This window comes from Dendronephthya gigantea, unplaced genomic scaffold (genome assembly GCF_004324835.1).
Source record: "Dendronephthya gigantea isolate DGI-Jeju-01 unplaced genomic scaffold, DenGig_1.0 000037F, whole genome shotgun sequence".
NCBI classification, from domain to species: Eukaryota; Metazoa; Cnidaria; class Anthozoa; order Malacalcyonacea; family Nephtheidae; genus Dendronephthya; species Dendronephthya gigantea.
The window spans coordinates 1,378,389-1,435,870 of record NW_021163047.1 but is presented as its reverse complement, the minus strand read 5'-3'; the positions used below and the strand labels follow the sequence as shown (position 1 = coordinate 1,435,870).

Sequence of the window (57,482 nt, the reverse complement as noted above, 5' to 3'; positions counted from 1 at the left end):
GACACTTCTTTGGCTGCAGCCAACTCTGCTAGCAATCTTGCGTTGGGAGTAGCCTTCTTTCGATAATGCCAGTACCATTCCTCGACGTTCAAGACTGATTCTTGGCTTTGGACCCATGATTTCGTAACTTGCTTTAGAATCTTCTTATCGACTGAATAACTCTTGTTGAAACTGGAATAAACTACGACTTTTGATTTAACGCTTATCTAGACTTAGGGAGACTGATCAGTGCTTGGAACAGTAACTCGAAGAACCTACAGGACGTTTCCTTAAAACTCGTTATGATCATGCCTGCTCTTCTCTTGCAAAAACCAAGTTTCAAATCGAGATCCAAAGACCATGTGTCATGCTTGTCGCGGCGCATGGCGTTATGGCAGCAAGGGGATTTTGATGAGCTGATTCGGGAATGCAGGACCATCCAATCAACGCTGATTGCTTCTAGGAAGGTCTCCATAGAACAACTTTCCAAGACCTTCGCTAGTCTTATGCTCCGTGGTAAAGTGAATGCAGCCCTGCGTTTGTTGGATGAGCAATCTTCTGGTGGAGTTCTACCTCTTAATGACGTTGTGTATAAGGACCTTCAGCAAAAACATCCAGCTGCACAACCCGAGGACTCTTCCGTCATGTTTGATGGTGAGATACCCTTTATTGATCCAGTATTGTTTGCCAACATTGATGAAGCAGCCATATCGAAGGCAGCATTGAGAACGCATGGTGCTGCTGGTCCTTCAGGTCTTGATGCACTTGGCTGGCGGCATATTTTAGTGTCTCGAAATTATGGGGACGCTGGAAGAGATCTGCGATCCGCGATTGCGTTAATGGCGAGAACACTTGCAACACGGAAGGTTGATATTGAACCAGATCAGACCACAAGTTTGGAGGCGTTTTTGGCGTGTCGCCTAATACCACTGGATAAGAACCCAGGTGTTCGTCCCATCGGAATTGGTGAAGTGCTTCGTAGGATCATCGGGAAGTCAATTATCTTTGCAATCAAGCCTCAAATCATGGAAAGTGCAGGAGATGTTCAGCTTTGTGCTGGACAACCAGCTGGCTGTGAGGCGGCAGTTCATGCCATGTCAGAAATATTTGCAGAAGATAAAACGGATGCTGTGTTATTGGTGGATGCCAAAAACGCATTCAACTCAATTAACCGGAGAATCATGTTGCACAAAATTCAGTACATTTGTCCTGCCATGGCAATTTACACCTTCAACTGTTATGTCACAGCATAGAACAAAACAGGGTGATCCATTAGCCATGCCGCTGTATGCTGTTGCCATTACACCCTTGCTGCAGTTGATTAAATCTGATGAAGCTAGCGATGTTCGACATGTTGCCTTTGCTGATGACCTTAGTGGTGCTGGTACACTTGCTCATTTGCGTTCCTGGTGGAAGAACATTGCTATTTATGGTCCCCGTCTTGGTTACTATCCGCGTGCTGACAAATCCTGGCTGATTGTGAAGCCGCACCTGGAGCAGACCGCCAAAGAGATGTTCGCTGGAACTGGTGTTCGTATAACAACTGAAGGACATAAGTACCTTGGAGGATATCTTGGCTCTGAAGATGGGAAAGATAAGTACATCTCGTCTTTAGTTAGTAAATGGTGTCAGCAAATCCACGTTTTAAGCGAAATCGCTAAATTTGAGCCCCAAGCTGCATATGCTGCATTTGTATCAGGGTTTCGGCACAGATTTACTTACCATATACGCACTGTTCCAGGTATCAAGACTGCCATGCGAGTGGTAGATGATTCCATCAGCCTGAAGCTCCTGCCAGCGCTCCTAGACAACCGTAGTCTTTCCATCCATGAGAGGAAGTTACTGTCACTGCCGACGAGAATGGGGGGTCTTGGAATACCTATCTTCTCCGACCTGTGCGATGAAGAAAATGAGAACTCAAAGACCATCTGTCAAAATCTCTCAAGCAAGATCGTCCATCAGAATGATGACGCTCCAGCAAATGAAAATGGAGCATCCATCTACGATTTGCGCCGTGAAATAATTAATCATCGACATGCCCAAAACAAGCTAGTGTTGCAGAACTTGAGATCAAGTATGAGTGAAGAGCAAATTCGAGCAAATGATCAGTTGAAGGGATCCTCAGCTTGGTTGACAGCACTGCCACTTGCTAATGAAGGGTATGTCCTCACGAAACGAGAGTTCTTTGACGTAATCTATATGCGTTATCGGTGGCCATTGAAGCGCCTTCCATCCTTCTGCGCTTGTGGAAAATCTTTCACCGTGGACCATGTCTTGTCGTGCCTGAAAGAAGGTTTTATTCATCGACGACATGACGAAATCCGTGACCTTCTCGCTTCTGCCATAGACAACGTAGCCTATGACGTTTCTACTGAACCTGCTCTTGCTCCTTTAACTGGCGAAGTACTTCCATCCAGTGCTAATTCTGCCGACGACGCCAGAGTGGACATAGCTGCGAGAGGCTTCTGGCAGAGATGTGAAAAAGCATTTTTTGATGTCAGGGTGTTTAATCCTTACGCTTCGACACATCGCTGCCAGACACTTACCAGCTCGTTTAACGCCAACGAACGTTAGAAGAGACGTCAGTATAATCAAAGAATTGTTGAAGTTGAACATGGCTCCTTCACCCCTGTCGTTTTTAGTGCCTATGGTGGATGTGGAAGGGAGACTTCTCACTTCCTCTCGTTCCTAGCAGGCAAACTGGCTGAGAAAAAGAACTTTAGTTCCTCCATCGTTCTCAACTGGTTACGTAAGAAGATAGCTTTTGCTCTTCTTCGCGCTAGGGTTGTGTGTGTTCGTGGTAGTCGTTCCTGGAGAACTTTAAACATTCCTTCAACTACAGATATCTCGTTGTTGGAATGGAACTCTAATATTAGATAAAGTAGTTTTCTCTAGTTTATATTTATATTAAGTTTATATGCGTAATTTTATATTTTTCCTCTTGTATTGTGCATGCATTATAAAAAGTATATGATATCGATTTATTATGTATATATAGTAATGTTCAAATAAATTTTATATAATAATCTGATTGGGCGTACGGAGCGTGCGAGATTAAAAGCACAGAGCCAACGCTAAAATATGAATTCGGACCGCAAGAAAAAATAAATCTATTATTTACCAGTTTAGTCGGTCCGTATAGAGAAATATTAATTTTCCATCGGTCTCAAAAACGTCCCCCGGCTTCGGCCTAGGGCTGTTTTTGAGACCTTGGGAAATATTTCCCTATACGGACCTCCAATCTGGGGCCGGTTGTTCGAAAGGCGTTTAGCTTAAACGGTGGATAAGTTCTAAATTGAAAACAAAATGATCTATTTATTGAACAATTGAGCTCAACTATTTCGATGTAAATAGTTTAATTTTCAATGAAAGCACATATTTAATGCATAAGATACAGGTTCAGTCATTCACAAGATGTATGAGAATATTTTTAAACTTTGGCTTATCTACCGTTTAAGCTAAACGCCTTTCAAACAACCTGCCCCTGGTAAATAACATGTATATATATTCTTAGTTAAAATTTATCGGTGTATAATATATGCCTGGTCTGGTGCTTTATATACAGTCGTTTCATAATGAATAGACTCTGTAAACATTCTGTAATGCTGGCACGTTGCACGTTATATCCAATATAAACATCTGAATTGTTTCAAAATTTCGAAATAACATTGCTACAGCCTCTTTCCTTTTTATCTCTGTATAATAAATGCTGTACTGCCTGTACACCGCCAAAATGATTTAGGTACTGCGTCGGATGTCCGGGCTTCATAGTATCAAATATGTATACAGTATATCAAACTTTATATTCACGTAAGAGACATCCATGCATAAACAGCACAGTGTTGTTTCCTCCTAGCTCTCTGTTTAATGAATATAGCTACCGTACAAATTATATCTGTGTCTTACTGAATGCCCGTGATGCATAACACAAAAAGTAAATCCAGTAGCCATCTCGAAAATTTACTGGATTTTTGCGTCACAAATGTTAGAAGCAACACTCCGTCTCTTCTTGCGTTTTCCATTGTGAATATTGATCAATGCCCGACAGCACATGCGCATTTGCGATGTTCGATAAAAAGTCGGGTGTTCCGGGGGTAAGTTTCCACAGAACAGCAATGTCGTAAAATCACAGGAACAACATAGATTTCTCGAATCTTTTCTATGGACTTAACGAAAGGGCCAAAGAGTTGTTAAATATGACAAGTAAAAATGACTAAAATACTATAATTGTTTGCTAGCTATAAGCATTGTACGCAGCTAACATGTATTTTAAGTAATGAGCGTAAATATTACCTCGCGTGGTCTTGATTAATCTCTCGATAAAGATTGGATATTTAGTGAGACGTTGGTAAATGCTCGAAATGATTCCTTGAAGAGATAGTCCCCGACATAAAGGATGGCCTTCGCATTGCTTCAGGGGAAAATAAACAACCAATTAAAAATTGATCATCCAGATCGAGGCCATTTTAAGTTTACATGCATGTTACTAATTTGTTTGTACTTGGAAAGGAAGATTGTCATTGGTATTATAAATATAGAAGAGAATGACAGACCTGGATAAATTCATCAAGTTTCTTCTGATCTTTCTGTTTTACCTGGAATAAGACAACACGTACGTATACTTGTAAATATAAAATGTAATACATTACATTACACAATAATTCATTTATAGGAAAGTTTTGAACGCTATGATCTACAACACAGCATCAAAATACCTTCAACAGTTCAAGAGCGTGATTTTGGCCTTGGCAAAATTTCGCAAACGCCTCCTTTGCTTCCTCTCCTGGCTGATCATCAAACTAAAAGAAACAGATACCACATGTGATAATGTTCAGGTAGAACATGGGTAGAATGGTAGTCATTTCCAGTTTGTATAATTTTTTTTTAACCATATGAATCCTCACTTTAACATTAATTGAAACTGGAAAACACAATCTTGTGTAAACGTAGCCTGTGCCCCAGCCATCAAGGAGCTTTAGCAGTGACTACGAGTACCAGATTCGCCATTCTCGCGTGTTGTTTGCATACGCCATCAGTCAAAACTCGTAGTCGTTGGGCTTTCGAGTACGAAATTTACCAACGAACTCGTACTCAAAAGCTCGGCGACTACGAGTTTTGGCTGAAGGCGTAAGCAAAAAACGCTCGAAAATGACGAATCTCGTACTCGAAGTCGAACTCGTAATCACTGTTAAAGCTTACTATTATACACCGTCCTTAACGACGGTTAATAACGATGGGTTAGTGGACTGGAGCACAGGTTAAGGTAAACGAAGACTCGTGTTTTTTCTTCCCCTACTTTGATATAGCCTGTAGTTTTAAGAAAGACGTCGTAGCTCAATATAGCTGTGCAAACTGCGACGTGTGACTTTGCGCAGTTTGCACAACTATGAATTTCTTTCAGGACTCTGATTTAGAGGTTCCAACAGAAATGCTAAGTTTAAAAGACATGATTGATTCAAAGGTAGTAACTAATGTACTAGTGAATGCATGCATGACTCAGAATACAATCTAAGAAACATTCTTGTGCTATTCTCTAGACTTACTGTCGCATCAAAACAAAGGAAATAAGAAGATTAGATGCTATAAATGGTAATTTTTTTTATTGTTGAATCGTCGTTCTAAAGTGTGTTAGTCTGATCCACTGAATCCATCATCAAGGCCTTGATCTTATTCCATATTGGACTTTGTTCCTCAACTTTCCAACTCGACTTGTATGTTGTACATTACAGAACTCATTCACACAGAGAGAACCCATGTACGAACTCTTAAAGTGTTGTATAAGGTACAGAACTTCAGAAGTTTCTCTCTGTTTCTGCCATTCAACTGCCTCAACTAGAATGTAGCAGAAATAACGACTGTTTTATTTTGATCTAGGTATTTTATAAACCATGGATGAAATCTAAAATCGAGTATGAAAGCTTTGGAAAACTTCTCTTTCCTAATCTCGAGGAATTAATAGGGATACATAGTAAGTTCACATCTCCTATGTATCTCGTAATAATCGTGCCTCATATTGGAGCTCCCCTATTGTAAAGGCCATAGAAATCTTCGAGATATCAGTGAAACAAGTATATTATTCCATTTTTAGAATCTCTTGTTCAAGCGATGATGGAAAAAAAGAAGATTTAATATAACTATATAAGCACGAATTGTTAAGGACTTATGACACTCCCCTTGTTGTGTTAGCTTATCTTTAGACACAGTGCCAGCGTCGCATCTAATGTATGTCTTTGTACGTTGATCGGCCCCGGGGGCTATAACGCAAGGCACGGACTACGTATGATTAATAGTTTTAGTTTGTGTGAGATAGTCACAGAAGTAACACCTGTATCGTTAGTTGGCGCGTACTTAGTAAAATTTGTTGTTAAAGTGGTGAAAGGACTAGTTCAGCGCTGTGGGCAAAACGGGACTGATATGTAAGTGACATTTCATGAAACTTTGTTGGTTTAGTTCTAAATTATGGTTTTGTTAATACGCTCTGTTTGCATGTTCACCTTATGTTTAATTATAGTCGCATGCATTTATGGTGTCCTGTGTGCAGCGTACTGCTGTTTTCTTTTAGATTGCATGTATTCTTGAAAGATAGATATTTGTTTTATAATGCAAGCTATAGTTATTTAAGTTTTCCTATATGTTGTATTTCAGTTTACGATTACAAATCAATATAACCTCCACGTCTCGAGTGTAATTCGTTGGTTATAACGTCGAATCACCGTTAGCCGTCACATAAGGCTTTCTCTGTGGTTTTAGTCAATTTCGTGATCCGTAAAGTAGTCCCAATTTGAACTCGGTGTTTCGATTTTACTTCGTGAACTTCGGCGAAGTAACACGAATTCCAAAGTGTAAGACAAAGCGAACGTATCATGTGGTTTATTTACAATTTTAAACAATTGAACTTCTATACTTTTTAAAGTTCGATGTGCTTCTGAATTTCGCAATCGAACAACATTTAGGTTCGCAAGGGATCTAAATGAATATAAACAATTTTGTTTATGTTCATGCAGAAGCTTTATATTAAAGACTGGCACGTGCCGCCAGAACAGGCGTCTTGTTGTTTCTAAACTCACAAGACGAAGATTCTATTGATGTCTCATCATTCATGTTGGGACGAGTTGAATCACCGAAGAAACCGGTTTTCATCATCTTTAATTGACAGTATTTATATTAATTATACGAGAATATGATCATTTGAAAGTCGTGGAATTGTGAGACACAAAACGGCGCATTACAGCATTTTCTGCGCAAAAATATTTGAAGCCAGGTAAGATGTGTATAAGCAGATCGCGTGATATGACTTTTATAATTTATAAATCATAGTCACTAGTCAGTTATCAAAATATCCTGCTTGAAATATTTCGGCACGTTATATTTCGTGACGTTTCATACGACATGAAATATTTTATCAAATGAGATGTGGTTGAGACTTGAGTTGAGAAAGTTTTGTACGATCTTATGAACCCAATGAGGACGGTTAATCCTCATCGCAAAACGCGAATGTTCTTTGAATATATTCAACTAAATGTGTCACAATTAATGCATATTATAATATCAGTAATATTTACAGTGCGCGCGTAGCTAACTGCATAGAAACACGGAAAATATTTTCTCAGTATTTCTTAAATCTCTTATCTTACAGAATGTTAATGTTAAACTGATGGTTGTTAATTAATATATCCACGCATGTTTGGTCAATAACGACATAAGTGCGATGCTGAGATCTAAAATACTTGAAACCAAGCATTTTCTTTCTATATGATTAAAACATTTTTATAGTCCTCTCCATCTATATCAATATGTATTCAACAATGTAAATCATGCATGTTCCCTGGCTATATTATAAATATTTTTTGTTTACAGCAGATATGCAGTGCATATACGCATACAACATAGGTATGGATGTAATGTCAATCAGCAGGTATCAACTGCTGTAATACATTTCATTTAGTTATATCTTTGTAACTACATCTTCAACAATTGAAAGTGTTACAAATTTTGTGCCACTGAGCTATAAAGCAAAATCTTTTATATTTCATTGTTAAATTAGATTGTTAAATCAGACCACCTTAAGTAGAAGTAATTTTACAATATTAAAAATAGAATCATAAATCATAATATTATAATTTATGTATAATAAGGAATGTTTCACATTGATTAATGAATCATAATCTAGGTCAATACCACAAAAACCATAGCTTATATTAATAACCCAATATTGCCAATGAATGTCAACAATGTCAAATGACACTTTCTCTGACTAACTAAAACCTTCATTTAAGTTGCCTAAATTGTGACAATTGCCAAATTTAATAGGGATATATTTCTTTATAAGTGAACATGCATAACCATGCATGCCTATAATTCTCTTGAAAGAAATTCCTTCCTATATACTAGCTTCATTTAAACAAACGGCCCCTAGCTACCAACCACACTATATATGTCTGATCCAAAGCATTCAAAACTCTTTAACCATTATGCTTACACAATATATGTTTCATATCACTTATCTTAATTACCCTGCGGAAATGGTGACAACTAGTAAATGATAAATCATTACCATCAGGCTGGGTTTATTCTGTTTAAATTATATGTAAAAAGGTATTTAAAAATTATTGCTATTCTAAAATTTAAAGAGTAATTATGTATGAGTACTTATTTATGCTTCTTTTTCAAACCACAGCCATGTATATATCACTATAATCTAACATGATGATTGTAATTGAAAATTCCCCAAACCTGTTGAATATATTCTACTGTTTTATCCATAGAATATCTCCCAGGGGAAGTGTGGGTCTGCCAAGTATTTATTGTAAACACTTAAATACTGAAATATACATTATGTAAATAAAATCTTAGCCAACAATCCAGATCGAGCTTTCTAAATTAATATTCCACCAGCAAAAGTTTGATTGTAAAGGCTGAACTAGCTAATTAGAAAAAGCCAATGTTCATAAACACAAAATAACTGAATCAGTCATAACTATGAATTGAAGAGTTCACCCAGCAGTCCTAGATTTCCTCAGTTTGCTGATATACTGTTTTATATATTTATGAAAGTTTAAAACAAGGATATATCTCATTATCTCTACATTCATGATGAATTGTGCTGTAGTGTGGTTGTAGGTATATATGCTATAAGGTTGTAGGTAAAATGGTAAATTTAATATAACTAATTGCACATATAAACATCTACTTGATTCTACTATATAAAAACAATCAAAACAAAGAAATACCTTTTTGTTCCAAGTATGACATATCGGAGATCAGAAATCGATTTAAAAGACTATTCTAAGAGAACAAACATGAGGGGACATGTCGCAGCTCTCGGAAGCTTTCGTCCAATTAGATGATTTTTTTTCTATGCTTTCTAAAGAACGAAGCTATGCTATTGGTTGAAACAGAAATGTATTGTAAAGTTCAGCCAATGAAAATCATTCTTACGAGGAGTTGCGACAAAGTGAAGGAGTCCAAATCACATGACTTGCTGTGAAACAGTTCAAGTATTCCTTTACGGTATGATGACGGTCAGACGAACTGCAAAGGTTGCTCGAAGGAGGCGAGGAGGGAAGGTGGCAGAAAGAGAATTTTATGCCAATATTTCTCCCAACGCAAAATTTTATCCGATCATTTTTAGTCCGAATAAAGGGCCTCAACAACCCCCGTTCTCCGTTCCATAATCTATCAACGTTTGGTTTGAACTTTGTGAAGCGGCATTGACTCAATACAAAAGGAAATTGACTCAAAGTACTCAAGTTAGGTTAGCCGCGGAAACTGTCACTATTAAATTATAATTTTAGTTTCCCATGTAAACTGGCCTAACCGGGCGCGATTCTCTCAGTTTAGTCTCTTTTCTTCGTCAAACAACTGTGACTACATTCACTACATTTATATGGTGGCTACAATTTATCCGTCACTTCATAGAAATAGCCAAAGTAGTTGTAAATAATGTAAATAAACTGCGGTGCATATTATGTCTATGACTATGATGTGGAACCTCGACGCGTAAATCGATACAAAACAATATACTTATAATCAACACTGTATACCACTAAAATGATTTGATTATTGCACAAAATGTTCGTTTTGTGAAGTATCATTGATGTACTGTATGCAGAATATCAGGTATCGACTTGCTATCGACATAATATACATTCGTGTAAGAGATCTATCAATACATAAACAACACAGCGTCGTTTCTTTCTAACCTCTTAGCTCTATAACCTCTATTTATGGAATAAACCTTCCAAATAATATTTGTGTTGAATTGAATGCTCGTAATTCATAACATAAGTTGATAAATTGCGTAGATTCTCAAAGAATTGCTCGATTATTACGCCCAGAATGTTTTGAAGCAATGCTCGTCGCTCCTCGTTTCTTTACATGTGAATAATGTTCAAGTCTCGACTCTCGACGGCACTTGCGCAGTTGCGACGTATAAGAAAAAATCGGGTGTTACGGTAGGTAATTCTGCGCAAATCCCTTTAAAACAAAACCCAAACCGCGGAAAAGCAATGCTTCAAAATTTACAGTAACCGTCAAAATTCCTCAATATTTTGGTGAACTTCGCAAAAAGGATATAGTGCATTAATAAATAAAGCAAGTTAAACTGATTTAAAAACTCTAAATTGAGACTGACTGACTGACTGACTGACTGACTGACTGACTGACTGACTGACTGACTGACTGACTGACTGACTGACTGACTGACTGACTGACTGACTGACTGACTGACTGACTGACTGACTGACTGACTGACTGACTGACTGACTGACTGACTGACTGACTGACTTACTGACTCGTTTGAATTTTCGCCACTCATCACAAAACTGCAAAGTTTCTCAAACTTTGCACTAAAAAGGACAGACCATTTGATCACTGATGGGGAAATCAAATTTTATTCACTAGACTATAATTTATAATACGCCGACGATTATCATATCGTTAAGTATCGTCAACGCCATTGCCATATCAAATATTCATGATCTCAATCGTCTCAGTCTTACTTTCAAACCTCTTTCACATTTGAAAATTTGACATGGATAAAAGAAACTATAGTGCTATGGTTTTACTTCAAATATTTCACACGATTGAGAGGTGTAAGAAAGTATATTTTGGGGTTAAGTTAATTTATTCCTGTCGCAAACAACGCGATTTTTTTGAGACTACCCTTGTTACCCTAAATATAATTGAACTAAGTAATGGCACTAATATTTATTACCTTAAAATATAAAGGCGGATTTCCACTTTCAGCGAAATCGTTCGCTAGCAAAGTATTTGCATATTTTCTTTTGAATTTTAAAAGTATAAATAAATTAGTTCGACTTTACTGTTCTCAATTCAAAAGAAAATAATTTTATGCAAGTGAAAATCCGGCTTAAGATGTAGGTTTGGACAATATGCTTTTTCATGTTTACAGTTTACAGTCAGCTTAGGACTATGACAAGGGTCAAGGATCCCCAAGTCTCTGTCGACCAAATCACATGACTTGCAGTGAAGTTGTAAATGGAACAGTTCAAGTATTCCTTTGCGTGTCTACCAAAACTCCTCAGTTTTCCAAACTTCAAAGCTTTACGGTATGACGACGGTTAGACGAACTGCAAAGGCTGCTCGAAAGAGGTGAGGGGGGTGGGGAACAGAAACAGAATTTTATGCCAGTTTTTCTCCCCATGCATGAAAAAGTCCGACTAAAAAATGAGGGCCTCATTGAGGGTTAAAATTAACGCGACAACTGTCCTTATTTAACGGTCTACCTGAATCTGCATGCAGTATCATATATAGCATCGTTAAAGAAAAAAATAAAGAATATAAGATATACTTTTATATAATACGTCAAACGTCCTGTCGTCCTCTTATTGTAGATGTATCTCAATCCTGATTTGAATCATGAGTAACCCAAAAGGCTGACGCCAACTCTTCTTTCACCTTCGTAACTTAATCTGGAATGCTGAACGATCAATTGATCAAGGAAAAGAATGTCACCATTTTGCCAATCAAATCCAGCAGCATTTTCCCAAATACACCGTCTATGATTGTCAACTTCTTCAGATGTAAATTCAACTCCGTCTCCATATGAAGAATGGCACGGATACTCCCTGTTCGCTAATTGCAATCGATCATGGCATGGCATATCAGCGTAGTAACTACCATGCATTGCTGAAAGCTGATTAAACCATAATTTCTCTCCACTTTTAACATGATGTACAGTTGGCGGTGTATTATGCCAGTAAAACAAAGTATTCCCTTCCCAAAGAGATTCGTAACCCTTTTCTTCTAAAAAGCCAACAACCTTTTCTTTATCTTCTGTTCTGAAACGATTCTGCCAGCTTTGATAAAGATTCTTATCGCTATCTTTACTGTGTAAACAATTCCAGTAACGAATTCGTTTTTCTTCGCATTTTTGAACGAAGACAGGGTCTAAGCTGGTGTGGAGTTTCCTATTGTCACAAATTGCTGTCTCTCCACCCCACGAAGCTTTCTTTAAGCAGCTTATAATGAATATCTGAATAGAATAAAACATAAAAAAGCCTCATCGAGTCTGATACAATAATTTTTTTAATATAAAAAAACTTTAACTTAGGCTATGTGCACATGCGGTAACGTTTTCGAGCGTTTTCACATTCGTTTTCATGCCAAAACGATTTCAAACACCGTCAATTTACAATAGAAGTCTAAGCTAATTTAACATATTAACCACATTTTTCCTTGGATCGTGTGTCAAAGAAATAAAATAGACAAAAAATTTTTGAAAACGCTCCAAAACGACGCTCGTGTGCACTTATAGTCTTAATCTCATTAAGATACCGTGCAAAACTCAGTTCAAGAATACAATATGAAATTTTTCGTTTCTCAAATCATTTCGAGGCATTTTATTCGAAGAAGGATAACTTTTCGAAAAGGTTCGAGGGTTTTAATTTCCGGTAGCAAGCTAGATTAATCCAAGCTAGTAATTAATACATAAGGAGGTAATTAATAAATTGTGTGCTGCTTTATGAGCTGAAAGAAGAATTTTTTTGGATGAACTAGGAATTGGAATTGGCGACTCAATGAGCAAAATTATATGCCAAGAGCTGTTCTCTTGAACCAAGCTGCCGAGATTCGACGAAGCCTGAGATGATTTTGAGGTATTGGAAAAAATCTTTATGAAACCAAATTACTGCTGGCTTATAACATGCACAACTGCAAAATATGATTGCACAGTGCAACTGTTTCAAGACTCACGCGGAAGACTGGATGTTCATTTCACATTCGGTCAGGTCACGACAAAAAAGAATTTCGTGAGTATATACGTAAAATCGTGATCCTAGGTTTCACTTCCATAAACAGGCCTAGTTCATTATTGTTAAATTTTAACGCTGTACTTTAAGTAATCTACATAAATCACTGAGATATATCACGCATCTGCATGGTGCACATTGTTCAAGCTAAAGACAGCCATCTTGGCAATGTCAATCCATATTATAGAGAGGACTCGCTGATGTTACAAGAGTTTCTCTTAATTTCTCATCTTTGGAAAATATAACGAAATCCGCAGAACTTTGGGAAATAAAAAATCACTTCGCTATGGAGGTGACATGTACATGAAAATGATCCGGTACATTTCTGTTTTGTGCAATCGCACTAATCCGAAATATAATGTGTTTGGCGAGAAAAATAAATGGAATCAAACGCAAAAGTTGCCGATTCTAAACTGAGAAGTGAAATGTTTATCAACCTAAAAAATGCAAACGTTTGCTTTAGACTCTTTAAAAGACTGTCGTTGTGTCCTGCGGTTGATATACAACAGCTATAAGCATCAAATGTGAAAAGCATATTAAAGCAACCTTGAGGTAAACCTGAACAACATCCGTTACATATTAGTATATTTCACTTGACTGGAATTGTCCGTTACATGTTGGTATATTTCACTTGAACCAAACCACAAACATGAACAGCGCTTGAATTTTTTCTTTGAAACTTCCAAATTTTTCAAGCCATTTTTTGTTTCAAAAAGCACACAACTAACGCGATAAAACAGAGTTAAATTGTAGCGAGGTGTTTTGAACGCTCTCTAACATGAACCAGTACAGAAGAACCCTAAGCTTTGAAAAATTCCCCCCTCCCCACTTTGTTTTCCCGTTCGGAAAAGTTGTTAAAACTATGAATACCTTCGGGAAACTTGTTGAGTAGCTCATCTCGTTATGAGGCTCAATGGTTATCACATTTTCGTCGTGAGCACCGTCGTCGACATTCTGTTGAACTTCGTATCTGGGTGAAACTCCTCCAACATACTTAAACGGTTCAAAACCCAAGTTGGTAACCCATTCTGAAAGGCATTTTTCGTCGCTGTTTGGAAGACCACGAAATAGTATTGCAACGGCCGTACCACTCTTTTCATACCTAAAATACAAAAAATAATTAACATATTTCTACATGAATGTTTCATTCTTCCATTACATTGCCACATGATTTTTTCCTGAAAAAGCAAATAGCTACAAAGCCATAATTTGTCAAAATATATAGTAGGTGGACACTGCGATTTAGAGCAATGGCTACGTTGTGAGAAAAATTACGCAGATTCTTTTCTAGACTATAACCCAAGATGGACAGTTTTTAGCAGAAGTTGGGTGAAAAATTAATTTTGCGCTAATACTTAGCCTAATATCTAATTATATATAGGGAAACATGACGGTAAACCTGGTTGATAGTGCAAAAAAAGCTTTAAAAGGATTCTCAGTTATACACACTTACAGATGTGACTGGATGGTTAAATCTGTAGGAAGGTGGCTTTTTGCTGGATTGAACGGAAGGATTTGTACAGAATCGAGTGAGGAAAATAAGGATAGCTACATAGCTACAATACAATACAATACAATAGCTACATCAATTGCATGGAGACACGTACTATCAAGTCAAAACTCTTAAAACCCAGCTGAGATCGGAAGTCGTTCAAGTATGGTACCCAACGGCAAGCAGATATAGGAAAGCGATCCGGATTAATTGCCTTGGAAAAAAATGTCTCTGTCGTCCAACTCCCGATATCAGAGAAAGTGAGAAATCGAAAGCCGAGGCCAAAACTGACCCGTGGAGTATTCTCAGTTGCACGACGGGACTCGTTTGAACATGTCCTTAAAAAATTCATCTTCGGAGAGTACTACAATTGGAGCATAGGTAGCAAGGTTTGTGACAAAAATTGTGATCTAGAGAAGGAACAGTGGGTTCTATCACGTTCAAAGGAACTGAGAAACAGCGCATTGCTTGGATAAAAAGAGTTCAAACGCGAAATGAAGCTGTCAAGATCAACTACGGTTTAATCTACAAAGAAACAATGAAGGAATATTTGAGTGTGCAGGAAGACTGCAAGGATTCAACCCAATTTACCTGCTAGCTCTGGATAAGTTTACTGAAAAGCTTGTGATTGACGCCTACATTCGCACACTGCATTGGGGAGTCGGCTTTACGATGACAAAGCTGTGAGAGATCTACTGGGTTCTTTGACTACGATAGAAAGATTATCAAGAAATGCCACGGTTGCCAACGTGGTTTCAGGCGGAAAATATGCTGAACCCACAACGGGTAGAACAATTGGATCTTTTGCATTTCAAGTCGTTGGCGTGGATTATGCCGGACCCATTCTTTATTGAACTGCGAATCATGGAGAGCTTAAGTCATATATTTTGCTGTAGTAGTTGCTTCCAGACTTTGCGACTACTGAAAGTATCCACAGAATAAAGAGGTTCGTCGCCAGAAAGGGTCGGCGAAGAAAAATATACTCGGATAACGGCAAGGCAAGACTAAAAATGGTTATGAAAGAAGAGCAGTTTTACAACGTGCTAGTTGAGCAAAGAATTGAATGGCAGTTTAATTTTTCGCCGGATTCGTGATGGGGCATCCAGTTCAAGCGAATGATGGGTTAAGTCAATAAAAGAAAAGCTGTCGAAAAAGCAGGCCCACTTTGAATCGTGAAAGGAATTAGCAGAACTGTTGTTAGACATTGAACTATAATTACTATATATAGAGGAAGTTGCTGCCGCAGCGAGCGAGCCTGATGCGAGCCGGGATATTCCACCGTACCGAAGTCAAATATAGCCTATTCGCGTATATTCGACCTTCATCATTTTTCATCGTGTCAGTCTTTTCTATTACAGGAAGTACATATTCAATAATAACTAAAACCAATTAGCAAAGAGATATATTCTGAAAATTAAACGCTACATGTAATTCACGAACCAAACTACTCGATAATAAATAGCAACCACCGCGACTGGGATTAAATGAAATATTAAACTCAATCCTCACTGATTTGGTTCCTATAGGAACCAAAGTTAAACAGCCTTCATACAGACTGATCTATTACTTGTCTAACAAATCAGCAAACTTGTTCCTTGCGCATTGCCTTCTTATATAGAAGTTTTGTGGAAGCGAGCCGTTATGCTTCAGGCAGCATTCCTTAATAGAAATCAGCCTGGCATAACAGAATATATGAATATAGTCCCCTCAATTTTGACGCCTATGGAAGTACATTCCTCACATTTGTTTTTTGCCAAAATAAGTACAATTAATGATGGTCAAAGTCATATTCATGGAACTTCCTGCTACGTGTCAGGTTGTAATGTCTCGTATGATTTTGCACCAACCGTGCACGATTTAATTCGGTCTTTTCTTATCGGCTATGAGCAAGAGCTGTTATAACTCGCCATGGGTGTGATTAATCCTCAAGCTGCAGTATTTCCCATTGATTATAGAATATATACAGTTAATGAAATAATTGTAATTGTAAAATGTTAATCATAAAGTTACCATATAATCATAACATATATAGTTAAGTAGAAACATGTTTGAAATGAAGGGCTTCGAAGGGCTATGGATTAATAACAAAAAGGCAGTATAATAATATTGCAGTTGTTTGTAAATTTATTGCAAATACAGGTCTACTGCCTGGTACCCCTGCTATTAATTTACCCCTCTCAGCGAGTACCCCCACACCTACGAAATCGCCCTGGGTCGATCTCTGCACTTGGAAATTAAAGCTCGAATGATAAAGCGTTTTAGAAAAGTCTTTGCGAATATAATTTAAATATGTACAAAATAACATGGGCTTGTGTGTCATATTGCGCAATAATACATATAATTGATACATATTGAGATAAGCATACAACTACAACAAGGAGCGTATTATATAAATCAAATGCTTAAAGTAGCGATCAAAATCGCCCAATTCAGTTTCAATCACATTCGAAATCTCAGTTTAATGGCATGGTTTAATTTGTACTTTGTAGTCCAAATTTTCCGACTGTTAAATGTATAAAAGTAATATAAATGTAATAAATCGTTTCAATGAATCTAAATATACCTTTGATATGCCTGATCAATAATCTCTCTTGATCTCAATGCCCAGTGTTTCATACTAGTCTCCTGACCTTTCTTCGCTTTAACCAACATTGGAAAGTCATCTTTTGGTCCTGAAAGATATTTCGGAAAGCCAAGTGATGTTGAACTTGCTAAATATTTTCTTCCAGCCAAGGGCACCGACGCCTGTAGCTCGATCTCACTCAAGCGTCCACGAGTGAAATATTCGCCCATATGGAGACATCTTGCACTCTTCAGTAAATACCCACGCTTGAATACAGCTCTTGGAACAAGCCTGGTCATATTTTGTCGAGGAATAAACCGTGCTGCCATAGTAAATCGAGCTCTAACCAACATCAACTTTTGTAATACTTTTTTTATTCACAACAACTCGAGCATGTAATTCAATATCCATATTTACATAAATAAGCTCAGGGATTGGTAAATTACTGAGCTAAATATTTAAAATGCTTGGTGGCATAATAACTCAGTACTATTCGTTTTGAATTTCTACAGAATATTTTTAGATAAAAATTCATCAATGTATTGCAAGTTAAAGCTGTAGTAATTTATTCAGCATTAACTCGTCTTCAAATCACTTAAACCACTTAAACATGTCCTGTGCACTGAACTTTATCGCCTGTATTCTAAGAGCTCACTCACACTCATTGAGTGGGAGATCTCAATCTTTTTATAACTTTTCCATGGTGATCAGTCAATGCAAACAATAGCTTTATATTTAATGTCTTACCTTAAATCAGTGATTAAGAAAAAACTTTCTCATTGATCAGCAATAACCAGGGCCGTAACTAGAACGATAATTGGGGGGGGGGGAGTTTATTCATACATTCAGTTCTGCCCGACGTATTTCTATTGTAAGGTATAGCTCTTACAAAAGAAACCCGTCGCGGGCAGAACTGAATTTATGAATAAACACCCCCCCAATTATCGTTCTAGTTACGGCCCTGCCAATAACAAAATTTCTATTTTACACTCAAAGAGTGTGAGTGAGCCTTTTAAATTCAGGCATTTGACTCTGGCCACATGAGAGTGGTCAGTGTCAGTGCATTTGAATCTATGTTAATAAATACCACTCATCCTCGAGGCATAACTGCTCTGCTTCTTTCTCCTCATTTGATTCCACGTTGTCGGCTTCGCAATTCGCATCCAATAGACTCCAGGCTTGACTGGTGGATGTGTTAAAACTACTGTGTTCATTTGTGGACAAAAATAGGAGAATGAATGGCAACTCGGATACATATATAGGCTTTGATTCTTTTAATATCCATATTATAGAAATAGTATAGATGCCAGTTGAAAATATGCCATTTCTAATTAAACTATGGGTATATCGTATGAAACATTATGGGTATAGAATGTTTATTTTATTTTATATTTTGACATAGGTAATTGGAACCAAATTGTAGTTCTTATATAGTTATAGGTTAATTTGTAACAATTGTCTGAATTAAACTAGCGTTAGGACGTTAAGGTTAGGACGTTATGTATATGTGGGCAAAAGGGGAACAAAATAAGTGATTTGTTGATTAGTTAATTGCGAATTAAGGGGTGTAGAAATAGAAATAGAAATAACCAGATGGGGTTGATGGAATGTTGTTGGACAACCGCCAACAATGTGGTGTGTTTAAAATAAAATTTTTGTAAAAGGGTTTTGTTTGTGTATGATGGAGTTCCTGAAGAACCTATGTCGTTATGTGTGTAGTAATAGGTTGTGTAGTGTTGTTGGTGCTGTTCAAATCAAAGTTATGTGAGGAAGTAGGTAAAAAAGTAAGACAGAAGACAAGATAGTCAAGCGTGCGAATCAGTATCCCCGTACGCGGCGTTTCATCCTTTTGCGGACTCGTCAGCGGGGAGCAGGGTTGGCTTTATGTGAAAGAACCATGAAGATAAGAAGTGAGTAAAAGTGGTGTGTGTTTATAGCAGAATCATAAAAAATCAAACCTGCGTGAAAGTGTATTCGTAAAAGGTAAGATAGTAAAATTACACTGTGTGTCTTACCAAAGTTGTTGTTGAACTTGGATAAACCAATGCGATGAGTCATCTTAAGGTTGTTGTGAAAGCGAGTAGAATATTACCAGGAATCGGCTTAAAAATGCTTAACAGCAGAGCTTGTATTCGTTCAAAAAGCTTGATCCAAAAGGGGTCAGGGATTACATATTTGTGCATAAAATGCGTTAGTATGTTACGTCACTGGGGTCAGGTGTCAAAGTCATTGTTGGGGATAGTGGGGGTTTACGTGTCAATAAACAAGGGGGACTGTTTTCTGGTTCATTGTATGAGATTGATTCAATTGTTACAACTAGAACTAAACAATATGGCGAGCTTGGTGGCGCTCTCTCCGTTCCCTATAGGGGTATCACAATGTTTATTTTGTTCAAATCATTTATTATGTTCCCCTTTTGCCCACATATACATAACGTCCTAACCCTAACGTCCTAACGCTGGTTTAATTCAGACAATTGTTACAAATTAACCTATAACTATATAAGAACTACAATTTGGTTCCAATTACCTATGTCAAAATATAAAATAAACATTGTGATACCCTTATAGGGAACGGATAGAGCGCCACCAAGCTCGCCATATTGTTTAGTTCTAGTTGTAACAATTGAATCAATCTCATACAATGAACCAGAAAACAGTCCCCCTTGTTTATTGACACGTAAACCCCCACTATCCCCAACAATGACTTTGACACCTGACCCCAGTGACGTAACATACTAATGGATTAAGCCTTGACCCTTTTGGATCAAGCTTTTTGAACGAATACAAGCTCTGCTGTTAAGCATTTTTAAGCCGATTCCTGGTAATATTCTACTCGCTTTCACAACAACCTTAAGATGGCTCATCGCGTTGGTTTATACAAGTTCAACAACAACTTTGGTAAGACACACAGTGTAATTTTACTATTTTACCTTTTAGGAATACACTTTCACGCAGGTTTGATTCTTTATGATTCTGCTATAAACACACACCACTTTTACTCACTTCTTATCTTCATGGTTCTTTCACATAAAGCCAACCCTGCTCCCCGCTGACGAGTCCGCAAAAGGATGAAACGCCGCGTACGGGGATACTGATTCGCACGCTTGACTATCTTGTCTTCTGTCTTACTTTTTTACCTACTTCCTCACATAACTTTGATTTGAACAGCACCAACAACACTACACAACCTATTACTACACACATAACGACATAGGTTCTTCAGGAACTTCATCATACACAAACAAAACCCTTTTACAAAAATTTTATTTCAAACACACCACATTGTTGGCGGTTGTCCAACAAATTTCCATCAACCCCATCTGGTTATTTCTATTTCTATTTCTACACCCCTTAATTCGCAATTAACTAATCAACAAATCACTTATTTTGTTCCCCTTTTGCCCACATATACATAACGTCCTAACCCTAACGTCCTAACGCTGGTTTAATTCAGACAATTGTTACAAATTAACCTATAACTATATAAGAACTACAATTTGGTTCCAATTACCTATGTCAAAATATAAAATAAATATTGTTGTATACGAAATGGTTTTTGAGATATAGTCATTTTCGTGCAGAGTTTTAAATCTAACTCTACTTTCGATCGCGATGCGAAGACAAATTACCATATGTTTTGCTCGGCCTCGGGCCTCCAGCATAAATGCGATAAGCTAAAAAGCTCTAAGTTGCTTTATTTCATTCATTAAATGTTTATAAAGAATGGCATTTAATTTTTTTTCGATAGCTCAAACCGCTCCGAAGTTATCGCGTATTCATTGCAAAAATCCCCTGTCTGGCTCTACATTCGAATATGAATGTGGAGCCAGGAATGTGAAAATAGAGCCAATTTGCTCATCGTGGGTATAGAAGAATGTTTAAATAGTTTGGTAGCTTCAATGGCGAAGCATCTGGGCGGAAAGATGTCCTATGATATAACCCTGGTTATTTAACCGTGATTCCACAGAATACTTATCTTATCCTTTTTGCGTAAGTGGGTTCGTCAGTCAGCAAGTATTGTAAATGGAAGCAATCACCCCCCTGCCAACCCGGCTGTTTTTTATATTTGCAGGGGGGTGATTGCTTCCATTTACTGTACTTGCTGATTCATTTACCCAAAAACACTGAAGTTGTCCTTCTTATAGATACTCTGTGGAGTACAGGTTCTATTGAGAATTGAGAAGACTATTAACTCATTATGGGCTGGTCCTAATGTCGGGTGTCATAGAAGGGACCTTTATTGAATATCTCCGCAAGTATTTAGGCTAAAGATACCGGAATACCACCAAACGATAGCGCTTGAAGAGATCATATAAATGATATATTCAAATTGGCAGATATTTATAAGCCGCACTTGTAATATAAGCCAAAATACTAGCTTGCGTTGTTATCTCAAATTACCTGCCCATGGCAACCATATACTTTTCGAAATTCAATGTTTGTCAATTTATTTTGTTCTCTGTTGGCTTTAGACTGTCTTAAGTTTGCCTATTATCATTCTGTTATAACTTCGATGTATTTTTGGTTTAGGATGTGCAAGAGAATCGGAGAAATAAGCCATTTTAAGATCTATTAAAGCGATGAGCCTTGATGAGCGTTGTTAAAGCCCCGTTTACACTACACTGAATTTATCGGCACGGCACGGCTAAAATGGGCACCCGTACCCAATTTTATTAGTGTTAAGGCTACCAAAACAAAGGCCGAGTATAAATGAAATGGGTACGGGGGCTCATTTTAGCCGTGCCGTGCCAATAAATTGAGTGTAGTGTAAACGGGGTTTTCAAGCGTGTTTAGCGCTTGCTCGGAATGTTGTCACGCGGTCACCCCCTAGCTAATTTTGGCCCCAAAAATCGATTCCTGGCGTAAAATTGGACAAAGGGGTCAGTTTTTCGGCTTTTTTTGCCCGAAATTTTTGGTGAATCTCTTTATTATTGTGAAATGCTTGCCGTGAGCGATGCGATAATACATACCATGATGCAGATTATGAATGTTTATGTAAAAAATCGGCAAAAATCGTCTAAAGGCACGATTTTGAAGCTAAATATATCAAAATGTGATCCTAGAAATGTGAACTAAATCACGGTAACCAGTTTTTGTTTGCGTTTTGGGCAATATTCTAAGGATTAGGCCGCTTTGAGGTATAATATCGAATAATAGGCTTAATAGTAATAATAGCTAAATTGCATGCATTTTAAAGTAAATATCATAGCGAATTTGAAACATATAGAACTAAAAAAACATCTATCTACTGAGGACAATGTCCTCTTTTAAATGGTTTAATTTTTATTAAAATCAGCCAAGTATTTGCACAGAAAATGCAAGTTAAAGTGAGCCAACCATTTTTAAAGGTCATCTGATCAGCTGACACCTACAGCTACACCGGCGATTTTTTAGTCTTGTCTTGGTGTATGCTATTACCTGGTAAGTGAATTTAATAGAGTAGGTTAATAGAACATTCCAAGGTTAGAGACGCCATCTTGCAGGGGGTGCAAAGACAATAGAAAATTCAATGGCGACATGGATGACTGATACCCGTCATGGGAGAGTAATTATCACTTATTCATGTCGCCACTGAATTCTTTATTGTATTTGCTGCACCCCCTACAAGATGGCGTCCAGTAACCTTGCAAGGGTCTATTTACTGTCTCCGGCTTATACACTGCGCACGTAATTGATCAGATAATTCACAAAATAACATACGCTAGAAAGACAAAAACGTCGAAGAAAATCGCCCGTGTATAACCGCGGCTTTAGACTGATCACCATAATTATTGTGTAATTGAAAACCCCGCGCATGTCCGTTTAATGGCAACTCAATAAAGTTAAGCACATTTTTAATAGCCAACGTTTTATATTTGCTGCTTTCGTGTGGTGCAACTGCAATTAATTGAAAACACTCCTGCTCGTATCATTTGTGGTCTTAATGAATATCGGTCGTAGCCAGTGGCGTAGCCGGCACGATAATTGGGGGGAGGGGCATATTCATATATTCGTGATACGCAGGATTAATTTCCTTTCAAATCAATTGTCTTTACAGTCGGTTAACTGTTAACATGATAATATTAATACGGGCCCCTCTAATTATCGATGCTGGCTACGCTACGGGACAAGAAACTTTGTAGTATCGTGTAACTAAGCGCTTGAATGGGTTCCTATCTGATCTTGCAGTAATTAGAACGACGAGTATTTTTAATTTTAAACTTGAAATTGAAAAAAATATTTTCAAAAATTTGAATTATTTAGAACATATGTGATAAACATAAGTGATGCAAAAATTGTTTGGGTTTTATATATTATATGTTGATTCTTAAAAGCCAGCCAGGAGATGATCAATAAATTTGTAATGCATCATCGACTAGAAGCTCTCTTGAATTGGACCCCTTGATATGAATTTCCTGGCGAATTTCATAATGACAGAGTAATGTCATTTTCACACTGCCGTCAGAACATGTCTTCAAAACCTATAGGGCTTGTCAGTGTATGTGAGGGTTATCTGGAATATCTCAAAGCATGCAATTTCTGGTTGGTCAGTATAGAAATCCTGTGTTTGATATGCAAGCTATGGCTTCGACATGCACCTCTGCTTCCTATCCGCTAATTCCTCAGCAGACATATTTTGTTAATAGGCGTGCTGGCATGGCGGGTGCGTCGCGTTTCGGCCAGTTAATTGCATATCTTTAGATAAAGAGTGGAAGATACTTTGCACCTTTGAGTGGCCCTTCAGCTCCTTCTAGCCATCTCACTCAATTTAAGGACAATTTACGTTAACCAGTCTCGCTTGTCACGACCTTCACACAGTGTAATCGATTATAATACAGCTAGGGTGCCGCAGTAAAAACGAAACCCGAATTTATTGGGAGTTCAAACGTTTTAAATCCTAAAGGCATGGGTTTTTAAGGCCTGGTTCACGCTATAGCTCCTATGAATCGGGGATCCATTGTATTATATTTCGACAAACAAAGCACTTTGCGCATTAGTGATCTTAGACAAAAGGAATCGCAGATTATGACGACAAGTGGGAACCATGCTTAAGTCTTAAACTACTGTAAAAAATAAGGACGTGTCAGTGTGCATATACTGTAAAAAATAAGGACGTGTCAGTGTGCATATAATTTCAGCGAATATGTAATTAATAAATTCTGCATGTTTACTGGGACACGCTGTATAACTGAAATAAATCAAGATAAGAGCATGATTACCTATATAAAGGGAGTTTATTGCAAAACAGCTGTGGAGCTTACCAATTATTTGCAGAATTACAAAATATGCTTGGCGACCTGATAATGAGATGGTTATTTTTATTGTTTTTCTAAAGGCACGATGCAATATTCCTGGCGATTTGCAATTCAATTCCACTTTTGAGAGATGTAAATTTGGGCGCTGTGAAACGTTTGTACTTATTAAATTTACGAATGTTTTCTTATACATACATTTCAGAAATTCAGGATCGGATTGGAAGTTACAAAAAAAATTGCATCGTTTAAAACCGTGTTTTATAGTTAGCAAAGGCCCCTTGTAATTCACTGAAGAGCCTACCGTTGTAGAATAAGACGAAATAATTATAAAAATAAAACGGCTTCAAATGACAACGCTCATGAAAGTCAACAGTTTGAATGCTAGTTAGCGTGAATAAACAAAATCTGTATCCTGTACGTAAGTAGTGCATGGATTCAACACACATTAATGTCACACAAGGAAATCAAATATAAATTTGATTATTAATAAAGTATTAGTAGAGTCTAGTTATATTAAATGCCTTTCTCTGCTAATGACTTTCTCGTCAACTTAGACAGGTAGTCAAGTATGTCTCATTACTCAAACTGATGACACTTACGAAATTTACTTTTGATATGCAAATAATGCTTCGGAATACTGAGGCACATTGACATTTCAAAGTGGAGGGCTTGGTACATATAAACCTTACCTACCAACTTTGTGTAACCAGTTGGCCTTCGCTCTTCAGGAAAGGAACTACAGACACAAAATTTTCATTAGTTTACCAGGTAAATATTTTCTTTTGCTTCCTTTTTGGAACTCAAACCTTCAAAATACTGCAGTTCATGAAATGTTTGCTTTTCGTCAAGTGTAATTTTCTCACAACTTAGTCATAAAAATCAAGTCTGCATATTGGGATAAATTTCGAGGTGCTTTGTTTATTTCAACTTCGAACACAACATTGGTTTGAATATAAAACGTAAAGTTGTTGCTAAAACAATGAAGAAATGTTTGAAACTCTTATTTTCATTGTTGGTTGAAAGCGTGAGAACGTACTTCGCCCCCAACGTACAAGCCTCGTACTCGCAATCAAGTCACGAGTACTTGCAATTACGTGCAGAAACAATTATTTCATGTGGTAATTTTAGTTGTTATTTATGATTGCATGGTTGTTTAAGTTCTATTTTAGTATGCAAATTTATATAATTGTTAACAAAAGGACGCAATAAAGACGAGTATCCAGAAATCCAGACCATATCTCTGCGAACACTCATCGATTGACCAGTTTACGTTTCGTCCATTCCTTACAGAGAGTAGAATCAGTTTTCGCAACCAGGCTCGTACTACAGTCGGTGATCTGACGAAATTAGTATTCTTTCCCCGCACAGTTCGCCAATGTGGGGTTTCCATCCAATAATCGACCAAGCGTTACTTGGCGACATTCCATTTCACTTCAGAGCACAATCAATGTCATTATTATCGTCAAATACATTATGAATATTATGTTTAAAAAACAGTGACAGTGCTTCTATCAAACCATTCAAGCGTTCAATCTGTGTTATTATGTAATAATTTTGCATTATTTTTCGCCCTTGATAGGAGTGGCCTGGCTTTAGCGGTGAGTCGGTGACCAGTTTTAACATTCTGTTTATCTAAAGCCTTGTAACTTATTGTGGAACTGGAGTCTTCTCCATTCACTCCCAAATCAATGTAGTTTATCCTACTGAATAAATTACAGAAATCGGACGTTAGGCAATTGCTATGGTCAGTGAACATTGTCACGTTGAAGTGTTTTGTTATTTTGAATACATTTTCAATCTTACTTGTCATTCTCAATACATCGCCGACTTTTCTGTAAAGGCCGGTTTCCATTTAATTGTATAATTGGCGTGAACAAGTCATTTTCAGTAATGAGAAATAGTCTAGTTGTAAATTTGTCTAGGTGGCTCGATACAGTTTCTCGAATTTTTTTAGAGGCACATTTTAAACAGGGATATTAAGCACCAAAAATATTTCACTATATAAGGCTAAAAGTTAATATACTTTGCAGGAAACATATCTAGAGCGGAAATATTCTCAGAAATTTTGCCTGGCAACCGTTACCATGGCAACAGAGACGTTTTAAAATGGCCGCCAAACAGGGTTTAATCGTGTTTATATCACAAACGAGTTCGGTGACCCCCAATTTTTTTTTCATTAAACGTTTACGCCGTAAATGCTATATCTATAAAAAAGTTTTAAAAAATTTCTAACATGGGGAATTTTTTCTATTTACAAAAACGTTATTTTTGCTTATTAAAAATTTCCTCTATGTTAGAATTTTTTTAAAACTTTTTCACAGATAAATAATCTATAGCGTAAATGTTTAATGCAAAAAAAATTGGGGGTCACCGAACTCGTTTGTGATATAAACACGATAAAACCTTGTTTGGCGGCCATTTTGAAACGTCTCTGTTTCCATGGTAACGGGTGCCCGGCAAAGGTTCTGAGAATATTTCCGCTCTACATATGTTTCCTGCAAAGTATATTAACTTTTAGCCTTATAGTGAAATATTTAGGTGCTTAATATCCCTGTTTAAAATGAGCCCAAAAAAATTCGAGAAACTGTATCGAGCCACCAGTCAATAAGTCTTAAATAGTACCTTTAACTAATACCTTATTGTTGTGTTATAAGAATTGATTACTCATACCATGTTATGCTACTTTTAATCAAAATACAAACCAAATATCGAGCGTCTGGTCACACAACGGTACCTCAGTCATTCTTTATCTCAGCGGACTCTTGATGATGATGATGTATGTCCTACATATTAATTCGCTATCTCGGGTGGCCTGCGTATTTTCATTCAATCGATTACTATACGCGCGAATCATTGAATTTTTTTTTCATTTTTTAAATAATAATAATTTAAGATATATAGATAAAATACAATTATGAAAAATTTTATTCAAGGTTAAGAATATCAAAATCGCGATTCATTGAAATACAACCTTTTCAGAAGCCCGGGTTATACTTCTTCCCATATACGACGAGACCAAAATGCGAAGTATAATAATCGATGGAATGAAAATAGCCAGGCCACCGGAGATAGCGGATTAGTACATACATTATCATCGTCAAGAGTGCGCTGGGATAAATAATGAATGAAGTGCCGTTGTGACGCTACCGAGACGCTCGATATATGGTTTATATTTTGATATAATGAAGTGCATCATTGAATTATTAATTTTATTTCGGACGCGATCAAAATGCAACGAATGAGCCAGGCTACTTTCTGAAACCATGTTCTTCGTTCAAACTCAATTACAGGCGAAATCAGGTGAACAGTTTGTAAAATCACTGTACCGTACAGGGTGGTTAAAAACCATGGCCAGAAATTGCGGACATGGAATATGGAGATTGCCGTAGCAAATTTGCATATCTGTTCAAATATTATTCGTTTGCAGAACTATAAATTATATTGCGCATTCTTAAATTTCGCAAAATTTAAGAAAATCATTGCATCTTTGCAATTTGCCCTGGTTGTTTCTTGTAATTCGTGTCATATTAAAGATCCTGAGGTAATATTTTGCTGGTAAAGGTTTATGTCGGCTCTGCATTTTTATTTATTTCTACGCTATTACGGTTTTCGTTTTATATGGTATTCAACGTGATAAATGACCGAAACTTTGTTTTGAAGATGCAGGACGAATACTGATAAAACAATTTGAAATACTATAAAAAAATATTAAGATTAACTTGCTCTGCAACGAGCAATTAAGGCAAATTATAGTCGACCTACCTAAAGGTGTATTTTTAGCGTTTAGTACTGTGCACATTACAGTTTACTATAAACTCACGAAGCTTTATTTTGACACCATATGCAAATTTAGGCGGAAGTAAAATGTTAATTATGTCCGAATTTTCTGGCCATGACTCATGCACTTCACAATAACAAAATTTGTGATTTTTTCTCCGACAGCCACTGCCATTTCACAGAGATTCGCGTAAATCTTGTTGTTGCGTTTCGGGGTAGGATTGCATGTTGAGAGGACGCAAGGATCGAGGTTTAGAATTAAGATAATCATAAGACTTGCCAGACACGTCGGCATGTCCCTTGTCGTTCAATGCGAAGAAACAAAGCTGCTATACTATTTTTTCTTATTTTAGGCTTTCGTGAAGCATGTACTTTCTACTAAAGTCGCCTTTCTGCCTCTCAGTTGCATCACTCATCCTAATGGTGTGTTGTCAAATCCTCCTTGCATCTTCATCTGATACAGACAAGATAAAGAATGGTATGAATGTGCAGACTTCAGATCTTGTATAACCCTTACATAAGCAGCTAGGCATTACATGACATCATCCAGTGCCTTTAGAGACCATCATAAGGGAGCTTAAGGATTGACTACGAATACGACTTGACGACGAGGACAAGATTCCCCAATTTCGCGCCAAAGTCGGTGCTGTTTGCCTACGTTATAATTATGACGAAACTTGTAAAAGTTGGGCTTTTAAATACAAAAATAATCAGCAAACCCGTACTTAAAAGCTCGATGACTACGAGTTTTGGCTGTTGGTGAGAGCAAACAACACGCGAATATTACGAATCTTGTACTCGTTACGAAGTCGTCGTCGTCGTCACTGCTATAAAGCTACAAATCAGTGTGTCTCTATTGCTGGTCGGCTCGCATGTTGAGAACAGAGAAAGTATAGTATATATATGTTAGCCGATATCTTAAAATTTCCTCGAAGCTTTGAGAACATTTGGAATGTACATCTCATTGAGAACGCAAGAACACAATTTCCATGTGCACGTGGCGTTCCGAGTGTGCTTTATTTTGACAGAAAATGGTGCATTTGTCGCTGTATAAACTTTGCGTTACGTATCTTGATATGTCATTTGCGTTTTCCATAGTTGAGTCACATTGCGGTTGTCGTGTTATGTACAAGCCTGTGGGGTGTGAAAAAGACAAACGTAATGACAGGGCTCTGCCAGAGATGTTGATCGATGAGAGAGATAGATCCAGTAGCCACTACAATGGTTTTGATGTTGACTGGGATAACTGGGATGAATATTTACCTGCTTTTACATGTCGCTGTGCTGAGGCAGCCATGAAGAAAGGGTATAAATATTTTGGACTGCAGTACTGGGGTAAGGTTTAAAAAAACATGTAATTAATTATTAATGAATTATTATACACATAAACCGTTTGTGTTTATTTTCCTGTAAATTACTGTTGCTACCTGAGTTTTTTCGTCTTCAACTGTAAACCTATACCCTGCATCTTAGTAAGTAAACATGCTCATCCCTTCCTGAAGCAAAATTTTCCTCTTTGCGACTTTGTGTCGTGCATGCAAGTGCCGACAAGTTTTGTGCAATTTTTGGGTCCCAAATTCACGTTTGTTTTTTGGAGTGCACTTCATCTTTAACCATTGTTTGATCGCGTGAACTCAATGATGGAAACGAGGTCTTGGCCCATTGCAGATCTAGAAATTCTTAACAATTTTTAGAGGGTTTTATAGAAAACGTTACCCAAGAATACCCAATAATGGTATTAACCTCCACTTGAGTTGTGTATACATCAAGTACCCTACAGCATTATTTCGTATGTATATTCCTGCAACACTGTCTTTGCATTCAGGGGAATGTTGGAGTGGTCCGTCACCAGCAGCCGATAATGAATATGATAAACATGGACCTGCGGATGAATGTTACGATCCACAGTATGAGAGATGTGCAGAAACATCCACTAACTGTGTTGGAGCTGAAAATGAGAATTTCGTCTACGAAATACGTAAGTCCGCTAGAGCAGAAAATTATTTCATCATCAGCTTTTCTCTTCATTATTAGTGACAGCATTTTTTCATTTCGCAGTGTGCTAAAAATGTAGCGTGTATCTATAATATCTTTGTAATCGAACGAAAGTTAGGTATGATTTAATCCTTCTGAAATTTGATAGAGTTTCATTTTCCTAAAGCCTAATCAAAAAAAAGTGCAGCATCTATTTTTCTGCGAAGCTCTTCATAATCCTGCTTTCTGTTGTAATGATGATCTTTTATTTATACAAGTCTGATATATCAATGAAATATTGAGATAGACATATAGATACAATTTTATTTAAGCAAGATAAGACCCTGTCAGCACAAACTACATGCTGGTATCAGCAGGGGGCCCCCCAAGATGATGTCAGTGGAGTATTATTAGACCCCAAATCAAATTTGGAGTCTAATAATACTAGAGGTTTTCTAACTCTACAGACCATTATTGATCTTTTAAGAATTCGTATCTTGTAAGTTCACGTGACTACTCTTTCGATGTATGACTAAAAAAATTGGCACAGCGTTTGCATTTTACAATAATCATTTATTGCTTTTAGAATACTTTAATTGCCCAGTAAAATTCGAGCGTGTTGGCTGCTATAAAGACAATGGCAAACGACCTTTGACTGATGAAATTTTGACTGATCGACAAAAAAACCTTGCCATATCGAGTGGAAAAACTGAGGATTGGAAACATTTTTATGCGTATTTGCCTGACTTCGCCTGCAGATGTGCAACAAAGACTGTGGATAAGGGATGGGATACTTTTGGTGTGCAGTATTATGGTAAGCCGCGCACCCCCCGTGATTTTCCATAACTCAATGAGGGCCATGAAAAAATGAAGAATATTGGGAATTGAAGGGGGGTTCGTATAATGCTTACATATGTTATGTTTGAAAGACGATATTGAGTATTTTTTCGCATATTTTAGTGTACAAACAACCGCATAAATTTATGATTAATTTATCCCTCAAGGGATCTGTGCGGTAGCAATGTCTAAACTGCAGCATCGAAAGGCCAGGAACAACCTTACCCCGAAAGGAAACCTGCATGAGTCGTGCGAAGATGCTGCAGTGTCCCCCAAGATGCAGGACCTAGACCTAAACAAGGTCATTTTAGATAAAAGTATCTGTGATGCATGTAAGGTCCGAGAGAACGATACGTTCCGAGGGCCTATACCTTATATGCTGCACAGATTATTAACATAATGATACTAAAAACTGTTTAGTAATGCAAATAACAGAGAATATTATAATCATGGCATGCACATGATATGGTCTTCGACGCCCAGAAAATTTCAAAATTTTCCCCTAATTAAGTGATTGACATTCTGACGAAGGAAATGTGAAATCCCACGTATAATTTGTACGCTTACGTAATGATCACATGCATTTGCGTGCAAGAACATCTCAAAAATACCCAAAACTCTTCATTACAATTAACTTTTCAGGTGAATGTTGGTCAGGAGAGAACGGTCATGAGAAATATGCAGAAGAAGGGGAGTCTTCAACATGTGTGAACGGATGTTTTGAGCCATGTGGTAGTTCTGATCCATTCTGTACTGGAAAGGAGAAAACTAACTTCGTCTACCGTGTTATCTAAAAAGGTAATAAATTAACTCCATTAGCTGAGCTTTCGGAAAATGAGTTGTATTGCTTATACTCGAAGAAAAAAACGCGGAAAATAACTAAAATAAAATAAGATTAGTGCATGATAAAACAATTATTGAACTCGGTTCTCGCAAAATATCGTGATTTGTCGGTGGCTCGCAAATCAATGATTTGCCTCTGTCTTCGGCATCGACACCGACAAATCACGATATTTTGCTCGACCTCGTCCAATAATTGATTATCATTGGGTGATTATCAATTTACAGTGGCGTAGCTAGCCTGACAATTTAAACATGCTATTGGATGAGGCTGAGCATGATATCAAGAATTATTCAGACCAAGGTCAAAGTTATCTGCCGAAGCAAACTGAGGCTAATGTGGCAATTTGCCGAACGCCATGATGATATTTGTTTTGCAATTCTGAATTCTTAATTTCGCGGGCTTTTGCTGCCGCAGTGCTGCGTACTTCGAAGTACGATAAAAAAATCAATATCCCTCGGTATGACGTCACAACCGGTGAAAATATGAAATTTAACCGGATATTGAGGTTTATTGGAGGGTTTCGACCAATCAGAAACGAGAATACAGTATAAATGTACATATAATACTAAAAATTATTTGTAGGTGGCTACCAATCAAAACAAAGATTGTATAATTATATAATTATAGTGAATGATAATGAAACTTCTTACTCTTCGTCGCTGATGTCTTTTGTGTGGCCCTAAGAAGTTTACCACCACTCTTGGCGGGAACAAAGAGCAGATTTTCTTTCTCTCGTTTAACTGTTCAGAAGAACGTTAGGATTTAAATATTAGGGAAAAACAATTTATATTACAATTATTTAAACGAGCATAGGGAACATTTAAGGAAATTAGCTTTGTTCTAGTAGGTTTTTAATTAGGATTTAAATGCGCATATACGATTAGGCAACACCTTAAAAAACAGTAAAACAACATAAAAATTAGTTAGAACCGTTCGATAGTTGTTTAGCTAAGTGTAAGATGTCGATATTTTTGTTAGTGAAATAAATCGTTGAAATGGAGTGTTGATGCGAACCCTCTTGAACATTTAACCGACTACGATATTTTACCGATAAATGCTCTCGCTAACTTACGACGATATTTTGTCTGTAGTTTTCTTATATGGCTCGAAGTAGATTTTATATCAATGGCAGCTATATAACTTTCACCTTCGTTTATACCTATGCGTGTATGATGAATTTCTTCATTATTTCTTTCAGGTGGCGTTGGCAACTTCACGTTCAATATTGTTTTACAGCTTGATAAAAAGTGATTATGTATAATCTTTACAAATCCAATTAGTATTGTCAATTAATTATACAACACACACGATATTTCACATTTTCTAATGGTATAACCAAATCAATGGATTATGAATTATTAGTTGCGGCTTTGCTTATTATTAGTTATATCAATCATCATTAGTATAATAATTATCCAAATTTATAATAATCATGCATCTCAAACGGTATTATTTTTACATTTATAATGTTATTAGCAGAAAAATAAATAAAAAGGCTTTAGCTTGCTTGTAGTTTCGTTCAGCGTGAGATGATTCTGATCATGTCATAATATTGACTCCGTAAAATGCTTTTTCATCGGATGAAAAAGTGGATACTTCATTTACGACACTTCCGAATCCTTACCTGTCCCCACCCCACCGCTCGGTTGTTGCAATTAACACAGCCATTCAGGTCTGTCCTTGTCAATAACTTTTGACTCTTAAGTAAATATTGAAATTTTTCGCTTACTAGCTACTTCCTGTTTAGAAAATGAAAGACAAGAGCCGAAAGGCAAAGTATATTACATCATAGAGAAAGTTCTCTCTTTAGCATGCAATGGAAATTGAATTACGACCTAAAATCAATTATCATTGAATTGATTTTCCTTTGATGCGACATTTTAACGAAAGTAGCTTGCTTTTCAGGATTGTTTATTATGGATGCTTAGAAATATGGATTTATTTCCAGTGTTGAAAATATATAATATATTTTTCAACAAAAGAAATAAATTCCATATTTCCAAGCATCCATGTATTATTCTTTTTATTATATAATAAGAAACTGGTTTTTTTTAAACGTTTTTTTCCTCCTTCCTGATTCAAGATCGTTAGATCAAACACCATAATCACACATGTGTTATATTATCATGAATAATCGTACATGTGTTATTATCGCTTTTCAAAATGGTGGATTCGTTAATGAAACACTGCATATTGTATAATAAATATTGTTAAATGTCAACATATAAGTTAATACATAATAATGTTTCTTGCGTTTGAGCAATAATATGAATACAACAAACACTTCATTCTGTCAGTAAAGTAATGACTACAGTAATATTCATTATACTGAACTTTTTTTCATGCAGTTGTTACTGATATTTTACTCTGGAAAATTTAACTCAATTGAAAATAAATTCAGCGTAAGTAAAATGAATTATAACTGCCCACGTTTGGATAAATACCTGAACATTCTGAAGTCTTTTGAGATAACTCACTGGTAGATTCGAATTTTAATTTATTCTATTTTAATTTAATTTAATTTCAGCAATAGCGTCGTTGAAGTACTTTGAATTCAAATTTTATTGTTAACTCCTCTTCTGCTACCATAACTTCCTGCTGTCTCCATGCAGCTCGGCTCTCTCAATTTAGTAACATTTCATTGAAATATTCAAGTAGGTCTACCGGTAATAGTTGTGAGGTAAGTTAGAAACGTTAATTTTATTCAACTAACTGTAATCATCTAATTTTTGCAACATTGTTTGTTTGGATTTGAATTACTAGAATGTTAGGTATTATAATCGTGCGGTCTGTTCACACTAAACCCGCGATCAACGTGCAGGGTTCGATCAGAGAACGACGACGAAAATATATAGATCACAAATCGATCTAGTGGGTATTTTGGTATAATTTTCGCGCGAAGCGAATTTACTCTTTTGTATTTGAGCAATTTGTTCCAGATGGTCGCAGTTGAGAGCTCTGAAACAAAAGTAAAGTGTCGCTTCGCGCGAAAAATATCGCTAGTGGAAAACCGGTTTAACATCAAATAAATAACCCTAGTTATCCGTAGTAAGCCCTAATAATATAATAAATTCCAGTGCTCTTGTAAACCCTATACTTGCCTAGTAACAGATACGAATCTAATTTGTGTGTATATATATAATATATTATGTGCATTTAGTATATCAAGCGCATTTATTTTGCACAGTCGTTCGTCTTAACCATTCTCATAGTTAGAAAATGTTCAAATAATGTTATAAAACAAACGCACCCATGATTTTGCTGGCAACTTATAAACAAGTAATGTATTTTTTCGATCATGACTTCAGTATAGAGTGATCACTCAATAACCGGTTAAACAAATAAGATATGCATAAGAAGGGAGCCACCAGACGCGCAACAAACATTTGCAGCGAACAGGTGTTAAAGACGTCGTGCCACATTTGTTAGCATGCATGTATAAATATTATATGCATTGTGCACGAACGTTTTGGAAAAGAACCGCGCGTTTATTTCCTCAATTGATCAATTTTTTTGCGCGATTTGGAAATTTGGTGACTTTAGGCAAACGTGAAAATTATTTACCTAATATGACTATGTAGTTAATAACTTTGCTGATGTTGTATCATAAAAACACGTTGTCCAGCTTTCTTATACGCGTTGGTCTAAATTTCAGGCTGATTTTGTCAGCGGGTAATTTATAAAAAAATGAGATTTCCAGGTGAAAAGCAAAGCTTTACATTCTTATTCCCCTTATAAGTTTGCTGCATGTAACACGCCTTTAGCTCAGACGACATTAACCTTAATTTATTCCGATTATTCGATATTCTTATCGTATTCCTAATACCTTGTACGCTGATTGTGTGATTCATAAACCGTCGAGAATGTCTACACCTTAACCTAAACCTTGATATAATAATCTTAGATGATTAGGTTATCGGCATTCTAATTTCCTTTTAGAAAATTTGTAGCTATATATCAGTGTGTTTTTGAAATTCGTGATGTGGTCCAGAATTTATTTTTTACTTTTGAACTGGTGCATTTCGTACAACTTCATCATGATTGCGACAGACAAGAGAATTAAACAAGAGAATATCTGTTGGAATTCAACGTATGAGGGTATGATAAGTTCATGGTTTACTTATGATAATATAATAATATATAATGTTATTCTGTTCTTACTGACTGATTTCTATATTGTAAACCATTGCACTTACAAAAGAAATCCGTCGGCCAGAATTGTATACATAAGTAAACGCCCCTCCCCAATTATCGTTCAATAGTTACGCCACTGCTTCTTTGGTGCAAGACGTCTCTGTCTGCTGTTGTGTACGAGTGTGGCAGCTCTTTATGTGAACCTGTTATATCATCTGTGTAAGGGTTGAACTGCTTGATATAGTATCAGTTTGGAATTTCTGGAGATAGTTTGACAAAACACACGAGAATTTATGAAGTTACAAACTTTATACGTCATTTCATTACATATCCAAATCGAAAAATATGCATGAAAACCATTGATCCATTGTAAACAGAAGTGGAAATACGGCCAAAATTTCCAACAACTCAGTGGCTTAGCCAGCCGGACAATTTAACCTACTTTGCTAATTGTTTCGGGGCCAATTACATGAACAGGGCTAGCCCGGCACCCGTTTCCTATAATTTTATTATCGCAAGCAATTTTTGATGTTTCGATTACATGGGAACTTTCAGCCCACTTTGCCGGGCTACCCCGGTTATGTCAACCAGACTGAACAGTTCGCATGTAATCGTTTCAGCCCGGAAAACCAGGCTACAAATTCGCCAACGCATGCGCAGTGTTACACACATGCATAAACAACAATGGCTTCTGCGTTTGCGAAATTTTTTTCGTTTGCTAAATTTCAGCCCGGCAAAAATTGCTCATAAACCGTTTGCTAAATTCCAGCCTGGCAAACGGGCTAGCCAGGTCCATGTAATCGGCCCCTTAGTGTTTATTGACTGCGACAAAGAGAACTCTACAATGATATAAACAATTTGCATAGCAGGAGTAAATCGTAGGGCAACAGCTTATCTTCCCATCTTATAGTTTATTAAGCCCCGCTTACACTACACTCGATTTATTGGCACCGCACGGGTAAAATGGGTGCCGGCCGTGCCCATTTCATCCGTGCCCCGGCCTTTGTTTTGGTAGCTTGAGCACTAATTAATTGAGCATGCACGGCACCCATTTTAGCCGTGCCGTGCTGATAAATTGAGTGTGGTTTAAACGGGGCTTAATTGAATTGACTAAAACATTGCTTATAATTATGTAGTTAGTGTTACTTGCATTGTAGGTTTCAGACTTAGTACAACCGTGTTCACAACAATCAAGGTGTCCAAACCGAAAGATTGCATAGTGGAATGTTACAAGAGACCATATTGCTGTTCAGTTAACATTAAAAAGACGTCAACGAATACAACGATTGAGAAAAATCTTACTTGCGAAATATTGCAAAATTTGTGCAATGGTACAACTTATAAATTACTGGAAAGGAACGTTTCCTATGATTATTTGTTTCTTTTGACGCCAGAAAAGGTATGATTAAGATTAATTGAAGTAATTTACAGTACTTGAAAGTAGTATGATTATTAAAGTACCAGCCTTACTGCAACTTCGGTATGACTAACTACAGGGTGTCTCAAAAAAACCGAAAACCTTTGAAATCACGCATAACAATGTAATTGTTAGAGTTTGAATGCCTAAGCACTCTGTTGGGACCCACAGGTGTGTAAATGTTTGCCATAGGCATTTTTATGCATGCACACTGCAAAAAATAAAATGCTTGAAACAAGAAAAAAAAACTTGTTTTGAGAAAATATTTCTTGAATCAAGAAATATTTTCTTGTCCCGTGGGTAAGAAAATTATTCTCGTCTAGATTTTCGCAAGAAGAAATATTTTCTTAAAATAAGACAAATTATCTTGTGTTACAAGATAAATAATCTTGTTAAGAAAATTTTACTTTTTGTCCCGTACGCAAGAAAATAATTCTTACTAAGAAACGCTTTCTTGTTTTAAGGGAAAAAATCTGGTCAAACAAGATAAATAATCTTGCTAAGAAAATTCTACTTTTTGTCCCGTACGCAAGAAAATAATTCTTACCAAGAAACGCTTTCTTGTTTTAAGGGAAAAAATCTGGTCAAACAAGATAAATAATCTTGCTAAGAAAATTCTACTTTTTGTCCCGTACGCAAGAAAATAATTCTTATTAAGAAACGCTTTCTTGATTTAAGGGAAAAATCTGGTCAAACAAGATAAATAATCTTGCTAAGAAAATAATACTTTATTGTTTCATACACACGAAAATATTTCTTTTTTCTTATTAATTTACAGAAAAATATCGTTAATCAAGATAAAATTATTTTTTCTTATTGTTTTACGCTGTGGCATACACAAGAAAATATTTTTAAAAAACGCTGTAAAGGAAAGAACAAGGGAAATTTTTCTTAAATAATATAAATGAGCGGTTTCCCTTCTTAAACAATAACATATAAAGTTTTGGTCATAAAAAAACTATGTTCCACACCAAAAACAAATGCTTTAACATCATGTTCTTATAGAGCAAAAACGCAATTTACTGCACGTGTTTCTTGGCTAAATCCAATTTTAAACAACATGCTGGACATGCATGTGCTCATAAGGTGCGTTTTTATTTCTACATAAACGTGATTTCAAAGCGCAAACTTAGGGTTGCAAACAAAATAAAAAAATTACTACAGTTCAGATAATATGTAGTAAAAATGTTCTAAACTGGCGTATATATGAACTTGCCGTCTCCACAAAACGTTATGCTCGGTCATGATACATTTCAAAGTCTTTTAGAACTTTAGCAACTTCGCCTTGACAACTGGGATGCACTTGATTGTCCTGGAAGATAATTTTCTGCAAGACAGAAAATGGTACCAATGACCTAAAAGGGTAGTCCAAATCTAGGAGGTAGAAGGAAGCTAGGAAGGCTACGACCGCTTTCGCTAATTCCGTATCCCCGAAGCGCAAGAAAACATCCTTTCCAAAGAGAATCATTGCGCCGTTTTCTTTCGTCATTATTAGGCCCGGAGAATTACCATGGCGTGTTTGCTGCCACACGTCTGGAAGTTCGTTATCCTATAAAAAGGAAATCAAACAATGTTAATTTGCAAGAATTAAATGCAGGGGCGAAATTAGAGCTCTACTTCGGAGAGGGTGAATTCTCATATACATTCTGTTCTGTCCAACGGAATTCGTTTGTGCGAATACGTGTTTTCAAAGAAATCCGTCGGGCAGAACAGAATATTATATGAAAATGAACCCCACCCCGAATTAACGCTCTAGTTTCGTCCCTGATTAAAAGTCTACATCGAAACCAGGCATTATAAATTTCACACATACATTTCTAAAACTTAAGACAAGACTATAGGGAATATTAAAGGGGAAATTACGAGCTTTTTACCGGCGAAACAAACAGCACTGAAATATAACTATAATTATATAGAGTAAACTTTTACCTCCGGGATAAAAATTGAATCATGCACGATAAGCTTCTTAGTTTAGGCTTTCCTTTAAAAATGTCATGGATTCCCTTTAGCAAATGCACTATCTTTTGGTCTAAAGAAAAATATAATAAAAATTGACAGTAGAATTAACACGTGTTAACGCTGTAAGGGTGGATTTCCACTTGCAGCGAAATATTTGCGTGTTTTCTTTTGAATTTTAACAGCATAAATCAATTAGTTCAACTTGACTGTTCTCAATTCAAAGCAAAATATTAAACTATTTCGCAAGCGAACTATTTCGCTACAAGTGGAAATCCACCCTTACTAACAACCTTATTTGGCAGTATTGCCTTCAGCATTTCACCGTGGCTAACGCACCAGACACTTTACCTTTCAATTGCTGACCTCCTGGCAAGGGATTAATAAGCAGCGTTTGTAGAGTTGGATAGAATTAACATACATAAATAGAGTACATGCACTAATACAACTCACCAACTGACTGGCTCATAGGTGGTTGTATAGCACTTTTTGAGATCCCGTAGTATATCATCTGATCGACTTTCTTCTCCAGAAGACTGACACGGCTAGTCATGTACGATTCAGGATTACCAGTCTCCTTCAATTTCAGACATCGTCTTACTTCTTCAACAACCTGCAAAGCAAAAACATGTACTGTATATTTCAAAACAGGCAATATTTTTTTTATATTATCTTTTAGACGAAACATTAATGGATGCAAAACATTTAATACGGATTTGCACAATTAATTAAATGGTTAACAAATATTTTCAGCAACACAAATGTCATGTGTATTCAAACCTGGACAACAGGCTAAGATACATTTCTGCAACTACATTTACCTCATTAGGATCTTTAAAACATGGGTAGAGCTCCAGTATTTTGCTTGGCCTCTCATCTTTCTTCGTCTCTTGAATCAATTGCCTTCTAGACGAGAACTCTAGATTCAAATATTTGTTAATCACCTTTGGGTTAGGTTTACACTTCCTTTGTTCTCTCTCTAATGCACTGTAATGCCTTGCGCAAAGACCGGTGTCTTCATTAGATCCGTCTGTTGTCTCAGTAGATGATGATTCACTCTCTGACCCTTTTTTCAAAGGATCACTCGAATCACCTAAATAATGAGTGTTATACTGAATTGAATAACTTGACTTTTCATGCTTTTATACTGTGGACAATAATCGGAAATTATATGCTTTGTGTTTTTTTTCATTTTTTTTAATTATCATAAGAAAGGAGTTTCACAGTGGTGGACTGACGCATATAGTGTAAACTTAAGGAAATCACAAAAATGTTGCATTAAATGCTTTTAAGCATTTAAAAATTTCAGGATATACTGTACATGCGGTAATGACTAGTGTAACAGGTTCTACTATGGGGTCCAATACATTAATTGCAAAGCATTCACCAGCCACAAGGGCAGTTAGGCAATTTAACCCATTAGATGCCAGTACAACACAGGGAAAGTCATAATAACATAGGGCAAATCATGGCACATCAATCCTCTTATATTATGCTGTGAGTGCAAAAGTAGAACCAGGATGGATCCAGAGCGATTTTGTAGGGGGGGGGGGGGTGTGCAGACAAGTGCTGGACATGGGTTGAGGTACAAGCACCAGTTGTCAGGGATATTAGGATATTAGAAATTTATATATAAATTGGAGGATAAGGTGCTACCAGATTGTCAGAGCCTGTGAAACTCTCAAATACACCAAAATACATCATTTAAGCTCTGATTTTCGTACATAATCCCCCAAAATTTGAATTTATACCCAAACCTGCACCCTTCCTGGTCTAGGCTAGGGGATCAATGCCCCCCTGGCAACCCATAGTTTGCAAATTCATCTTTTAGCAGAATACTGCTACTGTAATTTCAGGCCCCAAGAGCTGTTTCATTGCATGTACTAGTAAGTTTTCCAACTTTATCAAATGACGATGACATGCATATGGGTTACTCTGACAAACAAATAGGTTATATATTAACTTACCAAGTTCAGGCATGTCTAATTTAATACGTTTATTTGATCTCGCAGGCACTTTTCCTTGCCTTTTCTTAGCTGGGACAACATTTCCAAGACGTTTTTTAATTTTGGACAACACAAAAAGCTACAAAATTAAAAACAACATTTATCTCAGTATAATCGGCAAACTATATAGTAGCTAGGCAGGAGTCGCTCATAGTAATAGATAGGTTTAGGTGGGTAAACAACTCCTTCATGAATAACTTAATTATGTAAAATAAAAATAATTATCTAAAAATTGACAGAAAGTTTCTACCAGAAGCTAACTATATTACTATGAACCATTTGCTTGTGGCATGGAACTCCCCCCTCTTCCAATTTTATTTTGCACTTTTAAATTTTTAATCTGTCTAACTTACATGACCGCTTTCACTTCCTGTCAACTCTGAAGCTCTTTCTAAACAGGGATACTTTTGACATAGAACCTTGGCCATTTCTCCCATTTCCAGGGATGTTGGCTCCCTTGGTACAGGTAAACTATGACAGGCTGATCGCATATTTGACACAGTATTTCGTATCAATCTATTAAACAGATCTTGCGAAATATCACCAGTCTTGGCTGAACAGACAATTTCGTTATCTGTATATACAACAAAGGCCGGAGAAGGTGCTGGGGTAATCACCTGACTTGAAGTTAGGTCAACACTTGCAGGGCTAGGGGGACTCTCCAACCAGGAAGAAGGTGAACGCAATAGTTGTGACTGCGAAATTCCCAAATGTTTTTGTACAGGAGGAGTTTGAGGATTTACCACTGGGGTTTGATTAATCTTTACTTTTGCAGAGTTAGGAGACTCTAACATTTTTTCTTTACATCCTCTCTAAAAATTATATTCAGATAGCAATTTTTGTACGTTAGACAGCTATTCTATGAATAACTTCAAGCGGTTAATTTGCAAGCTGATAACAAGAATTACATTGAAAAACTGATAATTTTTCTTCGAGGAACAAAAATAGATTAATTAACTTTACTTTGATGCAGTGCATGCTTATGAAACAAAAATATATAATTTTACTTTGAATGTAGCTTACAGCTTTCTCAATAATATTCCAAATCTTTTTTCTCAACAAAAATTTATCTGCACCGGCAAACAAGTCTTTTAGATCATCCCGACTGAAATCCATTAACATATCTTCATTAACACTGGCATCTAGCAAATTAATAAAAGTATGATTATGAATTTGATATGAGTGTGATTTCCACTCAAAAGACCCATTAACCCCCTAGAAATTAGCCTTAATTAATTCAATGAAGTGATAAAAATGGTAATTGATTTCCCAGTACATACTGCATGATAAGTATAACTAAATGCAAAATCACACCAAAAGTACAAGGATTTTATTGCATGAGTTGCAGCTGCTTGTATCACAGAAGTGAAACATACCTACAGTATGGTTTAATACTCCCATAATACTACAGAAATTTTCCCAAGTACGTCTAAACTATATAACATTTTCAAATTAATATGAGCTGGTGTAGAGTATTTTATTGATTTTTTCCCCGGATTAAATTACAACGGATTACTTGAAGATGTTTCTATTTTGTGCTGAGCCAATTTCTGCTGAGCTGGAATAGGATCCTAGCTCAAGAACAAAATATACTTTTTAACTCTCATGCAAATACTTTTTAAACTGAGCAGTCGATCCAGGATGGCAGCCACAGGTTTGGGGGTTATGAATGAGTGTCGGCCAGACAAGAGCAAAATAGGGAGTTATTAAATAGGGAGACAATTAACAACTTCTATTCTGCAGTACCTTGAAGTATATCATAAGCCTCGATGTCCAGTTTCCTTATGTCTTCCATTGACATGCTTGGCCCTGTACAAAAAAAGTTTAGAAAATCAGTATTTTTGCCATATTCCAGTATTTGAAAAGTAGTATCTGACGAACTCGAAACAAAAATTCCTAATAAAATTTTCTGCTCCAGGTAGTTTAAATTGGCTAAATAGGACTAGAAAATAATACGAAGTCGCTACCATTTTACCTGTAATCGATTCGCGCTATTCCTACGGGAGTTGTTTTTATCCCCAACCCTAAAAAAATACAAAAGCTAGAATAAAAGGATGCCAAATATCGCAGTTTTTGGAACTTCAAATGTACATTACTATCATTACATTCTGGAACAGTAAACTAACTGTGATATTGGAATTTGGCAGCTCATTTAAATGTTGAACACCGCAAAATACATGGAACATGAAAATATATAAGTACACGAACCACTGAGCATGTTTATAAAATTCAAAAGAGCAGTAACTCCGAAAATACATTTTGTAGCTTTAATGAATCCACGTTTCGACTGCACTTTAGTCGTCGTCAGTATTATACAAAATGCTTTTCGGAGTTACCGTTCTTTTGTTTTTTTGACAATACTTGAATGTTCCGATCCGGCTCCAGCGTGCGACTTTTATAGCGTTCATTCTCAAATCTCAATAAACATTCGTAATTCGGTGTTGAATACACTTGACTATAAAAGACTACTTTTAATATTAACAAAAGGTCAAATATTTACCTTCTTAAATTTCCTTTAAAGGGTCGGATTACAAAGGATTAAACGTTGAATAATGTATATTTTCCAGTGATATTCTCACACCAACCGCTCAGTTTAAAAAGGGGATGGCGACACTGTTAGTGGCGTGATTTTGTACACGTCACGAAGCGGGTCACGAACAGGGCGAACTGGTCACGAAGCATGTCCGACATTTCCCGAGTATTTTTGAGTGATGGCTGTTATAGCCACTGCTCGCGGCTTCGCGCCAAATACAAATCATGGCATTTCATTTCTTGCGTTGAACTGTGGCTGGAAAATTAACTAAATATGTCGAACGTGTGGTTATGTAGTATTTGTTTTGTTTTCTCAGCACTGACGCTGAAGGCCTTGTTAAGGCATATTACTTTGCAACATGCATCCCATCCAAATTTTAAGATTAAATGTGGAATCAATGGATGCCCAGAGCAGTATAATAAAATGAATTCTTTCCGAAGACACATTCATCGGAAACACGAGGAGGAAATGTCTGCTGCGGAGACATCCAATTTGCTGCCAAACGACAGTCAGGGAGACAACCATACACTTGAAATGAGTAGCAACAACTCTTCGGAAACGTCGACTGATACTGATAGCGAGGATGACAACCCAACTGTTGAGGTACAGTAAGTTCACAGGTGTTCATGCATTTTAATAGGGGTTTTCCATTTCATGAATGCAGGCTAATTTATAAACATATTTTACATATTTTGGCATGTTTTCAGAAGGGCACATTTTACCATTTTACCACATTTACTCATTTAGTCCTTTCCCCAATTCTTATCCCTGTGGTAATTGATGTCATTTTTGCATACTAAAATGAATTTGTTCGACTTTTTTTGAAACCTTGTTTTTAGCTCAGCAAATAGGGACCATATGTATAGGAAATTAAGCTGGATCCCCATTTCATTAATATGCCTGAGTATGAAAAACTGAATTAAGAGAGACCATGAATTATGGAGTTTGCAATTCTAAAATCTACAGGGTACTGTAGGATAAATTCTGCAGCATACATGTATGCTCTATTTCCTTACCTTAACTTTTTGTATATTCTTACTCAATAACTGCACATTTACTAGGTTGATGTCAATCAAACTGATAAAGCTGTAGACCTCAAGCAATGTTCTGCTCAGTTCTTGCTTAAACTTCAAGCACGGTCTAAGATACCAAAGGTATGAAAGGCTTCTTTTGAATCAAAACGTTAATTGTTGGTATAACACTGCAAGTCCATTTAATATCAATGTAATATTTCTGTTATATATTTATAGTTAAATAGTAATATATTTTTACCCCTTTTTACTTATATTTGCCAGCTTGAGTATGCCTTAAAAAAGATAGACACAGGAAGAAAGAAATAATATTGGAATAGGCAATACAGAAATACAGAAAAAAATAGGATAAACAATTGTTGCACCTTACAGTTTTACAGCAGCACTATAATTACAGCAAGCTACAGTGTAAGTTCAAACAGTACCTATAAATAATTCCCAATTTCCTCAAACTAATTACACCTAATTTAGCAATTCCTGCAATGTTGCCTTTTAATTTAAACGACATGATGGAGTTATACAGTATATGGCATAACTCAATTATGCTGTTATTATTGTTAACATACTAGTTTGTGGACAAGCTACAATACCCATGAGAAATGACAAACTTTTAGTAAAATTTAATAACCTGAACATGGACCTGAAAATAATATTTCATAATGTTACAAAAGAGAGTTACCAAATGTCAAAAGATTCATCATTACAGTTCGGGCTATCCTTGAAAATTTAGTTTAGTCGCTAAATTCAACGTACTTGAACATAACTCTCCAGGTTGACTAATTTGTATCTCAGCATTATTAAAAAGTCCTAAATATTTATCCCTTTTTGCACAAGTTGTCATATAAAATCATGTTCTACAGTGTTACATATAGTTATTTATTATCATATTTTCTCTTTAAAAATAGGTAATGTTGAATGGGATTGTGGAAAGTACTAGCAACTTAATTGAGCAAGTAAAAGAACACCTAAAACAAAAGGTATTGAATTGTGTAGAAAACGGTGCTGACAAATTGACTGAGGAATCCGTTGAAGAAATTTTCAATTCTTTCGAGGACCCATTTAGCAAACTTAAAACAACTTACTTGCAGTCTTCATTTTTGGAAAGCAGCGTCAACTTTATCAAACCAATCCAATATGTCCTGTCCACTAGAATCACATATAAAAACAAGGGCTCAAAGCGTCTTATTTGTGAACAAGATGACACAATGGTGTATATTCCCATTCTTGATAGTCTACAGCAACTCTTGTCAAATTCAAAGATAGCAGATGTTATAACCGCACCACGCCAAGTATGCAAAGAAGGTTTTTTATTTGACATTTGTGACGGTGAATGTATAAAGCACAATAGAATCTTCATAGAGCACCCAAATGGATTAATAATTATTCTTTACCATGATGAGATTGAAGTCTGCAATCCGTTGGGCACACATGTAGGCAAGCACAAAATCGATCTTTATTATTATACACTTGGAAACATTGGCCCCAAATATAGGTCAAAGCTTTGTGCCATTCGGCTACTGGCTATTGTGAAGGCTAAAGATGTTTCAATGTACGGTCAGAATAAGATTTTAACCCCAATAATTAATGACCTACATACACTGGCAAATGGCTATACATTTGTGGTAGGTGGAAATTTTATGGAGTTGTTTGGTGGCGTAGTCAGTTGCCTTGGTGACACCGAAGGGCAGCACCAGTGGGGAGGATTCAAAGTAAAGGTTGGTTTTTCTCACCAGAAATGTCGAAATTGTTTATGTACATTTCTAAGCATGCAAGAGAATTTCAGGGCTAGCTGTTTTACTGAAAGAAACTTAGTCCAGTATCGTCAACACTGCGAAGATATTGAAACAGCTCCAACAGAAGAAAGCAGGAAAAATCTGGTGACCACATATGGAATTAACGAAAGAAGTGTATTGAGCCGCTTACCTCAATTTGACATAACGAAACAGCTTCCCCAAGACATAATGCATGTCCTTTTGGAAGGGTCTGTTCAATACGAAGTCCGCTATGCATTGCAATATTTTATTGATAATGGATCTATAACATTGCAACAATTGAACAGTACGTTTTGCCAACTTAAGCTTGGGTACCAAGATGAAGCTAACCCGTCCTCCGCCTTTAAGAGAAACAGTGTTTAATGGCCAAGAGAAATATAAACTGAAACAAACGGCTGAACATGCTAGAATCTTCTTGAAGTATTTGCCCATTTGTTTGAAGAACTTCGTTGCTAATGACTGTCCGCAATACCAGCTTATATTGCAGATTTCATTGATTGTTCAGATCTGCTTTTCACCAGTCATCAGTGTTGAAACTATTAAAGAATTGGAAACTTTAATCGAAGCAAACCTCATCCTCTTTAAGGAAGTGTTCCCAGGTGTGAATATTACCCCCAAAATGCATTATATGCTCCACATACCGCAGCAAATTGTGTATCTTGGTCCACTTGTAAGGCACTGTTGTTTACGTTTTGAAGCCAGGCACCGTTATTTCAAAGACCTGGCTCCACTACAGAACTTCAAGAACATTTGCCTCTCTTTGGCAGAGCGATGCCAGGTTGATGAATGTGCAGACTTTGAAACCCAAACACCCTGCCAACACCCGTTATTTAAGTCCGAAAAGGTTATTGGTCCATCCAGTATGGTGACAGATATGTTGAAAGCCCACTTTTTTCAACGAATTACTGACTGCTTGCTTTACGCCAATCCTGAAAGTTTGACCAACGTTTTTACATGTAAGTGGATTCAATTGCACGGAACAAAATATGTTCCCAATAAGGGCTGTATCATTGCAGTTGATGCTACTTTTACAAGCATGTTGCCCGAATTTGGAAGAATTCAGAGAATTTGGCTTGCAGATGAAGATACTATATTTGAATACACACCTTTGAAAACAGTTGAATTTAACGATGGCCTTCTGTCTTATGAGGTTGAAGATCCTGGAGATGGTGTTCCAACAAAGTTCTGCTTATACGCAAGTATGTTGGATTTTAACGTATATTCTACACTGAAACAGTTTGATTCCACTTTCATTCCTACTAAGTATGACCTGAGGGATCTAATAAGACTTCATGTTGTTGTGGAGAACCCCCTGCATCGCTAAATGCAATTATATACTTTAACTTTGAACTGATACAGAAACTTATACTGTAGTTAAATCGTTTTATATACAGCTAGTATAGGTCGTATAAAATTGATCGTTCGATCACAAAGCGTAATCTAAGATTAGTTGGGTTTGTACAATAGAATTATAGTATCAGTTTCATTGGATTCTATACACTTCACCTTTAACTTTGATGCATTTGTTCTTGTCATACTATTTTTGTTTTACAGTACTGACATATTAAAATTATTATATTATTGCATAAATTAATGACCAATGCGAAATTGTTCCATATATAGTGGGGTTTGAGCAGTACTGCACCTTTGTCAGTGCCACACATCACGCATGGCTTGCAACCTTGCTCAATACGTGCATATGTTTGTATAAATGAATACAGTTTAGAGTTTTTATAACTTGAAGAAATTTAACACGCTGAGAAAGCCATGCAAATAATTATAACAGGCACAAAGTATTAATGGCAACGAGTTGAATTTTCATTGACCAAGAAACAGTGACTAGTTTTAAGAAATGCATACATGTCGACTCTCAGTTGTTAGACGAAGACGTATTTGCTGCGAAACAAGCTGAGATAGCTTTCTTGGCATAAGAGACATAGACTGACACTGTTTTCCTTCAGGAATCGACTATAATATTTTCTTAAGACAAGATAAATCATCTTTGACTAAAAAACAATAACTCATCCTAAAATAAATCGTTTGCAGCTCTGATGAACCAAGCTTTAACATCTTGATTCATCACGGGAGAGGCCATTTTTTAGATTTGTTATCAAACCGAGATGAATAATAATTATCTTTGTCTAAGAAACAGTTAGTCGTTAAGCTCCGATTGACCAAGATTTAATTTCTTAAACAAGACAAATTTCTTGGTTAAACTTTCTTAAAACAAATTTCTTAAAACAAGATAAATTTAACTCTGTTAAATAAGAATACATATCTTAAAACAAGATAGCTTTCTTTAAATATGGATTTATACCATGATTAATGTTCTTAAAAAGAGATATATTATCTCTTTAAAAGAAAATATGACTCGTTTTAAGAAATTGAATAATTTTGAGCTCGCTGTACCAAGATTTATTATCTTAAAACAAGATAGCTTTCTTGAAATAAGAAATAACACCTTACATAAAGACTAATGTTCTTGAAACAAGATAGCTTTCTGAAAATAAGAAATAAATTCTTGATTTAAGAATTGGATTCTTTCTTTCAAAAACTATAAATGCTTTTTTTTTCTTCAAGCGAGATTTATATTCTTAAAACAAGATTAAGTATCTTGAGTCAAGAATTTTTACCTTAATTTAAGAAAAATCGGTATTTTTACAGATCTCATCAAGATATACGATCTTATTACAAGATAATTTTCTTAAAATAAGGAGTGGAATCTTGATTTGAGAAATAAAATCTTAAAATCAGATAAATAATCTGGCCTAGACTTTCATTTTTTGCAGTGCATATGATGCAGTAAAATTTGCTCGTACGCGAAAATGATATTTATTAACAATATTTAAATGTGCATCGCAATCACCATGACCTTCGACATGTCCCCTTTCTCTAGCAACTCAAAGCATTTAGCATTTTATAAGTTGCATTAAATCTCCACGGGCTAAAATTCGTGAACACGGCATTCAAGTTTTAACAATGAGTGATTTCAATAGTTTTCGTTTTTTTTGAGACACCCTGTAGAGTAGCGCGCATAATAAATTAATAATTATATATTTTTTAAATGACTTAAATTTATGATCATTTGAAATTTCTTACCTTATTTACAATTTATGTGAAAACATTTTCTTTACTAATAGGGATGCAATGAAAGCTACAGATTCCCAAAAGGTTTGAAGCAACTGCAAAAATATTTCTACATTTTTAAAATAACCGAGAATATTAGTGTGCCCATGTACGGTATGTATGCATGCATGCAGGTGTGTCCATGTATTACTTGATCTGAAAAATTGATGCGAATAGTTGTCGCATGCACTTGTTCTTTTGAAGCGACGCAACATTGTTCACTCCTGTGTGTGTAATTGTCCTGTTTTGTAGTCTTGTTAACTGTTTTTAATATTTAAACATGCCCCTCATGGAAACCAGCCTAGAGTTGATGGGGCTAGCGTGTTTCTTGGTTTTAAATAAAGTTTTACCTACCTACCTACCTACCTACCTACCTACCTACCTACCTACCTACCTACCTACCTACCTACCTACCTACCTACCTACCTACCTACCTACTCCTGCCTTTATTAGGGAGTCACTGCTAGTGACTACGAGTACGAGTACGAGATTCGTCATTCTCGCTCGTTGTTTGATTACGCAATCAGCCAAAACTCGTAGTCGCCGAGCTTTTGAGTACGAGTTTTTTGATAAATTTCGTACTCAAAAGCTCGGCGACTACGAATTTTGGCCGATGGCGTAAGCAAACAACGCGCGAGAATGACGAATCTCGTAGTCGTTGTAGTCGTTCTCATAGTCACTGCTAAAGCTCCCTATTATTAACCCCGCGAACAGCTTGTTCATTTTTAACCGTGGAGTTCACAGCCTGCATGCGGGGCAAGCGCAAATTCTCCGACGATATGTATACAATACAAGTCAGACATCTATTCTATCGCCTCATACATAAACAACAACAGTGGCATTTACATTTTCCGCTCTTGCTCTTCTCTTGTCCTGGTTTGAACGTTTGGTATACATTGCAACTTCGAAGAACTTCGATTCATAAATAAACTTACAGCTAGAAAATAATCTATCCCAGACTCCGAGTTATTACAATTTTGTTATTACAATATTAACCGTTTATGGAATGGCTAATTGCGCTGGGACGTACTGAAAAGGGGCTGCAGTGTACAAAAAACATAGCTAACCTAGGCTGGCGGCCTTTCGCCATCATCGCCTTACCCGAATTTAGGGAACGCCTGCCATACAGGCTATGGAGTTTATAGCTATTCATTTAGAACTTGTGTTAGAAATGCTGACGGACTGTCCTATTGAAAGGAGTATGACAGAGGCGACACAAATTGCAATTGGCAAAAAATAGAAAGCTGCTCATATACAGCTACATCTTGCGAATAAGTTAAATCGAATTGCCTGCCGCGATACTTCGTTTTTAACAGGGGCTCGCCGTTTTGAAAGCGCACATGGTAAATGGGCGAAATTCAACATTCGTTATTGTGTACATGGGGATGACTTTATCTTTTAGATTTATTCCCAGAAGTGCTTATTTGCTTTTCAGAAACTGACTGTTCAGTAAAATTCGAGCGTGTTGGCTGCTATAAAGACAATCGCAAACGACCTTTGACTGATAACATTCTGACTGATCGAGATGATATGGATTGGGGACATTTTGATACGTATTTACCTGACTTCGCCTGCAGATGTGCAATGAAGACTGCGCAGAAGAATTGGGACACTTTTGGCATCCAGTTTTATGGTACACAAAGATTTCCTTGTTCCAAACTCCATCAGCCGCGTAGCCAGTCTGACAATTTAGTCCCGCTAAGCTAATACTTTGGTCTTCGTGACTGTGAAAACAATGAATTTCTAAAGAAATGAAGAAATAGACGAATTTCAATAGCTGGAAATTCGCATAGCTGAGTAAATCTCAGGCTAGCTCAGTATTCCACTCCAATGCCCAATCTTGAACCTATAATCAGAAATGTATTCATATGCCTCTAGCCTCAATTATAGAGAGAGACGAGGGATGTTTCTGAACGGCTTTCTTTTAGTGTTTCACCTTTTGGTCCATAAGCAGGCTCCATTTTCTGCCTAATCAACACTGCCTTATATATAATATCTCTCGCTACATGATTGATCGTATATATGTTCCAATTTCTTAAATATCACGTTTAAAGCGGGAGTATTTCGTTTAAAGCAGTATACTAATACCCCCCCCTATCTGAAACAAACTAACTGCATTCCAGTGATAAAGAACTTGACATTTAGTATTACGACTTTCCAGGCGAATGTTGGTCAGGAGAGAACGGTCATGAGAAGTATGCGGAAGAAGGGGTGGCTTCAACATGTGTGAACGGATGTTATGAACAATGTGGTAGTTCTGATCCATTCTGCGCTGGAAAGGCAGACACAAACTTCGTCTACCGTTTATGCAGAAAGGGTAATTAATTTTCTCTTAATTATTAAAGTATAGTCAGTATTATTCATTTTGGTAAAAACAATTAAGGAATTTGCATAAAAATGTGTAATGCTAACAACCTGAAAATTACATAGCGAGACTATAAATCGTCAGGCGAGGTACGCTACTGCTTACAAAGAGTATTTACGTCGTATGCGGAGTTGTATCTCCACAGGCAAAGAAAACCCGATCGGAATATGGTAGCAAAAGCTATGTATATTTTAAGCATGAATTACCTAATGGTTTCCGGGTCTGGATGGCCTCATGCAAACATACAATACAGGAATGTTGCGAGGGTTACGACTTACGAAAAGCGCGCGTTTGCATGGCGAGCCAAATTAAGGTCGAGTGATTTTGGGAGCTTTTCATAACTCAAACAACAACTGTAATTTATTCTGACTACCCCTCGATCAGCCACTGATGCAAACATGGGAAACCATAAAGTAATTGTTTTTAATTATAAACTAGCCAAACTAGCTAAACTGTAAACTGCAAAAAACAACAACAATAGTGTTCCGGAAAAATAGTGTTTTCTTTTGATCGGGAGTAATTATAACAGGGCGTAGAATATGCTTAGAATTGATTTCTTCAGATCTTGGTGAACGAGCAGTTCAAAGTCATATTTTATCAGAGCCTTTTCAATTTTCATGCCTTTCTTATACTGACATCTAAAAACTGATTATACACAATAATTATAATCCTCCCTATTCATGCATTAATTTTAACGACTGTTTTTTTTTTCGTTTAGATGGCTGCTGATGGCGACATTGATTGTTTTAATTTATAAGTGACCACTGACCACTGACATGTACGCATAAAAGCGTTCTGAACAATTAGAATTAGTATTAATCAACTGGTGTTTTAGTGCAATTTATATGTTCACGATTATTACGCAGCATCCACAGTATAATTTTGCATCTACAATGTTGTAAGAGTGCAAAAATACTATAAATACATCATGAAGCAACCCTTTCCAAATTTCCTGAGCTCGTGCGACCTATAAGCTTAATATTATGAAAAAAATGAGTCTATGTAACTAATATTTTATTTCGGAAGTAAACATAACCGTTTTCCTTTTTCCTAATTTATGGACCTAACAGTTTTCAAAACATCAAACCAGTACAAAATCTTGAAGGAGTCTAATGTTATTAATTTTTTAATGATACTTCGAATATTTATGTAGCGAATATTTGCATTCGTCTTTAATATCAAAAAAGCCCTTTTTGGCGATGACAAGTGCTCTTTATAGAAGCTTATGTTCCTGTAAATTATTCTTAAATTCGACAATGCCTTATTAATATTTAGCCTTCGAAACACATTGGCGTATCCTATAGCTATAATTATGCCTTTACACACGTTACTATAGTTGGTTACAGTTCAATTATTATTTTATTAATTTTTAACAGTGAAACTTGTGCCCTTTTCGTTTTCTAAACACAATGCCAAATAGCTTGTTCATAATAAGATATCCTGTGTTGAAGTCAGGGGCGGATCTAGGATTTTTCGCACGTTAGTCAAAATATCGGATGTAAAAACGGGGAGGTGGTTCAATTGCCGCCCCCCCCCCGGAATAATGACATTTCAAAAATTATTAACTTATCATCTGAACGCGAAATTTATACAAAAATTATACGCGAAAAGTACGCATTAAAAATGTTAACGTTCAAATGTTTACTGAGCCTTCAGTTTTAATAGCAGAAACACGTGAGCCGAAATAACAGGCAATAATAGGAAATTACACCCATGGGCATGGAATAAAAACATGAATGCGGTCAATTTGTAAGAGTGACTGAATAATATTCATAACTGTTACAGCATAAGCTAGTATTGCTCCAAGCTATGCTACATGCCAAATATAATATGTGCTTAATGCCGCTTACACTTTACAGTAAATATCGCAGTTGGGCAATATTGTTGATAATGCGCTATAATTCATAATTGCCATATTGGTTTGGTGGGTAATCATGATTACGTTGTACTTTTTGACATAAACATGGATTACATGATTTTACAAATATTTAAATCTTCTTTACGCGCCTAGATCTAGTATTATGCATATAGGCTGTTTGTTAATTAGACGTAAATTCATACAGTAAATCGTGGTTGATACTTGATACAAATAAACAATACAATAATCGACCTTATGACCGAACGACGACGGGCGAATGCAAATATATGCTAATACAGAACCACGCTCAAATATACAGTTAACATAGCAAATTATAGGACTATAGTTTATACGAACTTATAGGAGTATTGTTTATATGAACATCGACATGAATCTTTACCTTATCTCAGTAGATTTCTGATGTTGACGAGCACACGAGGTAACGGAATTATCCATATTACTTGACAAGACGGCAACTGAAAGCTATTCGACATATTCGCTATTTGTAGCGTAAACTTCCTAACAAAGATCTGTATTGGGCCTTGCAGGAACCTCAAATCATTGCGATGAAATGCCATTTTGTAAAATAAATATACAAATTCGTATAAATGGCGAGATCGAGCAGTAGAATCCAACAAATTTTTAAAAATATCTGCTGTCAAACATCCAGAAATTTTTCAATATTCCTTATTTACTGAAAAGGATATATTTTTCCTTTAAGTCAAATAAAGCAAACCAATAAGAAATCAATATTTTTCTTTCACCAGCCAATGGGAAAGCTTAAATTTGGCGAATGAGTCAGACCCCCGCAAAGATAAGGCAAGCCAATGAAGAACCAGTATTAGCCCTCCACCAGCCAATCGGAAACGCTTAAATTGCACAGATGAGTCAGACCCCCGCAAAGATGAGTCAAACTCATTCTAAGCCAATCAAATGCCTAGAATCAGAAGTCGATGAGGCAAAATTCAAGCGGGTATCCGCTATTATGACTCATTTGCCGAGGGCTCAAAAGTCAGTGACCGGCAACTGCATGAAGCTTAATAATTTCTAACTGGACTGTTAATTTATCGAATGACTATTTTCGCTGACTGAAGTTTAAATATTTCGACCTGGACTTGTGTATTTTTTGACTTAGTCGCGTGACTCATCTGACAACCCCTAAATCCGCCCCTGGTTGAAGTCGCCTCAATAGCGCGTACATACGCTGTTGGATGAAACGTCGTTTTTAGTGATTTTCATTTTCTCGGCACTTTTACGCATAACTTTTGCTTCACGTTAATGAACGATTTGCTTTTTAAACTAATTTCTTACTCCGGCAATAGAAAGATAAAAAGGACATTTTCTGAAAGAGCTTATTAAACTTAGTGAAACTGACAAATTTGGCTGCGACTGTTGTATTATGGCCGGAAGTGTGTAGCTAACTAAATTAGTTACAAATTTCCGCACGTAATACAAAAGTATACGAAATATGCTAACTTCGCATTGCTATATATTTTCGCGATGAGACCGAGGTGTGAACTATATCGCAGTTTTGCTAGGTTATTTCTGGATAGTTCCCAGGGTTTCCACAATGCAAGGAAATTTCCTTGCAATTGGCAACCACAAGGGAGGGAGGGGTCTGTTTTAATATAATATTTTATGCATTCTTTTCAAAAGTTCTTTGTTTTCTCTTTTTTTTGTCATTGCCATCCCCCTAAGAGGACAGTCATATGCAAATAACTTGTGGAAACCCTGGTAATTCCTAGTAGGTAACCACTTCACGCCTGGAAGAACGCTATTGTTCGATTTCCACACGAAGTGATTAATATGCAATTCATCCTCACAATTTAAACCACAAGACCATGCAGCAAAGTATACATCTTGTCTGAGTGGTGGTATTCTTCGCGTATATCTGTTAGGTCGTTTACTGCGAACATTGGAAATTTTGCAAGCTGAACTTAAAGGATTGGCATTAGGTGAATGTAAGTTTATTTAACGAATTATTTTAATAGAAAGTTAAACATTTACTAGAAATTAGTAAATGCATTACACTTTCATTTTCATTTTGTTTAAAGACTTCTATAAGGCCAATATAGAGGAGGAGTACATTCATCCACACACAATTTATATCTATATAAAATGTATCAATCGTGTTTGAGTGCTCGTTTCGTGCTGCTCTTCTGAGATTTGCAAAACTAAGATGAAAGTGAAAAGGGATCACGATGAACTGCCACATCGGCCTTCACTACATTTGGACCTAAACCCTAAAGGGCATTTAGGAGCACGGTGGAAAGGAAATATAAGATATTTATAACGCCAAATAATCGTATTTATAGGCGTAATATACATGCAACTAATTAAACTGCCATCAAATTGAAAGTAAACGTGCAGATCTGTAGTTATGTCGACAGCTTAATTGGGGGGGGGGGGGTCATATTATTCATGTCTTCACAGTGTGACAACAATCTCTTTCAAACAAAATCACTTGGGCATAAGAATTAAATACCCCCTAATTATGTTTTAATTAGCTACAGTATGCTATGTAAACTAGGATATATTTTTAAAATTTAAATAGTTGTATTTGCGTTTCCCGTGTCTGTTTTGATTCACGAATATCATTGAAAACTTTTAATTGTTACTTCAGTAATAAACTTTAGCAATAAATACTTAACTTCGAACAGAAAAAGAAAACATGCTCTGTTATGTGATACCATGAATACACTTTATCGCATCGTCACCGTTTCACTTTACAAAAGTAGCAAAATAAAGTAGAAAATATACTTAGCAAAATAAAGTAGAAAATATATATAAGTAGCAAAATAAAGTAGCAACTCCCAGAATTAACTATTAAGTATCTCAACACAATTACTAATGTTCAATGAGACGGCCAAAGGATAACGAAAAGACAAATAAAGAAAGTCAGTCATAATTCAATCTAACAGAGTTGGAGGAATATTTAAACGTGTACTAACATGTGAAGCCCAACAATCAGTTTGTAATTAAATAGCTAAGACTCAAACAAAAACTCTCGCCAGTTTAATTTCAATCAATCTATCTTGACGCGCGCTGTATAGTATGATGTCACATAATATTATAGCCCGCAGTGCGCAGTTAACATAGATGGAAACTAGCAAACGTTTTTCTTTATCAGTCATAATAATTTTATACTGATTTACTATGCACAATTCCGTGTCACTATATAAATGATAATTGTTTTAAACCAACTACAGCGGCAATATTAACGTAATAGTACGTATATGTACTACATCATTACTGCAGTTATACTGCAGACAGTATTTGAAGCTTGGGGGGGGGGGGGTAATAAAAGGTT

The 57,482-nt window shown here is 36.4% G+C and overlaps 3 protein-coding genes across 4 annotated transcripts; 2 read left to right on the top strand and 1 right to left on the bottom strand.

Annotated features, from left to right (window-relative positions):
- Positions 1-11,272: 11,272 nt before the first annotated feature.
- LOC114526194 (dapdiamide synthesis protein DdaC-like) lies at positions 11,273-17,965 on the bottom strand. The gene is made up of 3 exons (XM_028547712.1): positions 17,306-17,965; positions 14,121-14,352; positions 11,273-12,475 (listed from the first exon to the last, which is right to left on the bottom strand). Exons 1-3 carry the CDS (start codon positions 17,656-17,658, stop codon positions 11,858-11,860), a joined length of 1,203 nt encoding a protein of 400 aa, XP_028403513.1. The 5' UTR covers positions 17,659-17,965; the 3' UTR covers positions 11,273-11,857.
- Positions 17,966-22,384: 4,419 nt separating this feature from the next.
- LOC114526070 lies at positions 22,385-33,417 on the top strand. Of its 2 annotated transcripts, none has more exons than XM_028547572.1 (8): positions 22,385-22,728; positions 25,097-25,310; positions 28,673-28,797; positions 29,418-29,654; positions 30,145-30,297; positions 30,880-31,107; positions 31,773-31,928; positions 33,173-33,417. In XM_028547572.1, the coding sequence occupies exons 3-7, from the start codon at positions 28,686-28,688 to the stop codon at positions 31,922-31,924; spliced, it is 882 nt and encodes a 293-aa protein (XP_028403373.1). In that variant the 5' UTR covers positions 22,385-22,728; positions 25,097-25,310; positions 28,673-28,685; the 3' UTR covers positions 31,925-31,928; positions 33,173-33,417. The 2 variants fall into 2 exon arrangements, with proteins under 2 accessions (XP_028403373.1, XP_028403372.1); XM_028547571.1 differs by having other exon boundaries at positions 24,623-25,310.
- Positions 33,418-44,269: 10,852 nt separating this feature from the next.
- On the top strand, positions 44,270-47,186 carry LOC114526114. The gene is made up of 3 exons (XM_028547616.1): positions 44,270-44,623; positions 45,082-45,174; positions 45,957-47,186. The coding sequence occupies exons 1-3, from the start codon at positions 44,294-44,296 to the stop codon at positions 47,184-47,186; spliced, it is 1,653 nt and encodes a 550-aa protein (XP_028403417.1). The 5' UTR covers positions 44,270-44,293.
- Positions 47,187-57,482: the final 10,296 nt, after the last annotated feature.

Excerpts from the sequence above, each read along its gene's own strand:
- LOC114526194 (XM_028547712.1), bottom strand. The coding sequence starts at position 17,658 with ATGTTGGTTAGAGCTCGATTTACTATGGCAGCACGGTTTATTCCTCGA. Across the intron at positions 14,353-17,305 it reads ATTGATCAGGCATATCAAAG|GTATGAAAAGAGTGGTACGG; the intron begins GTATATTTAGAT and ends TTTGTATTTTAG. Across the intron at positions 12,476-14,120 it reads ACTCAACAAGTTTCCCGAAG|ATATTCATTATAAGCTGCTT; the intron begins GTATTCATAGTT and ends TATTCTATTCAG.
- LOC114526070 (XM_028547572.1), top strand. The coding sequence starts at position 28,686 with ATGTACTTTCTACTAAAGTCGCCTTTCTGCCTCTCAGTTGCATCACTC. Across the intron at positions 30,298-30,879 it reads GAATTTCGTCTACGAAATAC|AATACTTTAATTGCCCAGTA; the intron begins GTAAGTCCGCTA and ends TATTGCTTTTAG. Across the intron at positions 31,108-31,772 it reads TTTTGGTGTGCAGTATTATG|GTGAATGTTGGTCAGGAGAG; the intron begins GTAAGCCGCGCA and ends TTAACTTTTCAG.
- LOC114526114 (XM_028547616.1), top strand. The coding sequence starts at position 44,294 with ATGTCGAACGTGTGGTTATGTAGTATTTGTTTTGTTTTCTCAGCACTG. Across the intron at positions 44,624-45,081 it reads ATGACAACCCAACTGTTGAG|GTTGATGTCAATCAAACTGA; the intron begins GTACAGTAAGTT and ends CACATTTACTAG. Across the intron at positions 45,175-45,956 it reads CACGGTCTAAGATACCAAAG|GTAATGTTGAATGGGATTGT; the intron begins GTATGAAAGGCT and ends CTTTAAAAATAG.